This window comes from Lactuca virosa, chromosome 7 (genome assembly GCF_052849685.1).
Source record: "Lactuca virosa cultivar CGN04683 chromosome 7, Lactuca_virosa_CGN04683_v6, whole genome shotgun sequence".
Lineage (NCBI taxonomy): Eukaryota > Viridiplantae > Streptophyta > Magnoliopsida > Asterales > Asteraceae > Lactuca > Lactuca virosa.
The window spans coordinates 19,853,498-19,925,586 of NC_136432.1; the positions used below are offsets into that span (position 1 = coordinate 19,853,498).

At 38.0% G+C, this 72,089-nt stretch overlaps 3 protein-coding genes across 4 annotated transcripts; 2 read left to right on the top strand and 1 right to left on the bottom strand.

The window, feature by feature from the left end:
• Positions 1 to 15,329: 15,329 nt before the first annotated feature.
• Positions 15,330 to 17,706, top strand: LOC145123520 (uncharacterized). Of its 2 annotated transcripts, none has more exons than XM_079058731.1 (9): positions 15,330 to 15,636; positions 15,984 to 16,114; positions 16,219 to 16,301; positions 16,372 to 16,466; positions 16,551 to 16,647; positions 16,728 to 16,845; positions 16,913 to 17,067; positions 17,144 to 17,269; positions 17,352 to 17,706. In XM_079058731.1, the coding sequence occupies exons 1-9, from the start codon at positions 15,455 to 15,457 to the stop codon at positions 17,544 to 17,546; spliced, it is 1,182 nt and encodes a 393-aa protein (XP_078914857.1). In that variant the 5' UTR covers positions 15,330 to 15,454; the 3' UTR covers positions 17,547 to 17,706. The 2 variants fall into 2 exon arrangements, with proteins under 2 accessions (XP_078914857.1, XP_078914856.1); XM_079058730.1 differs by having other exon boundaries at positions 15,333 to 15,636; positions 16,216 to 16,301.
• Positions 17,707 to 19,976: 2,270 nt separating this feature from the next.
• EMB2766 (structural constituent of nuclear pore) lies at positions 19,977 to 23,611 on the bottom strand. The gene is made up of 9 exons (XM_079061318.1): positions 22,239 to 23,611; positions 21,627 to 21,714; positions 21,386 to 21,464; positions 21,060 to 21,182; positions 20,869 to 20,946; positions 20,676 to 20,779; positions 20,503 to 20,590; positions 20,308 to 20,418; positions 19,977 to 20,211 (listed from the first exon to the last, which is right to left on the bottom strand). Exons 1-9 carry the CDS (start codon positions 23,488 to 23,490, stop codon positions 20,116 to 20,118), a joined length of 2,019 nt encoding a protein of 672 aa, XP_078917444.1. The 5' UTR covers positions 23,491 to 23,611; the 3' UTR covers positions 19,977 to 20,115.
• A 21,435-nt stretch (positions 23,612 to 45,046) lies between these two features.
• Positions 45,047 to 51,033, top strand: ASG3 (SNF2 domain-containing protein / helicase domain-containing protein). The gene is made up of 16 exons (XM_079061443.1): positions 45,047 to 45,335; positions 46,339 to 46,346; positions 46,975 to 47,053; positions 47,138 to 47,298; positions 47,371 to 47,502; positions 47,585 to 47,883; positions 48,107 to 48,224; positions 48,510 to 48,599; positions 48,685 to 48,792; positions 48,895 to 49,098; positions 49,197 to 49,322; positions 49,413 to 50,059; positions 50,138 to 50,283; positions 50,358 to 50,525; positions 50,597 to 50,711; positions 50,827 to 51,033. Exons 1-16 carry the CDS (start codon positions 45,149 to 45,151, stop codon positions 50,852 to 50,854), a joined length of 2,616 nt encoding a protein of 871 aa, XP_078917569.1. The 5' UTR covers positions 45,047 to 45,148; the 3' UTR covers positions 50,855 to 51,033.
• The last annotated feature ends 21,056 nt before the right edge of the window (positions 51,034 to 72,089 follow it).

Sequence of the window (72,089 nt, forward strand, 5' to 3'; positions counted from 1 at the left end):
TATATATATATATATATATATATATATATTTATATATATATATATATATACAAATATGAAATTTGGGGAAAAATATAAGATTATAAAAGAGTTTGATGTTTTGAGTATTTTTGGATAATTTAATGTTATTTTATCATGATTTGAATCATGATTTTATAACACAAAGTTCTTGTGTTATGCTTGTATTCCCCCCCCCCCTTAAAACAGTAGAAATTATGAAAATACGTGGGTATGAACTCACTTGATAGATGGTGAACCGGACAGAGTTTCGTTTCACGAAAAGGAGTTTATTTGTCGAGAAACCGGCTCAAATTAGACAGAGTTTCGACAGGAGAGAGGTTACTTCTGGGGAATCTCGGGGCTTCGAGGCTTGCTTAAGGTCCGAGACTTGATACCGGGGCTTTAGGGGTTGTATAAGAGCTTATGGAAGTGAAAAGGGTGAATGTGTGAAATTTGGTGTGAAAAATGGGGTTTCTTCGGAAGCCCTCGCATGCTATATATAGTCTGAAGGTTCGGACCCAAGCCTATGCGAGGCTGACACGCGTCGGACAGGTGGCTTACTTCGGACCGAAGGCTCGCAGGGTGTTAGGCTCGGATTGGACCAAACCTCGGTCCAATGGGAAGAGGCTACGTGCGAAGGAGGGTGTCCGAGGGGTGTCTCCGGGGCATCTCATGCGAAGCTGTTCGCTTCTTAGTGGACCTCGGCTGCGGTCCAATCAGGAGGTGCCACACATGGCTTCGGTCCACTCAGCAGCTGCCACGTGCGAGGTGACCTGTCACTTGCGAAATTGCCCGTTTTTCTTATTTATTTTTTTTTGTTGTGCCAAAACTTGCGAAAATCATAACTTTCGCATACGAGCTCCGTTTTTGGCGTTCTTTATATGCACGCGTAGGTAAAATCATACTCTATGACTTTCGTTTAGACTTCGTCGGTTAATTTTGACTTTATTTTTAATATTATTATTTTAAACAGACCGGGATGGGAATCCGTTAAAAATTCATAACTTCTTAATGCAACGTCCGTTTTTGTCTGTCTTTTTACCGTTGTAATACTATCGACGAGACCTTCATTTCTCGTTTAGGTTGTGTCGGCTAAAAATCACTCGATCTAAATTTCGAGTTTTTAGTTGTACACTGCTATACTGGAACTTAGAAAAATCATAACTTCCTCATACAAAGTCAGATTTTTCCGTTCTTTTTATGAAAGTTCTCGGTTTAACATAAAATACAACTTTCATTTAGATTGTTAAGGCTAAAAAATCTTTTATCGAAAATTCAGTTTTTACACTGAACAGTGTTTTGCCGGTTTTGTCGCGGATTTTCGATTGGTCATAACTTCTTCGTTATAACTCGGATTTTAGTGTTCTTTATGTTTTTGGAAACCTTGTTACAATCTCTATCACTTGGTTCATCCCAATCGAGATTGCTAATTAATTTATTTTTGAGGGTCAATTATGTAAATATGCACATTATGCTAAAATTTCTCTTTATTATTATAAAAAGAACTACACATTGACCTATACTATTACATAGGTTTGAAATAACGATTTGTTACATTATCCCCCCGTTAGAGAGAATTTCGTTCCGAAATTAGTATTTCAGTTAGACTAGGGAAAATGATGTGGATACTTCTGTTTCATTTGATCCTCCCGCATCCAAGTGAATTCAGGTCCCCGTTTTGCATTCCAGCGAACATTCACTATCGAGATACGGCTTTGTTTGGTTTTCTTAACTTCCCTATCTAGAATCTCTACGGGTTCTTCCACAACGTTGAGGCTCTCGTTTAACTCGATATCCTCGAGTGGTATCACAAGAGTCTCATCAGATAAACACTTTTTCAAGTTTGAAACGTGGAAGGTAGGATGAATGTTATTTAGTTCTTGGGGTAATCGAAGTTTGTAAGCTACAGGACCTATTCTAGCAAGAATTTCGAAGGGGCCTATGTACCTTGGACTCAATTTGTCACGTTTTCCAAAGCGTATCATGCCCTTCCAGGGTGAGACCTTTAACAAGACGCGGTCACCAACCTGGAATTCCAAGGGTTTTCTCCGTTTGTCAGCGTAGCTTTTCTGTCTGTCTCTGGAAGCTTTAAGTCGCTCCCGAATTTGTATGATTTTCTCGGTGGTTTCTCGAATGATTTCCGGACCAGTGAGAGCACTGTCAGGAGTTTGACCTCTAGCTAGCTGCGTGTCACCCACTTCAGCCCAACACAGAGGGGATCTGCACTTGCGGCCATAGAGGCCTTCGAATGGAGCAGCCTTAATGCTAGTGTGATAACTGTTGTTATAAGAGAATTCAACAAGGGGTAAGTGAATATCCCATGCTTTTCCAAAGTCTATCACGCAAGCTCGCAACATGTCTTCTAGAGTTTGAATCGTCCTCTCACTTTGTCCGTCAGTTTGTGGATGGTAGGCTGTACTCATGTCCAGCCTAGTTCCCAAAGCGTTTTGTAAAGACTGCCAGAAACGAGAGGTGAATCTACTATCTCGGTCCGAAATAATAGATATTGGTACACCATGCAGTCTAACAATATCCTTGAGGTAAGTTCGGGTTAGTTTCTCCATCTTGTCGGTTTCTTTTTTTGGCAAGAAGTGTGCGGATTTGGTTAATCTGTCGACGATTACCCAAATAGTATCATAACCACCCGAAGTCTTGGGTAATTTGGTTATGAAATCCATTGTAATCCGCTCCCACTTCCATTCAGGGATTTCAGGTTGTTGTAATAAACCTGAAGGTTTCTGGTACTCTACCTTGACTTTGGCACAAGTAAGGCACTTGCCCACAAAGGTACCGATTTCGGCCTTCATGTTAGGCCACCAGTATAGTTTCTTAAGGTCTATATACATCTTGTCTGAACCTGGATGAATGGAGTATCGGGTTTTGTGTGCTTCATTCATAACCACGTCTCTGTAACCACCAAACTTTGGTGTCCAGATCCGGTTCATGAAATAATAAACTCCATTATCCCTGACTTCGAAGTTTTTATCCATTCCTCTCAGGGTTTCACCTGCCACGTTTTCGGGTTTCAAGGCTTCTAGTTGAGCTTCTTTGATTTGTGTGGACAGATGTGAATGGATTGTCATGGTCAACGACTTTATTCGGCGTCCCGAGTATTCTTTTCTGCTAAGGGCATCAGCTACTACGTTTGCTTTAGCAGGGTGATAAAGAATTTCACATTCGTAGTCATTCAGTAGCTCCACCCATCGTCGTTGTCTCATGTTTAGCTCTTTCTGATTGAAGATATGCTGGAGACTTTTATGGTCCGTGAATATTGTGCATTTCATGCCATATAGGTAATGTCTCCAGATCTTCAGAGCAAACACCACCGCTCCTAGCTCAAGGTCGTGTGTTGTATAGTTGACTTCATGCGTCTTAAGTTGTCTGGAGGCGTAGGAGATAACATTTCCTCTTTGCATAAGTACACACCCAAGCCCTTGATTTGAAGCATCGCAGTACACTACAAAGTCTTCTGTCCCTTCGGGTAGGGACAAGATCGGTGCACTGCATAAGGCTAGTTTGAGCGTTTGAAATGCTGCTTCTTGCTTCTCCTCCCAACTGAAAGTTACACCTTTTTGCGTCAGGGTGGTAAGCGGTTTAGCGATTCGGGAGAAATTTTGGATGAACCTGCGATAGTAGCCAGCAAGACCTAAGAATTGTCGGATTTCTGTAGGAGTTGTGGGTGCTGGCCAGTTTTCAATTGCTTTGATTTTGGAAGGGTCCACGTGTATTCCTTCTGAACTGACCATGTGACCTAGGAATTCAACCTTCCTAATCCAAAACTCGCACTTTGAAAACTTCGCATAAAGTTTTTCGGTCCTAAGGGTTTGTAATATTTGACGAAGATGTTGGCCATGTTCTTCTTTGCTTCTTGAATAGATAAGGATGTCGTCGATGAAGACTATGACGAATTTGTCCAGGAATGGACGACATACTCTGTTCATTAGATCCATGAACACAGCAGGTGCATTCGTCAATCCGAATGGCATCACTATAAACTCGTAATGACCATAACGAGTTCTAAACGCGGTCTTGGGAATGTCTTCCTCCAAAATCCGTAATTGGTGATACCCGGATCTTAAGTCTATTTTCGAGAAGTAGTTTTCACCTTGAAGTTGGTCGAACAGATCATCAATGCGAGGTAAAGGGTATCGGTTTTTGACGGTAAGTTTATTCAGCTCGCGGTAGTCTATGAACATGCGGAATGATCCATCCTTCTTCTTTACGAACAAAACCGGTTCTCCCCAAGGTGAGAAGCTTGGTCTTATGAAACCTTTGTTAAGGAGTCCGTTAAGCTGGATGGACAATTCTTGCATTTCAGAAGGTGCAAGACGATAGGGGGATTTGGCTACGGGGGTAGCTCCAGGGATTAAGTCGATTCGGAATTCGACTTGTCGTTCGGGAGGTACTCCTGGAAGATCATCGGGAAAAATATCAGGAAAGTTGCAGACCTCTGGAATGCTCGCGATATCTTTCACTTCTTGCTTTTTGTCTACCACGTGAGCTAAGAAAGCACAGTACTCCTTGAGAAGATATTTATGTGCTTTGATGCAAGAAATGATCTGAAGATTTGTTCCGGGTGTGTTGCCATAGATAATAAGAGTTTCGTTAGTTGGTAAGTTCAAACGAATAGCTCTTTCATAACATAGGATGTCGGCATGGTTGGGGCACAACCAATCCATACCTATTATGATGTCAAAACTTTTGATAGAGACCGGCATAAGGTCTATTGGAAAAGACAGGTCATTCAAGGTAAGGATACATCCTATGTATATATCATTGGTGGATTCGGATTTCCCGTTAGCCATTTCTACTGTAAAAGTTTCGTTTAGTGGTTGGGAGTTTTGATTTAGTAGGTGTTTAAAATTATGGCTCACGAAGCTCCTCTCAGCACCACAATCAAATAGAATGCATGCATAAGTATTATTGAGAAGGAACGTACCCGTGACCACAGCAGGGTCTGCCACTGCTTCTTCATGACCCAGTGCTAAAATCCTCCCAACTCCACCGGCATTTCCAGCCTTTGGACAATCTTTCTTGAAATGCCCCACATCACCGCATTGGTAGCATGCTCGGCCTACTCCAGCGGCAGGTACTTGGTTAAGGGGTTGGGGTGGTATTCTACAGATTCGGGTAGTATGCCCTTTCCTATGGCAGTTTCGGCACTACATTTCTTGGCAATTTCCGTTGTGGTGAAAATTGCACTTGTTGCATTTAGGGAGGGTACCAGCATAGGGCTTTGTTGGTGCAAAGTTATTGGAGACAGCAGCAGGTACAATAGTAGCATGGACTGCCACTACTTGTTGCTTCTTTGCTGGTTCCAGAGGAGATTTGCCCTTCCCCTTGTTCCAAACCCTCTTCTTGCTGTTGTTGTTGTTCTCCTTGGGTTGTTCTGGAGCAGAGACCACAAAGTTTTGACGGGCTCCGTGGTCGATGAGAGATTGTGCCAGTTCTTTGGCACTGTCAAAAGTAATAGGCTTTGAAGCTAAAACACTTGACTGAATTTGGGGCGACATACCCCAAATATATCTCTCAATCTTTTTGCTCTCGATAGGAACCATATCCGGGCAAAGAATTGCCAGATCACAGAACCTATTGGTATAGGATGATATATCAGAACCAACCATTGTAAGAGCCCATAGTTCTTGCTCCAGTTTCTGTATCTCCCCTCGCGGACAGTATTCCCGCATTAACATGGCTTTCAGGCTTTCCCAGCTGATGGAGTTAGCCACTACTAGAGTAAGTGACTTAATGTGGCCATTCCACCACGTTAGAACCCTATCAGAAAAAGTACAGGCAGCAAATTTAACTTTGCTACCCTCAGGACAGGAGCAAATTTCAAAGATTGCTTCCGTCTTTTCTATCCACTGCCTTAGTGCCATAACTCCCCCAGTCCCATTAAAGGTCCTGGGTTTGGCATTAGAGAAATCCTTATAAGTGCATTCTCGCGAATGCCCATGACTTTCGCCATGGTTAGAAGGATGTGCACCGACTCCCGACCCACTAACACCAGGAGTATGAACGTGAGATATGGCAGCCGCTACAGCCGCTGTGACCGCCGCTTGAAACATAGCGGGGTCGAATTGAGTAGGTGGTGGTGGGGGTGGCGTCAGTGCTTCATTGGTGTTGACACGTCTTGGATTTCTACGAGGAGGCATCTCTTGCTATAAAAGTCAAATAGGTAAAAAGATAGTGAGATATCAAGAATGAATATGAATTTGATATCTCTGAACTAAACACTTAATTCAACATGAATCTTACAAAGAATTGGAAATAGAAATCCACTGCAAGTACAACTTGCAACATGATAATATGAAATTGAATGGTTATTTTTCAAAAAGTATGAATGTACATGTCAACTGTATTGGTATATTAAGTATATAAGGTCCAGAAAACTTGACCTTAAAGGAGGATTATAATATACCCCAATACTGAGAAAGTGTCGACATCAAACCAACCTACCGGAAAAATAAAATTTCCGCGGTTGTATTGAAAGTATGAAAAAAATAACACTGGAACATTTCTGCGATCCAAAACTTTGGAATAAGATGATTATGAAAACTGTAATAACTCTTGTTGAAGTAAAGTGCTTATTGTTTTATTGATACTTGATTTGTACATAACGTAGAAAGTAGTATACACATTCGATATAGAAAGTAGAAAGTAGAAGTAGTGCGAACACTACTTGCGACGGTTTCTACGACGATTGCTAGGTTCCTCTTCGTCTTGCGCTTTCCAGCGCCTTTCTTGGGCAGCTTGATGCTCCCTCAGTTCTCTGATCTCTGATTCAGCAGCACTAAGTTGCCTTTGAAGGGCTTCAGTATGGTGCTGGGTGTCATCTTGCATCTCGTCAAGACGAAGGATATCTGCAGTGTTTGCCTGCGCAACCGCATTCACCTCTAGGATCCGATTGATCGACATTCTTGATTGATCGAATTGCCGGGCTATCCGATTTACTATAACTGGAAGAGCTCTGTCAGCAGTTCCTCCTCTAGATACGTTATAGAAACCTCGTGTCATTCCGTATGGAGGGCGTTGGCCGTCTTGTCGACTCCAATGGTTTATGTATTGGCCCCACTCAGGTATTGGTTCTGCGTCCTCTTACCTCTGGGGACGCTCCCCAGGGTTGCAGACTTGTAGCTCTGTATCCGTACCACTTGACTCGCTGTCCTCAAAGGGTTCTTCGTCTGAGTCTGTGATCCAGCCTGCATTCTGTGGATTGTAGGGGTCTCCCGGTAAATTGGGTGCAGCCATAGGTTCTGTATTAGAAATAAGATTAGTAAAATACTCTCCATAGTATTTTAATCTTTGTATTATGTTCTATAGTTCTTCTGAATATGTATGGTAAGTTTTAGACATGTCTCAACACTACTATCACTCCCAAACACATGTTGGTCATATCTCAAATCAATATAGTTGATCAGGCTATATTAATTCCAGATATGATTACATAACTGCTCAGGTTTGACTATAGTGCTCAACATCCAAATACTTTTAAGTTCTTATGATTGTGATATTGTACTTGTAAGTATGAGTGTGTTCTTATGACTGTGATACTGTACTTGTAGGTATGAATGTTAGTATACTTCTTATAAAAATACTTAAATCAGTATACTTGTAGTCAGAGCTCCTTGCCCCGATGTATTTATAGTTTGTATATCTTTTATTGATTGATATACTGAGTTAACTATAAACAATGCTCTGATACCAATATGTCACACCCCCAAACCAGACGGCGGAAACATCTGGGGGTGGAGGACTTGAATCGTAGTATCACAACACATGCATCATAGTAATCAAAGTACAAACAGCCATTGTATTTAAAAAGTATAAATATTTACATGTGTTCAATCATTGTATATTGAACCAAAATATAGTTATACAAAATAAGATATGACTTAACAAAGCTCCATCTTCTCAAAAGCTCGGGGAGTACCTGTGTATTATTTCCCTGAGAATACAAGTAATTTGAAAAGAGAGTATCAACATAAAGTTGAGTGAGTGCATAAGTGTTTATGTTAAAAAGAGTATCTCTGTATCTTGTATATGTGAACTGTTCCAGAAAATCCTATATTTTCTGTTGTATATGAAAAGTAGTTTTATTCTCATAAAACTGTTCTCTTTGTATCAATGTTTTGTATTTGTATTCCTTTATGAAAACTCGTAACTGAGAGTGTGCCTGGCTCCGCCAGTTGTTATTGAAAACTGTATTGAACCATTGTAGTTTGTATATTGAAAACTGGTACTTTGAAGGTGTACTTTCGTTTACTTTTTTATATACTAACGTATTGTTAATATCTTTTTAATGAGTTCTTATAACCATACTATGACGGATGGCCTGAAACAAACGCTTTGTGGGCGTTTAAACTGTTGATAACAATTATCACTCATCGGCGTGTATGCCTGACTGTAGCTAGCAGCCTGAGTGCGGGGTTGTCAATCCCGATATAGATCTACACACAACTTGTTTCGATCCCCGAGGCTGGAGATTCTGGTTATAATGTCAGGGCTTTACCTTGGTTGTCTAAAATGAATTAAACAACCTGAATGTCTCATAAAAAGCATATAAACGTTACATGTATATTAGTTAAGAAAACTCAATCATTCTGAAATAAATGATTGACAGTATGTCATTGATTTAGTATTTCAAACATGTATTTGATAAGTGTAAACCTTGATTTGTTATGTATCAAAACCCTAGTTTCTTGTAAGACTGTGTATTCTTGTATTATGAATTATTGTTCTATGTATAAATTATACCTATTATAATTTATATGTACTTTCTGAATGTGTATATAACTGTATTTAGCATGTAACCCCTTGCTCAACGTGTTACAAAGGTGTTTGAATTGATGAAATAACTTTTATATTTATATACATACACAATTTCATATACAAGTAAAATTTAAACGACACTCGGACAAATAACCGGAACTATAAGCCCACATCCAAACAAGGAAAAGGACCCAGAATGAGTTATCAGTCCTAAGCCTTTTAAATCTTATATATATATATATATATATATATATATATATATATATATATATATACAAATATGAAATTTGGGGAAAAATATAAGATTATAAAAGAGTTTGATGTTTTGAGTATTTTTGGATAATTTAATGTTATTTTATCATGATTTGAATCATGATTTTATAACACAAAGTTCTTGTGTTATGCTTGTATTCCCCCCCCCCCCTTAAAACAGTAGAAATTATGAAAATACGTGGGTATGAACTCACTTGATAGATGGTGAACCGGACAGAGTTTCGTTTCACGAAAAGGAGTTTATTTGTCGAGAAACCGGCTCAAATTAGGCAGAGTTTCGACAGGAGAGAGGTTACTTCTCGGGAATCTCGGGGCTTCAAGGCTTGCTTAAGGTCCGAGACTTGATACCGGGGCTTTAGGGGTTGTATGAGAGCTTATGGAAGTGAAAAGGGTGAATGTGTGTGAAATTTGGTGTGAAAAATGGGGTTTCTTCGGAAGCCCTCGCATGCTATATATAGTCCGAAGGTTCAGACCCAAGCCTATGCGAGGCTGACACGCGTCGGACAGGTGGCTTACTTCGGACCGAAGGCTCGCAGGGTGTTAGGCTCGGATTGGACCAAACCTCGGTCCAATGGGAAGAGGCCACGTGCGAACGAGGGTGTCCGAGGGGTGTCTCCGGGGCATCTCATGCGAAGCTGTTCGCTTCTTAGTGGACCTCGGCTGCGGTCCAATCAGGAGGTGCCACGCATGACTTCGGTCCACTCAGCAGCTGCCACGTGCGAGGTGACCTGTCACTTGCGAAATTGCCCGCTTTTCTTATTTATTTTTTTTTGTTGTGCCAAAACTTGCGAAAATCATAACTTTCGCATACGAGCTCCGTTTTTGGCGTTCTTTATATGCACGCGTAGGTAAAATCATACTCTATGATTTTCGTTTAGACTTCGTCGGTTAATTTTGACTTTATTTTTAATATTATTATTTTAAACAGACCGGGATGGGAATCCGTTAAAAATTCATAACTTCTTCATGCAACGTCCGTTTTTGTCTGTCTTTTTACCGTTGTAATACTACCGATGAGACTTTCATTTCTCGTTTAGGTTGTGTCGGCTAAAAATCACTCGATCTAAATTTCGAGTTTTTAGTTGTACACTGCTATACTGGAACTTAGAAAAATCATAACTTCCTCATACGAAGTCAGATTTTTCCGTTTTTTTATGAAAGTTCTCGGTTTAACATAAACTACAACTTTCATTTAGATTGTTAAGGCTAAAAAGTCTTTTATCGAAAATTCAGTTTTTACACTGAACAGTGTTTTGCCGGTTTTGTCGCGGATTTTCGATTGGTCATAATTTCTTCGTTATAACTCGGATTTTAGTGTTCTTTATGTTTTTGGAAACCTTGTTACAATCTCTATCACTTGGTTCATCCCAATCGAGATTGCTAAATAATTTATTTTTGAGGGTCAATTATGTAAATATGCACATTATGCTAAAATTTCTCTTTATTATTATAAAAAGAACTACACATTGACCTATACTATTACATAGGTTTGAAATAACGATTGGTTACACCCTCGCCCTGCATACCCCCTCGTGTGGCTTGCCGCATTTTCCACAGCGGCTCCGGCCCTGATGTCCCTTCGACCTAGCGTCGGATCCCTTAGGTTTCTTCCCCGAAACCCCAGTAACCTGCTCCGTCTCTGCCTTCCTCTTCCTGAGGTGCTCTAAATCGATATCACTCTCCCTCGCCCTGGCAATCATGGAATCCAGGGTCGGGCACGTTGAGTAGCTGACATGCTTCCGAATATCTGCCATCAACATGTCATGATAGCGGGTCTTCCGCATCTCCTCGTCTCTTGCATATTGAGGCACCAATAAGGCCCTCTCCCGATACTTGGCGGTAATCTCCGCCACCGACTCTGTAGTCTGTCTCATGTCAAGAAACTCAATGGCCAGCTGCCGGAGCTCCACAGTCGGCGCAAACTTAGCCCTAAACCTGGTCACAAAGTCAGACCAGGTCATAGCCTCAATGGCTGCGGCTCCCAAAGAATCGCCCACTGACTCCCACCAATCTCTAGCCCTATCCCTCAAACATCCAGCAGCATATCGAACCTTCGACCCCTCAGGACAGAAGCTAGTCAACTGAGCAGACTCCATGTCTGCAATCCATCTTCTGGCAACAATGGGGTCCTTTACCCCGTGGAAGTATGGTGCACCACATCCCCTAAAGTCCTTGAAGGATAGTGTGCGAGTCCCCTCCTGGCCGGATGTCATATCGTTCCTGAACGCCCTGAGGCGATCCTCCATCAACTCGACAATCCCCTCCTTGATCGACCCGAAAATCACCGGGGTCGCCTCAAGGATGCCTCTCGTGATGTCTGACGCAATGAACTCGTGCAGTCTCTCATCAATTGGTTCGGGATCCGAACCTGATCATGATCCTGATCCTGATCCTCCTGCTCCGTGGCGCGTAATCATCACCATTCTGAAACAAAGCACATAATCATCACAGTCATACATAACCTCGAGAGGTTTCTCATACTATAAGTTCCTTGGTTCTATCTCATCCCTCCTTGTCTTGAGTACGAATCCTCTGCTTCTAGTAGTACGGGCCCATACTACCTTCCACATCTATCCGTACTTTCCTCAAGGACTGCCTTGACTTCACCAAGTCCCTTTTACTACTACTGCTCTCCCCACTATTCTCGTCCCAGGCTTACCCCAGGGTAACTCTCCTACCTACTCTCTACCATCAGCTGCACATGGAATTCCCGCCACCTTCACCTAACTAGCTTGCGAATACCATTATATATCACTAAGACCAGATAATTCTTCGAATGAGAGGCCCTTCCCTACAACGGTTGGACTCAACACGAGCTGCGCAATAGGGCTAGACCTAACCTTCTGAAATTATTTAGTCCTCGCAATATGTAACTTAACATATTCGTTTACTAGTTAGCTAAAGATAGCTAGAACTTCTAAAAGCACAAAGCAAGCAGCATTCGATCATAAAGTAACCATACCAAGCATATCCTCCTCAGGCCATCATATTACTGACTAATCATTTCTAACATATAATTCTATAAGCACATATAGCAGGCACATAAGGCATCTTCCTAGATCCTTAGCCCTAATCTAGCATGCAGTTCTCATACAAAGGCAACAAGCGTATAAGGCATCATTCCTAGATCCTTAGACCTAATCTAGCATGCGGTTCTCATAATCATATCACATCATAACATAACATGTATGGGTATCTTGGGGAAAACTTACTTGAGCTCGGCCGGTTGTACGCAACACACACCTTGTTTTTTCTCAAACCTTCTTATTTTTAAATTTTAGGAAAACTATTTTCTTGTAAAAATCTTTCAAACCCTCGATTTGAGTCCAGACACCCCCGAAGGCGTGTCCGAATCCCTCAAACCTCGCTCTGATACCAACTTGTAACATCCCAATTTTCAAGACCAAAAATTTTTGTTTTTAATAAAGTAACCCATAAAATAGTTTAATGAAAAACATCAACGATTCATATCATATCATAAAAAACTTAGCCATGTTCCCCCATCATACCACATACCATACAAATCACATACTGACGGGTATATCTGGGTGCTCGGCCTACCCTGTCAGGCATATCTGGGTGCCCGACCTACCCTACTGAGCATACCAAGGTGCTCAACCTACCTCACTGTCAGGCATATATGGGTGCCCGACCTACCCTCCGGTGTATCTCAACCGGTTACAGGGACTATTTCACCCCTACCACTACCACATAATAACATAACATAACATAAACATACTATTTAGCATAGTTGGGTACTGGACTACCCCTTGGGCACTATCGACCGGTAACCGGGGACTATTCCCCCTACTACCATTATCACATAAGTCATATCATACTGACACATAATCATAACAGATAACAACATACCAGATAATTATCACGAAGACAATCATCTCTACTATGACTCGTACTAGCGGGTCGGCCTTGGTTACTTAGACCCATTTCTACTGGAAGGTAACTCACCTCGTAAAGCTAAGTGTCTGAACTGTCCTTGCTGCCGGGATCAACTCCTCTCAAAACCTATACATAATCATCTTCCTTAGTTACCATTTCATGGTTAACTTAGGTCAAGGTCAAAGTTAAAGTCAACACCATGGTCAAAGTCAACTGTTGGTCAAAGTCAAATTTTGGTCAACTCGCCGAGTTGGTCCACCAACTCGTCGAGTTCCATGATACAAAGTCGAGACCCTATTCATGTGACTCGGCGAATTCATCCTTGGACTCGCCGAGCCCATCTTCATGCTAGCTGGGACGTTTAGTCCTTGACTCGTCGAGTTCCTCATGAACTCGTCGAGTTCATCTTCATGCAAGGTGATGCTCTTGGTGCTGGACTCGCTGAGTCCATCTTCATACTCTTGGGACATAGCCTTAAACTCGCCGAGTTAGTTCATACACTCGCCGAGTCCCATGATTTCCAGGTCCTCAATGAGCCCAACTGACTGAGTGTCCTTCTAACTTAACACATGGTCCATTATCAGAGGAGATTTGGGGGGGGGGGGAATTCGAACTGAGTCGCCGAGTTACATGAGTGACTCGCCGAGTCCCTCTGTGTCCAAAACTATACACTCGATTTCAGTAGGTCTTGATGCATTCAAAACATAGATTTGACCTCCTAGGGTCCATAATACACGTAAAGTTTCAAACTTGACGTCCATCCATGGGGTATTTGGCATAAAAGGCCCTAAAATGGAGTCTACAAGATGCATGGGGTGCTTATGGCAGTAAAGTTGGCACCTTTATTCCATAAGAACCCTCAATGGTTCCAGATCTGAAGCCATACCTTCTTAAAACCACAAAATCCCGAGTATGACTCTATAAAGGCTTAGAAAGGGTGGAAATGAGCCCTAAGTAGAGATCTAAGAGATAGATGGTCAAGGTTGAAGCTTTTTTACCTCAAATGAGCTGGAAATGGGACACAACCTCTAGATCTACTAGCTTCCACTTGAACTCCCACGCTCCTTCTTCCTTCTCAAGCTTCACAACCACCACAACCACACAAAAATGACTCAAGAACACTTAATCAATGTTAGGGTTTCGATTTAGGGCTTTTCTGGACTGGGAGGGATGATGGAGGTTGGGTTGGGACAAGATAAGGTGTTTAAATAGGGTGCAAACCCTAAATATTAGGGTTTCATCCAGACAGTCCTACTCGCCGAGTCGGGCTCTCCGACTCGTCGAGTAGGTTACTTAAAAGCCGCGTCCAAGAGTCTAGTCTACTCGACGAGTTGGGCCTCCAACTCGTCGAGTCCCAGTGTAAAAACATACAATTAATTAAATTTAAATACGTATCGGGAACCGGGTGTTACAAACCGGGTAACCGGTAATAAAATGAAGAAAACCTTATTTTGGCAGGTAATTTGTCACTTTAGTGGGGTTAGAGGAACGAAAATTAGTTGAAGGACCTTTTAAAACCAAATGGAAAACATTATTTTTGCTTCTATGTCAATAACCCTGCTCAAAACAATACATATGTGAAACTAAAAATGAGATTAAAGGTAATTGTGTTTTCTTGTTGATATTTTAATTAATGATTAACAAATTTTAATATGTTTATTGTTTTGTAAGCGATGAAGAGATGTGTTTACAAGAACTTACGGATGATATTATGGAATTAGATAGCACGGTTAAACATCAAACAATGGAGTCATACAATTGAAGACCTTTACATCATTCTATGTTGTTTTATGTAATTTTTGTTGTCTTATTCGTGTTTTTCAAGTTTGAATTTAACTTTTTTAGAACTTATGGGTGGCTCTATGCAATTGGCTGTTTTTTGTTAATTTTGTTGTGTTCGTGTTAATAAAAAAAACACGATATCGTGTCGTGTCGTGTTCGGGTTGAGAAAAAACATTTTGTGTCGTGTAGTGGTAGCCAAGAACACGAAACTACTGCGCGTTTTGCCACTATCTAAGATTGTCGAATAGAGCTTGGATTTTGTTACTGTAACGGTGTCATTTCCCTCTCCACTTTGATATAAATTCTTTCCAAATCTTCTATTTAGTTCTTATTCACATTAACTTCATACAAGGTTTGTGTTTTGAGTTTGTGATTTGTGATACCAAATCTTCTATTTAGTTCTAGTGGTCATCAACTTTGTCGGAATCTGAATCTGTTCATGTAAATGTATCTGCGTCTGTAACTGCTTCTCCATCATCATCCACAGTAGCTTCTCCGAGTGGTAAACGGAGTAGGGATCATGAAGATGAGGTTTATAAAGCAATAATAATGAAAAGTAATTATTTATTTTGAAAGATGTTTTTACTTTTTACGTAGGAGTCAGCGTTGAGGAAAGTCAAGTAAGTAGTCAACGTTACCAATTGCTACTGATATACTGTAGTTCTTTTCTGCACTGCACGCCCCCTTTTTCTACAGTACATGGTGGGTTGTTTAGGAATGAGATAATGCCATGGAAGCAAAGCTGTCGTCGGTAGCTAAGACCCTAAAGCCTTCCCCAATACAACAACTATCTTATCTAGCTGAACGTAGCAACGCCATTAACCTCGCCGAAGGCTTCCCTGATTTCCCGGCACCTCCCAATATCAAGGCCGCCGCCGTCTCCGCTATCACCTCCGATTTTAACCAATACAGGTCTGTTAACTTCCACTTGTTCCAGAATTGGATCCCTAATTTTATGTGTTTTTTTGGCCGAATTCATCATTTTTTTAATCGGGAGTTGGTTTCAGTTTGATATCACAACGTTCAAAATAGTCCTAAAATTGGGGGGATAGTGAAATAAACTATCTCATTAACTCGTTTTCTTCTGTCTTAAAATCATAACCAGTTTTTACCCAACATTCCAACCAAGTTATTGCAACTCTTGTTTAAACGCAAATCCCAACACTTGTTTATACTGTAATTTCAGCTTTGATATAGTGTAATGCGCTCTACACAGACATATGAACTGACATTTTTTTTTTTGCAAATTGTAATTGAAGGCATGTTCAGGGAATATGTGATCTGGTTGCGGATAAAATGAAGCAAATGCATGGCTTAGATGTTGATCCCGTAACAGATATTGCCATTTGCTGTGGTCAGACCGAGGCATTTGCTGCCACAATGTTTGCAAGCATGTCTACTCACAACTTTCCCAATAATCCCCTTATACTCATTCAGAAACACGAATAAAAAAAATATCTATATTTTTGTATGTTATGTTTTGTTTTGCAGTAGTTAACCCTGGGGATGAAGTAATACTTTTTGATCCTTGTTTTGAAACGTATGAAACATGTATTTTAATGGCTGGAGGAGTCCCTGTAAGTTTTCGGTGCTATAATTTTTGTGAATATGAAATATGATGAATGAATGAATCTTGAATCTTAACAGGTGTATGTAGCCCTGGACCCACCTTATTGGAGACTTGACGAGGTCAAACTTTCAGATGCTTTTACTGCAAAGACAAAAGCTCTGGTACTGAATAGGTACGTATATCATATATCATATATTTTTCTGAATTTGGAATTTTATATATTTTTATACTTTTGAATTTGGAATTTTATACACAGTCCTCACAACCCAACTGGAAAAGTTTTTAACATGGAAGAGCTACAGATGATTGCTGGATATTGCATAACAAAGGATTGCATAGTTGTTACAGATGAAGTATGATATAACTTTTAATTATATACATGAATTTGAATCTGTTTTATTTTTGCATTCAGAGTCTGAAAATGTTTGTGCAGGTGTATGAACATATAACATATGACAATGAAAAACCTCATATAAGCCTGGCCTCACTACCAGAAATGCAAACCAGAACCATCATCACGTCTTCCTTGTCCAAAACATATAGTGTCACAGGTGGGTGGGTGGGTTTATCTTTTAATCATTTTGGTTTGGGTGTTTGACTAAGTTTGACCAACTACAGGGTGGAGGGTGGGGTGGGCCATAGGTCCATCTTGCATTGCGTTTGCAATCAGAAACATTCATGCGAAACTTACAGATTCTGCCCCTGCGCCATTTCAGGAAGCTGCCTTGACTGCATTAAAAAGTCCACCAGAGTACTATAAATCACTGAGAAAAGTAAGAGGATTTTTAAAATGTAGGTTTTTATATTTTCTAGTTTTGACAATAATGTAGTTGGTGTGTTGGGAGTTAGGATTATGAAGGAAAAAGAGATTTTGTGTTCAAGTTGCTTGGAGATGTGGGGTTCCAGGTTCAATTTATGCCAATGGGTTCGTTTTTCATATTTGCAGCGCTTCCAGATACTTGCAAACTTATGGACGTATGTGAATCCATTCTATTTTATTATATTAAATAGCATGTTGTTATTTTTATGTTTTAATTATGATGGATGGATTTTTCAGGTTGAATTTGTGGAGGAATTAATAAAAGAAGCTGGAGTTGTGGCTGTTCCTGGATGCGGGTTTTTCCATACAAGTTCAGAGAAGCATAATAGATATATCAGATTTGCTTTCTGTAAGGGTCATGCTACTTTGACTTCTGCTGCTCATAACATCCAACAGCTACTTGATGCATCAGGGCGCCTCAACCTTCTTTGAATTCATCATGGCAAATTTACTAATACTCACTGTGTTTTTTGTTTTTTTGTCAGATTAACAACTTTACTTGTTAGTCGTTAGAATACAGAAAAATGCCCCAAAATGTGCAAGATTTGTTTTTTTATCAGTGCAATGCCACTCTGCATCTTAATTGTGCCCATGTTTTTGTCTAACTTTATGAATTAAGCTGGCCCATTCATTTTGTATAATTTTGTAAATTCGATTACATAATTGATGTTGGTAGATATGATCATAAATTTATAATATTAAGAAATAAATTGAAATACACTTCAATCCTTTTAACTTACTTGCCTCGTACTACTGGAAAATAGGTAATATAGTACACCCGTATCTAATACGGTTGTAATGAAAATCGTATTATAAAAGGGCTAAATTAATATAATACGGTTAATACACACATCATATATGGTTAATTAGGCGTACTAGAAACTAAATCAAATACCTAAATCAAATACGCCAATTGTGAATCAAGTATGCCTCATTTTAAATCCATTTGCTCGTGTTTTGACCAAAAGTCTACAAAATACTACATACATTTTGCAAATGAAATGACATATACGATGGGTGAAAATGTGTCACACTTCCCCGGCCGTCGGCGGAAATGTCGAGGGGTGACGACGATATATAGATTATCCAAATCACAGAGCGCAAACTTTAAATACCTTTTATTGATAATAATGTTTATTACATGGGATAAATAAAAGAAACTTATCTATCTTAAGCTACTTGTCATTCCTTATGTTATATCTACTCCATCCTAGGAATATATACGATTTTGAAAACGTCAACTTGATGTTGATTAGTTTGCAGGTTTAAATAAACATTCAATAAACTCATTTGAAAACTTTTTAGGAATTTTTACAATGATTATGATCATTTTTCTTATATTCCTTGTTTCTTAAATTATACTATGTTGATCTTCTAAAGTTCATTGTATCTTGAATCTTAGAGGTTTTCTGAATATTGTCCTTTAAGGTTCTGTATTGTTTTTCTTAATTTATAATACATTTTTAGGTTATTTTATTAATCTTATCTTACTATTTTTATAAGACATTTGATCAATCATATCTTACTATTTTTATGAGATATTTTATCAATCCTATCTTAATATCTTTATAGGATATTTTATCAATCATATCTTACTATCTTTATAGAATATTTTATCGATCCTGATCTATTATATTAACTACTCACCCCTCTAGGTAGTTAAATCTCTAAGTCTTTCAGGATGTATTACCATTAGTCCTCATAATCGACGTTGTAGACTATAATTTCCCCCATAGGATGTTTCATCGAACGTCGAATAATGAAACAAAGAAAGTTATCATGTCGGGATTGTAGCTAGCAATCGTAGGTGGGGGTGTCAAACCCCGTATAGATCTATACATATCTTTCTGACTTTTGCAAGATTAACGATTATAGGTTCGGAATAGCCAAATTCAATCAAGACTATTGGATGAATAATAACAACTCACTAACACAACATTGCCACATGTCACGCTTCTGATGGTCCACGTCTCTCCAATCTCGACGAATTCGGGTGTCAGACGTGCACGTCAAGCATGACGTGCAACACTAAATTTTCTATAAAAGTTCATATCTTCCTGATAGGCTGATATACATACTATTAGTTATTTAATAATATATTTTTAATAAATGATATATGTTTTATTAAACAATAAATATAGAAAAGTTTAAAACCCTAACCTCGTCTGTTTCATTACTAACACTACTCTTATCTCATTCTCTAAGCTTCGCACGGGCACGAGTACATCATGAAAACACAAACCCTATCCCAAAGTCAATAAATTGTCTAGTTGATCCGTAAATAAGACACAAGCAAGACAAAGGCTCATGAGTCTACACGCAAAGAAGATGACAACACACTGAATTTGTTTCATTTTATTTAGAATTGTTGTAAAATCAGTTTAAAACCAAAACACATCAACCCATGGGTTGAACCTGAAAACTAAAGAAACCAACCCATGAGCCGAAAAATTGAACCCGTTCAAAAACCAAACCCGGCGGGTTTCAAAACCAAAAAACCAAAGAAATTAATGGTTTGGGTTCGGTTTCAATCCAAAACTGACCACTCCTGCATATCGGTGTCATGCTTTGAGATTGTTGAAATATCCTCACAATCTAGATTCCATGTAACCCAAACATAAGGTGAAAATACTATATTTGAAAATGTTGTCATTCAAGAAGAACCAAGTTACTTATCAATTTCAGAAGAATGAATACCTTTTTTCCTCCCAAACCCTTAACATATAATTGACACATGACCTATTTTCTAAACAAAAAACGTATCATCATTTAACATGTTAAAGATGAAGAAACTACAACTCAAATCCATTCTAGATAAAACATTAAGAAATGAATGAATATAAAAACTACTGAAGTTGATGATGTAAAAAGTAATATTAGCAATAGCATTTTCACAATAATATTAATCCGGTTATTGTTTTCACATATCCAAATTTCTTAATAGGAGTAATAATTTTTTTTACTGTTAAGCAAGGAGCAGAGAGAAAGAACAGTAAGACATTCAGCGAGACAGCCAAAATTTTGGGGCCATGAGTTCCCGGTCAGCAGCAGATCCTTGCTTGGCCAGCTTTTGAATACGCGAAGAGAATTCTTCAGCCTGTTTATATTAATTTTAATTTAGTTATGTTATTTTTCTGATTTTCAAAAAAAGTTGTTATTTTTGTAAATACAAAATTAAATATATAAATACAACCTTTTCGTCGATCCACATTAATGAACTGAGTTGATTGTTAAGGATCCGAACCACCACATCCAGTGGGGCCATACCCATACCCATACCATCACTTGCTTCAACTTCTCCCGCCTATTAAACATATTCAAATTAATCATTTTTTTTTTACTTTTCAAAGCTGCTTTTTGCATTGCCAAATAAAAAAAGACAAATAACCTGATTGGCATTAAGAGTCTGAATAACCGACTTTATTTGTTCAGTCATCTGTTCCATTTCTCTCTCTATGAATTCAGCCTGCTCATACCTGAAATTTAGCAAATGAAAACAATAAGAAGCGCCTTGTTTGTAATGTGCAAAAGACGTAAATGCCCTCCACTCTAGAAACTTACATTGCATCTCTGGTTGAAGCTGCTTCATCATCAAGAAGTAGGCCATGTTCATCTTTGTATATTCGCTCAGCTTCTTCTTCCACACTTTGTAATGACTTGTCAACCTAACAACAATAATTTATTTAATTATTATTATTATACCAATTTACAACTACTACCCCTCCCTCACTCAGTATCATAATATTCAAACTACCTCTTGCTGATGAGTCTCGATAAGTTCCAGCTGGCGCTCAAGGTTTGATTGGGTCTCAACAACTTTAGCAACTTCTGCCTGTTTTTTTGTTTATAAACAAAATTCAAAATCAAGAAATAAATAAAAAAGAGCTATTTTTTCATTTCCACTCTTGAGCTTAAGTTTAAGAATAAAAAAGAGTTATGAGTGACCTCAAGTTTAAGAAGAACATCACGGTTGTGCAAGATTCTCCTGTCCCAGTCAGCAATTGCATTAGCTTGCTTCCGGAACTTTCCGGTTCTTTCCTGGAGCTCCACATTCCACTCCTTGATGATCTTTAAACAAAAGAAGAAACCCAACCCAAAATAAATGTCATGATGTGCTCCTCAAATTTCACAATACAGCAACCTACTTACTTACATCTTTCTAACATTAATATTATAGGCAGGCTGTTAACATACTTTATTTTTGCATTATATTTATAATTATAGGACTTTGTTTTTTAGCCAGAATAGCAATCAAGGAAATTAAGATGTACCTCCTCAACAGTCTTTCCAGTAATTTCAGATGGTAACTTTGGTGCAGGGACAACAGCTGTGCTCACACTCGTACTTGTCCTGCAGACAATCACATGCCTTAGCAATTTATTTAAAAAAAAAAGTAGTATGATAAAGATGAACTTTATGATCTTTATCAGCAATACTGTTTTCAAAATAATATTTTAACTTGAATAAAAAATTATATATTTTGATATACTGTGGTGATGAGTGATGACTGACCCGCTACTGGAAGCTACAACAAGTGAGGATGATGTTTGAGCAGTAGTGGTTGTAATGGTTGAAGTGGTTGTTGTGGCTGCAGGAATACCTTCAGACACAAACAACAAAAGAGTTAATACAATACAGAATATATATATTATGGCCTAAAAATAAAATCATTCAATTTTTTTGGGAGAGACACACCTCTCAAATGTGGAAATAAACAAGTTAGATTCAATTTGTTCATCAATGCCATTGCTACTATGAGCTCGACACAATCTAAAGGGATGTCTATAAAGTAACAATAACCAGTTTTGAGAGTGTCTAGGTTTCTCATAACTTAGAATCAAAATGATCAGATTTGGTTAAGCACATAAAATGGGTAACAAGTTGCCAACAATAAACTGATTACCGACAAATACTAAATACCTAAATTATCCTTAAGCAAGCACCTGATTATCTCACTGGCTACTTCTAATTATTCAAATCACAATAATCAACAAAACAATGGCTAAAGATAACCTACAAATCGTTATTATATGAACTCACATGACCATATAATGTACCAATACCATGTATACTGTCCATTAACTTCAAACCAGAAACTAAAGATAATTATACCAACAAACTCACCAAACAAAGATGAAGCAGCTGTAGATTGCGGTTGAGAAGATGGGGTAGTAGCAGCTGTAGTCTTAGAGGAAGTTTGAAATCCCAAAAAAGAACTTGAAGTTCCGGAAGAAGCAGCACCAATGGCAGGGCTTGCGAAACTTGGAACAGATCCAGTAGCTGGTGTAGCACTAGATGAAGATGTAACAAATGAAGGGAACGACAGAGTGCTACTGGCAGATGTGGAAGCACTAGAAGTAGTCGTTGTAGCTACTGTCGTAGAAGCAGTTCTTGTAGTTAAAGCCAGCCCCGAAGATGATTGAGCCGCAGAAGAGGCTGTTACATTCGCAAAAGAGAAGCTAGAGGTGGGGCTTGACGATGAACCAGCAGACAAAGTGGTAGTAGATGGCGCGGCTGAACTGGAGGCAAACGAAAACGAGGGTGCAGAGGCGGTTGCACTTGGGAATGAGAAACCTGGAGCAGAAGCAGCGGAAGAAGTGACTGAGCTGGAGCTCGAAGCGTTGAGGAACGAAAACCCTGGTGCTGCAGATGAAGCCGGTGGTGTTGTAATTGAACTTGACATTGAGCTAGATGATGATGCACCAAAATTAGAAAAAGAAGGGGCTGCTGATGAAGAAGCTGAGCCAAATAAATTAGGTAAAGATGGGGCTGATGATGATGAAGCAGCCCCAGATGACGCTGAAGAAAAAATTGGAGTTGATGTTCCAGAAGTAGATGATGATCCAAATAAGCCTGTAGAAAAAGGCGAACTAACCGCAGTAGGTGTAGTTGTGCTCGAAGCTGAAGCTGAAGAAGCCCCAAATATGCTACCGGTTCCAAAAGTAGAAGTAGAACCGAATAAACTTGTAGTGGTGGTGGTAGTGCCACTAGAACTAGAGCTTGATCCAAACAAACCAGATCCACCAAACGGTGATGCCCCGGCAGGAGACGATGTACCGAACAGTGTAGAGCCGGTTGCAGCAGCGGAAGAAGCCCCGAAACCAAAAGTTGGTGATGGAGCGGAGGCGGAGGGTGCAGCGGAAGACGGCGTAGAAGATGACGAAGATGCAAACGAAAACCCAAACGAAGGAGTTGACGATGAAGGCGCTCCGAATGTCGGATTAGAGGATGTAGATGAACCAAATAGCGAAGGGGATGAGGCAGGGTTTGAGAATGAGAACGGAGATGTAGATGAAGACGATGCAAATGAAAACGGTGATGGGGATGAAGATGATGAGGAGGTTGATAAACTGGTAGAGAAGGAGAAGCCCGACATTCTTGATACTTCTCTCTTTCTATAGATCAAACGGAAATTTCGAATGAAAAATGGGAGGGACGATAAGGGTTTATGCCTTTATAGTGCGTGCCTAATCAAAGGTTTTCGTTTTGGGTTGGATATTAGATCCGGATTCTACAGCGGGCCGGGCCGAGATCAATTATCCCTTCAAATTTCAATGACTCCCAAGCTGAACAAAGAAACACAACATATACATCACTAGACTACAAAGAGGAAAAAAAAAACGCAAACAATGACTTTGCCTCCAATCTTTTAATTATAGATCGGTAGACAGACAGGAACTCTAACTGCACAGATTCTATCATTCTAAGTTGCAATGGTATAAAGGGAAACATTCAATGAATCCATCTAATACAAACAATATCATCTGAAATCGGAATTTACATTTAACAGAGTAACAGGTTGAGAAGTGAGCGTTCGGAATCAGAGATGTGATAGCCGGAGTCGGGGTTTGTGAAAGCCGAACACGGAGACGTGTGCGTTGTAGCCGGAGAGGTGTCGCAAACTCGTAGCTGGAAATGCTGTCGCAGACTCGCTGCCGGAAATGGTGTGGTGGTCGTCGTCTCGCCGGTCGGAGTTGGATGCTGGATGCTTTCAGGTGAGCGTTTAGCAGAGGCAGCTGAGGGAGGCTAGGGCAAAAGGGCAAAACCGATGGAAAATACTCAATTGAGAAGTCCCGCTCAGTTCTAAGACTCACTTTTTAGTTCTTTTTTATTTTATTTTTTAATATTTAATATGTTAAGTATATAATATAGACAAAATTGCAAAAATGGTCCCTGTGGTATGCAAAATTTTGGGGTTTTAGTCCAAACCACGATTTTATGGATCCATGGTCCTTTTGGAGTGGTTTGTATGTGGTTTTGGTCCCTGGACTTAACTCCCGTTAAGTAGGATCTGTTAAGCCCCCTCATGTGCCTCACACGTGAGGGTAAATTCGTCATTTCATATGTAAGGGACCATTTTTGCATAATCTGTTTTTGGCTTATTTGACCTTTACCTCTCTCTCTCTCTCTCTCTCTCAACAAACACAAACTCAATTAAACAATAAGCAATTCCACTAAGAAAAACAAACACAATTGTCGAAGACGAAGCTGCCAGGTCAAACCACAGTACATCGTGATCCCAAACAGCTTCACGATCTCAATTTGCTACTTAGCTCTGACGTTCTTCGTCACCAGATTGTAGATCGAGGGGTGGATTTGAAGAGAAAGTGGCTAAATATTCCAAAGAACACCTGGTTTGATCATCTTACTGCAACTTGGATTAATCAAAGACTTCAAAATCATGTCCTTGGGATGAACCAGCCATCGCATCAGCATCATCTGTAATCGATTCCAAAATCATCCCTCGCATCTTTAATAGTCCAGATTTGGGAGGTTGTAGTGGTAGGGATGAAGGTTCGTAATACCCCCAATTTGGCATATTCAATCCATCATCCTCGATTAAACTTATAAATGTGCTCACAGAAGCAGATTATCAGCCAAAATCAAAACAATTTCCCCAAAGAAACCATTGTCATCAAAGAAACACTCCCACCCTTTCATCCCGTCGACAGTGGAGGAAAAAATGGGAACTAAAACAGAATGGGAAGAGGGCAAGACGGTTACATGAATTTTGGGATGAACTTGAGGCGCAATTGAGGGGCTTTCGGTAGAGGGTGCCGACTGTGGCAGGGTGGAGCTGAAACTTGGTGGTGGCTGTGTTCCATGAAATTAAACTTTGGAATCAAAATCGAAAATTGTGTTCCATGTAATCAAACACAGAAATCAGAATGAAAGACAATGTATGGAAGAAAAATAGATCGACATTTTAGGTTGTACACACACAATAGAATAGAATACCAATTTGCAAATCTATCCACCTCAGTACCTTAGTAACCCGAAATCAAAACAAATCAAAACCAAATCCTGAAATCAAAACCTGAAATCAAAACCTGAAATCAAACCTGATGAACTAGTAACCTCATAGGTTTCTTCTGCGTGCTTGATTTCTTCTGGAAAGCATTGTTTAGATTGAATATGAACATTGTGACATAATCGAGAGGCAATAACAGTTCTTAGAGAGAGAGAGACATTCCACAATTACCCCATCGCTGGAAACCTGCATTTGGGTGTAAATTCACAACGGTCTGAGAGATACGATCTTGTGCAGGGGGCTAGCTTTAAGTCGTCAACTATCCCAGATACATGGCTTTCTATATGTTTTTTTTATCTAAACTTGATTTTGATGAGAATTTGGGGTTTTTTTCTAGATTGGGAGGAAGATTAGAAAATCTGGGGGCTTTATTTTCTACTTCGATTCCCAAATACTTGGCTTTATGTATCTATATTTATTAACTAACTGTACAGGGATAGTGAGGATAAGAAATGAGACCAAATAAGAAGATGATGAACTTGTGTGCGTGTGTTTTAATTTTCAGGAAGAAATTTGAGAGGGGGGGGGGGTAAAGGTCAAATAAGCCAAAAAAACGGATTATGCAAAAATGGTCCCTTAGATATGAAATGACGAATTTACCCTCACGTGTGAGGCACATGAGGGGGCTTAACAGATCCTACTTAACGGGAGTTAAGTCCAGGGACCAAAACCACATACAAACCACTCCAAAAGGACCAGGGATCCAAAAAACTTGTGGTTTGGACTAAGACCCCAAAATTTTGCATACCAGAGGGACCATTTTTACAATTTTGTCTATAATATATACATGGTTTTTTTTTTCTTAATGTTATTTAATATTATATTATTTTTTAAAATATTAATAGATGATGAAAATTTAATTTAATTTTATATTGTATTGTATTGTATTTTATTAAAATATAAGTAAATAAAAAAATTCTCTAACTTCTTTTTAAATCTATTTAGTTTTTCAAACAAAAAAAATTAAATAGAATAAAATGTTGCAATCTAATAGATAAGCGGATTAGATACTAATCCAATTATTCCAAATACAATTTTATGTGAACTCAATTTTAGTTGGCCCACTTGGCCCAGATCATACATTGGTTGCAACAAAAGATGGAAAAAGAAGCAGAAGCGCAAGAGAGAAAGAGGAGATTGTTTTTGATTAATTCGGTGTAATCTAAACAGTCAAGGAGATGCTCTATTTATACTGTAAATTGTAATTGATGCCATTAAACATCTAAATGTAACAGTCAATTAAATGGCATAATTACAGTGTATGTAGATGTAGTCTCCGAATTGGACGGAATTCGCACAATGTACGTATATGCTAAAACTATATATCACTTTTTGATCACATGCGATGTTATTTCAGCCATTCGAGGTTTTTAGGGGGTAAACATCGTATTTTCGGTTTTGGGGTGGCGCGCGAACTTTTCGAGTAGATTGATGCAGTCTCCGAATTGGACGAAATTCAAACAGTATATGTAATTGCTAAAACTATATATCACTTCAAGTTCACCTGCGAAACTTTGAAAATCATAACTTCCTTATATGAAGTCAGATTTAAGTTTTATTTATAAACACGTGCTCGTGGTTATGGTTTCTACGACTTTCGTTTAGATTATTTATCCTAAATAATCTTTTATTTTTAATATAATTTTATCGCTTAACGGTAATTTTTATATTAATATTTTCTAAAAATATTATATACTTCTAATATATGTCCACATTGTTAGATTAAGTGTCTAAGTCCATAACTATAATTGGTATGTACTTGATTTGATAGTAGCATGGTCCTTTTGGGTTGCATTCACACTGGCAACTAGACAAGATGACTATTGGAGAGAGAGGCTGGTTTTATTATTTAGAATAATAAATTGGTGCATAAATATGATTTATTAATGTATTATAAGAATGATATATTAATTAGAAATATTTGATAGTTGAGGTTTTGGGCCATTGGATCACCCTTATTAGGGAGGGCCGAAAATCCCTAGAAGGTTCTAGAGATTTTCGTCCAAGCCCTAAGGAAGGGGTCCACGGACTTTGCTTAGGCCCTAAGCTAAGGAATTAGGGTTTCCACCTTAAAACCCTAGCTAGCCTCAAGTATAAATAGGGCCCTTTGGCTCTTGAATTCAGACACCCCTTTGAAAACCCTAGAAGAGCCGAACTTTTGAGCAAGTCACTTCTCTCTCCTCTCTCTCATATTTATTCTCTTGCCCTAGTGTGTTTATGAGCCATTAGAGGTACTACACTTGTGGTACTTGTTCCCAAGAGCAAAGGATCTTTAAGAACTGGTTGTTATTATTATATAGCAACAAAGGTATGTGATCTAATCTTTATGGTTTCGAATTATTAGGTGCATATTAGGGTTTTTCTTTATGTGTTCAATGCTTGTATGTCTAATAGAGAAAACATAGATTCAATCTAGGGTTGCATGTACACATAAGACTGTTTGTATAAAACTCATCAGTGGTATCAGAGCTTTTGGTTTTGTTTTCAATTAGATTTGATACATTAGATTGAACTTGACAAATTAGGGTTTATGGAAATTAAACCATAGGGCTTGAATTTTTTGAAATTAGAGTTTCTAAACCCTAGTTTCGAAAATTGATTAGGGTTTTTGAACCCGTTCCTTTGGCCTCCATTTTTCCGATTTCTAGGGTTTGCTAACCCTAGAAATTTCGAAAAATGCCTTCCCCCATATTAGATTTCGAAAATCTAGGGTTTTTGGTGGTATTATCTTTTAAATTGTTTAAATAGATAATCCTATGAGATTTAATAATTTAAATTAATTGTTTAATTTTGGATAATTATTAAATCAAGGTTTTTAATATTTAAGATTTTAAATTAGAAGGTATTAATTTCAAAAATTTTAAATTAGATTAAGAACCCTAGTATTTTGAAATGTTTAAAATACACCCTTATACTATATATATATATATATATATATATATATATATATATATATATATATATAGGGAAATGATCAAATGAGAACACCTAAAAGGTTGAGAACGCGAGAACAAGTATATTCATTTGTGATTCCATATATTCATTTGTGGAGAAATGATAAATGTTTACGCACAATCAAAATGAATATGCTTTTTCTCTCAATTGAAATTAAAGGCGTAAAAATTTATCATTTCTCCATAAATGAATACATGGAATCGCAAATGAATATACTTTATTATCGCATTCTCAACCTTTTTGGTGTTCTCATTATATATATATATATATATATATATATATATATATATATATATATATATTAAATGTTTAATATTATATATGTATAAGAAAAGTCAGTCTTACCGTTAGTAGGCCTTATTCACGAAGCTGGTCTATAAGGGGTGTTTAAGGAAGCGACCTATAAAATGACCGTCATTGGGTATCCATTCTTACCCACCGCACTCTTGACTAGTGGAGGGTCGTTAGCCGAACGGGTAGGATAGAACATTAATTATCTCATTAATAAGTATAATGACAAATATAAAGTAACTAAATGTGTAACGCCCCGTTCCTGGTACGCAATTCTCATTATTATACTTCTTGTTTTAGAAGCTACTCGACGAGTCAGTAGCCCTAACTCGTCGAGTAGCAGCGGGTCTGCACGTGGATTTAATGTGGCGACTCGACGAGTCCGTTATTCCCGACTCGGCGAGTCCGCCAGTCTGGATGAAGCCCTAATTTTCAGGGTGTGTGCCCTATTTAAACACCATTATAGCCCCAAGCCAGTCTCCTTCACCTCTCAGAGACTTATTCCCAAAACCCTAGCCTCCTTGAAGTGTGTGTGAGTGATCTTTGCCTTGTGAAGGAATTTTGGTGCATTCTTGAGTAAGAAGAAGAAGGAGAAGGTAGAAGAACTCAAGGAATAAGAAGTAGATCCAGATTATACTCCTCTTTGGCCATCCTTTCTAGTAATAAAGCTTTCATTTTGGTTATTGTATTGTTAGATCTAGTTTGTCCCCAAATTGATGGTTTTGAGCTCAAAAACCCCAAATCCTAGTGATGAAGCTTTGTAATCAATTCATATCTCGTATCTAGCCTCTCTTGAGTTCCATGAGCTCAAGAAGGCCACCTTTTGGCAGCCATGGCTTTGTTCTAGACAAGTAACCCCCATAATAGCCAAGTTTGAGTGTTATTGCTTCATTGCATCATAGATACACGTAAAGTTAGCAACTTTACATATTCAAATAGTCCCAGAAACCCAGATCTATGAATTGGATGCACTAAAACTGATTAGAATCGACTGAATAGAAACTGCATGAAAAGGACTCGGCGAGTCGTTCTTCTGACTCGACGAGTCAGGTCGCGAGTCTTAGACTCCTTGTTCAGTAGTAGCGAGTCTGTTTAGTGAGTGGAGTAAAGACTCAGTGAGTCGAGACATGGATCTGAGTATAGAGGGAGTCGGCGAGTCTATGCCCTGACTCGGCGAGTCCAAGGCAATCTCCTTACCCGTAAGAACAGACTCGACGAGTTGTTCATACAACGCGGCGAGTCACAGGCTGGACGTGTTCTTATGATGAAGGTGAACTCGACGAGTTTTTCATACAACTCGGCGAGTCGGATGAAGGTTGACAGGATATCAGTAAAGGAGGAGAACTCATCGAGTTTTGGTTAAACTCGACGAGTAGAGTCGGGAAGGGAGTAGAAGGAAAGATAGGGACTCGACGAGTTGGCGGCCCAACTCGGTGAGTCAGGTCAACGGATTGTTGACTTTGACCAGGGGGTAAAATAGTCATTTTACCCTAAGAATAATTATCAGTATCTGATTAAGTGTCTTTTGGGAATTGTAGCCGGGGAGTTACCGGAGCAGCAGTCAGACAGTTCCCGAGCAGCATTTCAGCAGCCAGCCTTACGAGGTGAGTTATCCTTCCAGTAGGAACGGGTCTACGGCCACAATGCTGGCCCGCTTAGTTAGCAGTAGTTCCGGACTACGGTCTGATGCAGTAGTTCAGTATGCTTGGTGTCTTTGTGATACAGGCATGGTATGTGTTATGTGTTCCGGACTATGGTCCGATGCAGTATGCAGTATATGTGTTCATATTATATGCTATGTTATGTTATGTTCAGTCAGTTCCGGACTTCGGTCCGATGGAGTGGGCGAGGCCCTGGTTAGTTCCGGACTTCGGTCTGATGCAGTGGACGAGGCCCTATTTAGTTCCGGACTTCGGTCCGATGCAGTGGGCAAGGCCCTAGTTAGTTCCGGACTTCGGTCCGCTGCAGTGGGCAAGGCCCTAGTCAGTTCCGGACTTCGGTCCGATGCAGTGGGCGAGGCCCTAGTTAGTTCCTGACTTCGGTCCGATGCAGTGGGCAAGGCCCTAGTCAGTTCCAGACTTTGGTCCGATGCAGTGGGCAAGGCCCTAGTTAGTTCCGGACTTCGGTCCGATGAAGTGGGCAAGGCCCTAGTCAGTTCCGGACTTCGGTCTGATGCAGTGGGCAAGGCCCTAGTTAGTTCCGGACTTCGGTCTGATGCAGTGGGCAAGGCCCAATATGTGCTTTATATGTTATTGTATGGTATGTGGTAGTTTGGGGGAGCTCACTAAGCTTCGTGCTTACAGTTTCGGTTTTGGTTTCAGGTACTTCAGCTAGCAAAGGGAAGGGCTCGGGATGATGGCATGACACACACCACAGTTTAGCCTGGGAGTTAGACTCTGATATTTTGATATGATCTTGACACTAGTTTCGATTTAATAAACTTATTATGACATTTTGAGATACACGATTCATGGTTTTTATACTTTAATATTTGATATTATGGTTTAGTAAAGTTTTCAAACAAAATTTTTAGGTTGTATTTTTGGGATGTTTCAAAATGTTTTTTATAAATTCTCAATCTTAGTTACTTTAGGAAAATGTGAATTTGATGCTAATCCATGAAATTGCACATTGCACATTGTCAAGTCGTTAGTGGAGCGTGTGTGGTTAACCGACACACTAACTTTGACTAACAAAGAGTGGCAATGGGTAGCTCATAAATTATCAAAGATCAATGGAGCGCGTGTACTTAACCGACATATTGATTAAGTGGTAAATGACATCGAGAGTACCAAGCTAATTTGCATGGTTATTCACACCTTGTTTGTGATCCTCGGTATCCCAGTCACAAACTTGAAGGGCATAATCTAGATTAAACATGCCATTGAATAGTTCAATGAATCTCAAAAAATCTAGGAATTTCATTTCATTTAAAACCTAATTCTTTTAATTTCGTTTTTTCGTGGTGGAATTGGTAAATCGTCATTTACCTACCTTCAAATAATTTACAATTAGATTACGGAATCCCTCTTCCGAATTGTGAATTATTATGTTGGGTCATAGCCTTAATATTTCATTTTGGGTGTTATATTAAGGATTCCTTATCTAATCAAAACTTTGTCCTTCTTCTTTTGCAGATGTCTACCTCAAACAACGCTTCCGGTTCCTCTAACAACAACTCCAACAACTCCTTCTCGCTCTTGAACATTTGTGCGAGGATCACATTCGATGGTTCCAATTTCAATGATTGGATTCGGGACATTCGAATGGCCTTGCGTTAAGAGGACAAATAATATGTCCTCGGCAAACCGTTGAACGAGATTGATGAGTCCAAAGCTAATCCCGAATAAATAGCTTAGTATGGGGCTCACTACAAGGATGCTAGTAAAGTGTCCTGTATTATGGTAGCCACCATGACTCCTGAGCTACAACGGTTCTACGAGGACTATTGGCCTTACGAGATGTGCAAGGACTTGATGGAAAAGTACCATCAAAGAGCGCGTCAAGAGAGGTATGAAATAGTCACCTCGTTCATCACCACCAAGATGAGGGATGGAGAGTCCATCACGACCCACCTGTAACACATGCAGAGATATGTGGATCATCTCTTGAAGTTGAATGTGAGCTTTGATGAAGAGTTGGCTATTAACGTAGTCCTACACTCTTTGCCACCTTGGTATGATCAATTCAAGAGGACTTATCATACGAGCAATGAGGAAGTCACATTGAGCAAGCTTCAAGGCCTGCTAAGAATTGTTGAAAGTGGATTAAACGGAAAAAGTGTCGAATCCACTCCCACTCCCGCTGCTGCCCCAGTCCTGGCTAGTGGACATGGAAAGGGGAAAAAGAGGAAAGTTCCCTTAAAGAACTGGAAAGGAAAGTCTCATGATATATTTTCTTCTAGTGGGTCCAAAGCTAAAACCGGTTATCCCCTCCCTCCTCCTCCGATCCGAAAGAAGAAACGTGCTTCTACTGCCACGAAAAGGGGCATTGGAAGAGAAGCTGCCCGAAGTACTTGCAGGACATCAAAGATGGGAAGATAAATCCCACATTTGCAGGTATTTATACTATTCTATCTAAAAACTCATCACATGCTACTTCTTGGGTCCTTGATACAGGATGTGGTTTTCACATTTGTTATGATTTGCAGGGGCTAAGAAGAAGTAGGGACGTGTAGCATGGGAAGATGAACCTGGTAATGGGCAATAGGAAGTCGTCTCATGTTACCAAGATCGAAGTTTACTCTTTAGTGCTTAATATTGGGTTAGGTTTAGATTTGAATGATTGTTGTTACTCGTCAGAGATGACGAGGAATATTATTTCCTTTCATGGTTTGTACAGACAAGGCTTTAGATTTTCGTTTAATAATGAAATTGGTTCTATTAATGCTTATTATAATGGTTTATTTTATTTTGAAGCATTGCCTTGTAATGGTGTATATGAAACTGTGATGGTTGTAGATAACTTAGGAAATAATGTGTTGCATATTGATTCGTCTAATGGTTTAGACAAAGCATGCTTGTGGCATTGTTGTCTTGGACATGTCAACAAGAAGCGCATTACCCACCTCCAAAAGGATGCAGTGTTGGATTCATTTGACCTTAGTTCAGATGACACGTGCGAGTCTTATTTACTTAGGAACATGACTAAATCACCTTTCACTGGTACTTGTGAAAGAGGCGAGGGATTGATGGATCTCATACACACAGATGTGTGTGGGCCCTTCAGATCCATCACAGGGGATGCAAATTGCTTCTATGTGATTTTTACTGATGATTAGAAATCAAGCATAAGTCAGAAACCTTTGAAAAGTTCAAAGAGTTTAAGCAAGAAGTAAAGAATCAATTAGGCAGGAAGATAAAGATGCTCATATCCGATAGGGGTGGTGAGTATCTTAGTATCAAGTTCCACGACTATCTTAGGGAATGTGGAATTGTTTCACAATAACGTATCCTAGGACACCACAACTTAATGGTGTGGCTGAAAGGCGTAATCAAACCTTGTTGGACATGGTTTGTTCCATGATGAGTCGAGCTTCGCTACCAATCTCATTATGGGGTATGCCTTAGAGACTGCCTCCCATATCCTTAATCTAGTCCCAACAAAGAAGGTTGCCAAAACATCTCACGAGATGTGGACACAGAAGGTTCCCTCATTGGCACATATCAAGGTTTGGGGTTGTGAAGCTTTCGTAAGATGAGAGACTCACGACAAGCTTGAACCTCGAAGTGAGCGATGTATTTTAATCAGCTACCCACAAAACTCCTTTAGATATCTATTCTACAGACCTAATGATAATGTGGTCTTCGTAGCAAGAAGAAGAGTTTTCCACGAGAGGGAACTCATATGCCAAGGGGACAGTGAGATGACAATTGATCTTGAAGAAATTAAAGAATCAAGCGGTGAAGGAACCTCTAACACAAGCGCTTAACCTAGGGAAGAGATTCTTGTTGAACCCATTGACGGGTCATTACCTCTTAGGCGTTCCACTCGAGTTAGAATGGCACCAGAGTTTTATGGTTTTCATATTACTACGGATGGTGATACGTTTATCAGTGATAGTACACTAGTAAATTTGGATGAGGCTTCTAGCTACAAGGAATCCATGGCGAGCCCTGAGTCTACCAAATGGAAAGAGACAATGAACAGCGAGATCCAGTCCATGTATGACAATCAAGTTTGGAACTTGGTTGACAATGTACCAGGTCGAAAGACAGTTGGGTGCAAATGGATCTTCAAGAAGAAAACCGACATGGATGGAAAGGTGCACACATTCAAGGCACGACTGGTTGCGAAGGGCTTTACTCAAACCTTGGGGGTTGACTATGATGAGACCTTCTCACCAGTGGCCAAGATCAAGTCTATTATGGTTATGTTAGCCATCGCTGCGTTTCATGATTATGAAATTTAGCAGATGGATGTTAAAACCACTTTCCTTAATGGGAAGCTGGCTGAAGATGTTTACATGTGTCAGCCAATAGGTTTTGTGGATGCTAAAAACCCCAATAGAGTGTGCAAGATTGAGAAATCCATTTATGGATTGAAGCAGGCATCTCGTAGATGGAATCTTTGCTTCAATGAGAAAGTCAAAGAGTTTGGTTTCTCTATGAGTGAGGATGAGTCCTGTGTATATGTCAAAGCTAGTGGGAGTATAGTTATCTTTATAGTATTGTATGTCGATGCCATACTGCTCATAGGAAACGATATTCCAACCTTGCAGGAGGTTAAGTCCTGGCTTGGAAAGTGTTTCGTTATGAAGGATCCAGGAGAGGCTGCTTATATTCTAGGGATAAGAATAGGAGTAAAATACTAACTGGACTTAGTCAAAGTACTTACTTGGACAAGGTGTTGAAACGTTTTAGCATGGAGAGTTCCAAGAAAAGGGAGTTACGTATCCATAGCAATACCAAACCGAGTAAGACTCAGAGTCCGAGTACTGATGCACAGATAGCGGAAATGAGTCGAGTGCCATATGCTTCCGCCGTTGGCTTGATCATGTACGCCATGACATGTACTCACCCTAATGTGCCTTTTTGTAACATCCCGAGATTTGCAGGTATTTCTGAATCCTCTCTTTTATTATTATTTTGTCGTTTGTAGTCCCTGGAGTTGGAAGAGTCGAGCCATGAGAATCCTAAGGGCTAAAGTTGCAACTTTGAGAACAAGACGAGTACGCTAGGAGTACATAAGGTATGCTAGGAGTACATAAGGTACGCTAAGCGTACTAGGCACGCCCTAGTACGCTGGGCGTACACTTGTGTACGCTAGGCGTACTCACGACAGATGGCAACCCAAATATTTAGGGTTTAGGTGCTATATAAACGTCCTTATGAGCTCAAAACCCTCCATCATCTCAACCTCCATAGTTTTGAGCGGTTTTTCCCAAACCCTAACCTCTTTCTTGAGTGTGTGAGCTAAAAGTGTGTGTTTTGAGTAGTTAGAGAATAAGGTGTTGCATCAAGAAGTTGGAGAAGGAAGACAAGCTTGTAGATCTGAGGTTTCTTTGTGCTCTATAAGCTCCAATAGGTAAAAAGCTCCAACCTTTATGCTTGTATGATGTAGATCTTGCCATGCTAGCTTTACGAGACCATTTCTTGTCCCAAAAGTCCCACGTTGGTGCATGTTATGTTTTGAACGAAATAAGCTGTAATTTCAGACCCTAGAAAGGGTCCTAGGTGATAAAAATGATGTCCCAATGGCTGAAAGTGTCCCATGCATGTAGTAGAAAGGTCTTAACGGGTTAAGGCCATGTATTAAGAAATTTCTGGACATCCAAAGTCTTAAAGTTCAAGACTTTACGGTTCCAAGGCCCATTTGGTCGATGGATCTGGAGTTTGGGCTTAAGTGCTTAAGCCATTAAGCACTTATTGGGGTTTTGGTGAAACTTTGCGTACGCCCCGCATAATTTCTGTACGCCCAGCGTATTGAGTCAACCACCCCGATGGTGGTCAACGCGAAGCAGAGTACGCCCAACGTACCAGAGGAGTACGCCCCGTGTACGCCCTCTGGTGGGCTTTTGACGATTTGGGCTTCGGGATTGGGCCCCTTTTTGGGCCAGTTTAACATAGGCCTTGCTGGGCTTTCTGAATAAATATGTTTTGGGCCAGTAGTGGTAATAAATCTTAAAATGAGGCCCAATTAGGGAGTTAGGGCCCAATTGGGAAAATTAGGCCAATAATGGGCCTTATGTATATGGACTTTTGGATAGTGAATTTGATATTGGGCCTTGGCCCGAATTAGAGAAAAGGCAAAATGGATTATGTGGACCCTTAGTCAAGATTGATGTCCCATGTGTTGACTTAGTATTCGTTATTTTGGATAGTTCGGGATTTTCGGTGAGACATCGGTCGGAGACTTTCAGTCCAGTTCAGCACTATTTACGAGGTGAGTTGTCCTTACTATACTAACAGGGTCGAAGGCACCAATGTCGGTCCTTTTCTGATTTGTATATGGGTTATTGCATGTTGATATTCTTAGTGACCTGTCAGGTCGGTATCCTGGTATATAGGATGATGCTATGTTAGTGACATGTTAGGTCGGTATCCTGGTATATAGGACGATGCTATGATTAGCGATCTGTTAGATCGGTCTGACGGTTTGTATATGCTAGCATTGATATCTATGTGTTGATTGTGTTTGGGGGTGGGTTTAGGCAGACCTACTTTGTGCTGTAGGCCAACATACCTAGGGCGACCCGGATAGATTGCAGGCCCGATAGGGCATATCAGTCAGGCCGAAGGCCCGGAGAACGATCCAGACAGGCTGAAGACCCGGGTGGGCGGACCAGACATGCTGAAGGTTCTGAGAGTGGGCCAGATAGACTGCAGGCCTGGTGAGGGCAATCCAGTCATTCTGTAGACTCTATATGCATGCTGTTTATTTGTTATGATATGATTATGATTGTATGGCGTTGGTATTTTGGGGAAAATCACTAAGCTTCGGGCTTATGGTTTTGGATTTTGTTTCAGGTACTTCAGATGATCGCGGGAAGGCAAAGGCGTGATCGTGCACCTCCTCGTATTTTATGATTTTGATTTCTGGGATACTCAGACATGAAACTATTTTGAAAACACTTTGTAATAATTAATGATTTTTGAATGGTTGAAAAGTTTTAAATTGGCGTGAATTTTATGGATGTTACAAGTTGGTATCAAAGCCTTAGTTTGAGTGTACGATCAACCGAAGCCAGTAAGTAGACCCCAAAATACCATACGGATATTTGATATTATGATATGTTAGAACAACATGTTAGTTATAAGCTATGGATCTTCAAGAATTGCATGATAGAATTGCCTGGTTATATGATGCTTGATAGCCTAAGGTTTTTCCTTATATGAAATTGACATCATTACTGTAGTTTCTTAGTGTATGCATCATAGTTGTACATAATTAGGATCTTATAGACTGAGAATGTTTGGTTTGGCCTTATTTCTTGTTCTTGTTTGATGAAGGGCTTAGGGTAGGATCAGATATTCGAATGTCTATAGGGTCCAACGTTATGCATGACTAGCATACACGAGTGATGCAGGGTTGGTGGAAGTTTCATGGGTGAGTTGTAAGGGGTCAGTCGGCCAGTAACGAGATATTTAGCCTTCCTCTAGGAGTGAGGATTGAGCGCTCGCCATGCATATGTATATTGTTAGGGCGTTGTGATGATACTTGAGATAAATATGGGTAGGTGTGGAAGGTAGTATGGGCCCGTACTACTGAAAGCACAAGACCCATACGCGTAGCAAGGAAGTCACAACCCCTAGGGTTTATTGGGAGTTGGTTCCCGGATTATTATATGGAATGTCTGATATCTTCCTGGTATATTTTCAACTTGGTGGTTACTAGATGATTTGTGACTGGATCCGGATCAGGATTAAGAGACGGCGGTTAGGAGGGACTAGCAGTGCCCGAGGTCATTGGTCAGATGAGGTCAGATGAGTTAGACGCCAGGATTCAAAAGATCCTACATGATAAGGTTGCTACTCTGTTCCGGGAACAATTATCGGAGATGTTTGGGTTTATCAAGACCGCTATGGTGGAGTACTTTGATGAGCGCTATGCAGCTCTTGCTGAGACGGCTGCTGTTGCAGCCTCCACAGCCGTAGCAGCCGCTGGTGGTGGGAACAGCCGAGCTTTTCAGTACCGGGACTTCGATAACACGAATCCCCCGACTTTTGATGGGATTCAGGACCCGATTGTAGCCATGAGGTGGTTGTCTGACGTGGAGGGATGCTTCTTCACATGCTCATGTCCTGCTAAACAGAAGATCATGTGTGCTCTGAACTTGTTGAGGTCCGGTGCCAAGGACTGGTGGAGGTTGATGACAGGGTCATATATAGATGATCAGAGAGCTGCGGTTACTTGGGATCAGTTCAAGGATATGTTTCGCGCTCACTACATTCCACGGGTTGAGTGCGAGCGGCTGGCACAGGAGTTCTTGGATTTGAGGCAGGTTACGGAGTCGGTGATGGAGATCACCCGTATGTTCACTGAGAGGGCGATGTTTTGCCCAGAGTTTGCTTCAGAGCAGGCTCAGATGACACATTATCTGAGCATGCTCAAGACTGACATCCGTCAGTCTGTTGCTACCCAACGTTGTGATACAATGCTGGAGTTACAGGAGGCCGCTAGGCGGCGTGGGCTTGAGATCGAGTTACAATTGTGGGAGCAGAGGCAGTCCCCGGTGCAGTCACGACATGCGCCAAAACGATCCAAGACCGCTGATTCTAGGTCTGGGGCCAGTGTGGCCGCACTTGTGGGAATTGCGAGAAGGGCCATTCGGGAGTTTATAGATTGAGTAGTGCATGCCGCAAATGCGGAAAAGAGGACCACTTCGCGAGGGATTGTTACCAGCCAACCCCGGTTCAGGATATGAAGATCTGCTATCACTGCAATCAGGTTGGTCACGTGAAGACCAATTGTCCACAACTCGCTGCCAGGCCGGCGCATGCTCCAGTGCCGGCTACACTGAGGATTACTGACGGGAGTCAGGGCAGAGTAGAGTCTCCGAAGGCTCGGGGATGCACCTTCCAGCTTACAGCCGAGGAGGCCAGGACAGCACCGGACGTGGTTGCTGGTATGTTTCTATCTTTTATCTTATTGATTATATTTGTTTTATGCTTATATGTTTGTACCTATGATTATGCGTTGGTATTATTTGACTCCGGGGCGAGTCGGTCTTTTGTCTCTCAGTCATTCATTAGGGAGCTTGGTTTGCCAGTAGGAGAGCTAGAGTGTCCGTTGCGAGTCTCTATCGCCAACGAACACGGGATTTCCGCTTCATAAGTCTATCGGGGCTGCGCGTTGGAGATTTCCGGGATATATTTCCCGATAGACTTGATTCTGATTCCTATGGGGGGATGTATGTGTGATTGAGGGTATGGATTGGCTTAGTCGCTTCGGTGCCATGATCGACTGCGAGGGTCAACGCGTGGTAGTTCGAACCCCAAGTGGCGGAGAACTGATTATCTACGGCGAGGGCACCAGATTGGGTCAGGGTTTTGCTCAGTTGTCAGGGCTCAGCAGTACATTCAGCACGGGTGTGCGTGTTATTTAGCGTATGTGGTGGATACGCGGGTTAGGGATCATGTTTCGGTTTCAGATGTTCCGGTTGTCAGAGAGTTCGCTGATGTGTTTTCGGAGGAGTTACCCGTAGTGCCTCCGGAGAGGCAGGTCGAGTTTAGGATCGATCTAGTACCAGGTGCGACCCCTATCGCCAAGGCGTCGTACCAATTGGCACCACCAGAGATGAAGGAGTTGTCATCACAGCTGCAGGAATTGCTGGGCAAGCAATTCATCCGTCCGAGCAGTTCTCCGTGGGGAGCGTCGATTCTCTTCGTGAAGAAGAATGATGGTTTACACTGGATGTGCATTGACTACCGGGAGTTGAACAAGTTGACGGTGAAGAACCGTTATCCACTACCACGGATCGATGATCTCTTTGATCAGTTACAGCGAGCATCTTGGTTCTCCAAGATAGATTTGAGGTCCAGGTACCACCAGGTCAGGATACGGCAGGAGGACATGGAGAAGACCGCGTTCCGGACTCGTTATGGACATTACGAGGGGGCAATCCCATTATGCTTTCATTACAATCGGGTGGGCCATGAGAAGGCCAACTATCCGACGACGAGGGGAGGATTAGTGAGCACACCTACTCCAGACACTTTGACGATCACTGACGGACGAGAGGGTGGAGCAGGAGCCCTAGCAGAGAGGAGTCGGACATTACAGTGACATGCAGGAGAGATCAGGATTATAGCAGGCGACGTTGCGGGTATGTGCCTTTTGCTCTTTTCAGTTCTATCCGTATTTTGTGTTTGTTCTCTTGCATCGGGATTGAGCAAGTATATATATGGGATCAACCCTCTGCTTATGTTTGGATTATATTTTCAAGAAATGTCATATGCCAATTGCATACCGTGAATTATTGAGTAGTTAGAGAAGGTCGTTCCCTCTTTGCTGCATCGGGGTGTTCAATGTTCTCTCGGTTCGTAGTAGAGATCGGTCAGTGGTATTATGTGGAAGGCATGTGGTTAGATTCATCAAGCTAGTCCACCTTTATCGACGGGATATAGTGGTTTCATCACCTGTTCCAGTATGAGCGACGATGGCCTAAGGGAGAACTTATGGGTTTTAGCACTACCGACGCTAGGATTGGAGTGGCAGCGGAAGAATATGGGTGTGATCGCATGGGTTGTTCGACCATTAAGATGTTCCAAGGGAATTATATTTTTCGCATGGGTCGTGTTTGATTAGATTTCAGTGGTTCTGTGAGGATTCGACAGTTAGAGTAAAGGTTAAGGTTTCTAGTCGCCAGCATGGGAACTTAAGGAGTTGGTATAGTAGCACGAGAAGTGGATTGATGTATCAGATTGGACCAGAATTCAAGAGTACTCTTCAAGATTTCAGATAATGTACGATCTTAGGGTTTGACGGGTAATTGATCGCTAGCATGGGTGAGCGCAGGTTGTCGACAGTGGACTATTAGGAAGAAGAAGGATTGGGAATCCTTCAATCCTCATGTACCGTGAAGACTTAGTAGGATCTAAGTGGGGGAGAATCGATCAGGTATTCAAGAGCAGAAATAGGTGTGAATCCCAAAATCTATCACTCCTTGGCCAAAAACCCTCAAAAAGGAGAAAATAAAAGATCTAATGAACTAATGATCAAGTTAGAGACTTGATTACCAAAAAATGATGGAAATGAGATGGTGTTGTTGGATCTACTAGCTTCCTTCTAAATCTCTAAGCTTCCTCTCTTCTTCACAAGCTCCAAACACACACAAAACTCTCAAAAACAAGCTCACGAGCTCAAGGATGCACTAGGGTTTCGTGGGTTAGGGTTTGGGGCAATGTAGGCTGTAAATGAGGCCAAGGGGTAGAGAATGAGATGCTTAAATAGGGTACATAAACCCGAAATTAGGGTTTCCCAAACCCAGACCTACTCGTCGAGTTGGTCCCCCAACTCGTCGAGTAGATCACTTAACCCGCGACCCAAAATCCACCTCTACTCGTCGAGTTCCTCCCTGGACTCGACGAGTAGCCTTCTAGATTTAGGGTTTTCTTTTCTTTCTTGGTCTTCTGAATTCCGGGTATTACAAAAACATTTTCTATTTAATCACTTAATCTACATGTTGAGAAATTAGCAACAATAAGTTGTTTATGGAAAAAAAAAATAGTAATAAGTACTGAGTTCAAAGGTATATGCACTGTTTATTGTAATTTATGTTATTTGTTTATGAAAATAAATTAAAAAAGGGTAGGCACGTTGGTTTTGCAATATGCAAAAAAAAAAAAAAACACACACACAAAGTCATAAACGGAGCACGTAAAAAAATCAAATATTAAATTTGATTTTATTTAATCCAAACGCAAAAAAGTCTTATCCATTTATATAATTTAAATTGATTGACCTATTTGTTTTGAAACAAAATAAATACACACCATTTACAATTTGATCAAATAATAATTGATGAATGAAGAACAAAAGCATTTGGATTTTTATCCTTTACAAGTTCGATTCTTTCATTAAACATGTATAAACAGTTAATAATGATAAGAACCGAAACAAATAGAATAATTATAACAACTAACTAGAAATCGTTGGGTAGAACATATAATTTTGAAGCGTCAATAGAGCGCAAGTAGAATATGATGCAGGTATATATGAAGCGTAAAGACTAACCATCGATTTTTAGTTTGGAATGGATCAATATTCCGATTTCTTGCTATTAAGTTTAAGTCAAATATAATTTATGTTTTTTAAACATCTTTGTCTTTATATTCAAATAAAAAAATTGTTTTTGGGACAAATGTCATTTTGATATTTACCCGTCTTATTGTTTTTCTGCTCATCCTCTCCAACTTAATCTGGTTCTTGATTGTGGCAAATATCCTCTCCAACTTAATTTGGTTTTTTATTGTGGCAAATATGTATTTGAATGACATTGCAATAGTAGACTTTTTAAAATATAATGTTGTAATAGGAAGAAATGAAAGTATGATTTCCTTAATTATAAAATCAATGAAAATACATTATTATTTCTTGAGTTAATTTGGCCGAATCCCTCTTTGTATTTTAGGTTGTTGAAGAGGCATACACAAATTTGTTACCACATGTATAGTGAGGATACGAGCGGAATGTTTTTGTGTATTGCTGTGTGAGAAGCAACTACAACCGTAATGAGGAAATGTTTGCATCTTTTGGGCATTCCTTTTGTCAACAAAATTGGGAAAATGACTCTTGAGCGTAATTAACTTTTGTGTTTGTACTCACTTGGTCCCTTCCCTTTTTTTGTATTCAATATACCATCGAACTTGTTGTTTGTGTTCACCATAACCCTTTTGACCTGTGATAGCCGGTCAAAGGGTTATGGTGAACACAAACAACAAGTTCGATGGTATATTGAGTACAAAAAAATAAAAGGGACCAAATGAGAACAAATGCAACAGTTGGTTACCCTCCTGATTCATTTTCCCTTTACTCATTTACAGCAAATCCCACGTCATCTCCTACTGATATTAATGACTTTATGAGATTCATTATTGTTTCTCTTCAAAACATAACCCACGAAAGAACATTATTCATACATGTACAACTTTGTAATGCACTTGAATATTTATTAGGGGAATCTTGACTAAGCAGACGCATTTCATGGCTACATTTACATTTCCAATCAAATGATTTATCGTATCATGGATTCTAGACAAGTCTACAAACGAGTGGAATCACAAGTGTTGTGATTTTTGAGTTTACTTAGCTTTAAGATCGAGTTCATGGGATAAGATACAACATCATGCTGCTTTTGTAGACACATCACCATAATATACCTTGAGGTAAACGTTTATGCTGATAAATATACCTCTCATACACAGTCATATCCTTTTGCAGAGAGGTGTTAACAGCTAACCACAATAAGCATAGCATAGACCATGTTTTAACGAGGTTACCCCTTTGAAACGCTCTTCATATACGTTATAGCCAAAGAAGGTTGCAGTCTTTTATAATTTTGCAACTTTAATTTCATTTAACTTTTCGGGGAAAATGACTCAGGAGGGTAACCAACTGTTGAGTTTGTTCTCATTTGGTCCCTTTCCTTTTTTTTACTCAATATACCATCGAACTTGTTGTTTGTGTTCACCATAACCCTTTGACCGACTATCACAGGTCAAAAGCCGGTCAAAAGGGTTATGGTGAACGCAAACAACAAGTTCGATGGTATATTGAATACAAAAAAAAAGGAAAGGGACCAAATGAGTATAAACGCAAAAGTTAATTACCCTCATGAGTCATTTCCCCAACAAAATTTGATCTTTAATTTTACAATTTGGACCCTAAATAATTCGATTTAGCTCAATATACCCTTCAAATTTGTAAATATTCACATGTGTTGTCTTTTTTTTTTTTGATAATACAACAATATATGATACAATTGACACATTGTGTCAAATAAATAAAAACTAAATAATATATTTGCAAATCAAACCATCTTATTTTTTATGGCCTAAAAATTTAACAAAATTTGACAATTACTTATCCAAATTAATTATAGGGGAAATGACTTATTAGGGTAATTAACTATTGCCCTTATACTCAATTGGTCACTTTTTTTTTTTTTTTTATCTCATTTACCGTTGAACTTGTTGTAGGTGTTCACAGAAACCATTGAAACCGGCTATTGAAGGTTTCCGATAATTTCTTATCTCCGGCGACTCTTCGGTCGTCTTCTCCGGCGAGCCTCCGGCAAAAATGAGTTTTTCCGGCAGACTTTTCTCGACTGCCATCCAAGCGGCATCCACCGCCGGTGTTGCTGCTTAGCTTTCTCCACCCTCCCCTCTCTCCCTCCTGTCGATTTGCTGCCAGAAAAAGGAAGAAGGGACGCAGGCAGCAAGCCACCTGCCACCTCCTCCTGCCATCACCGGAACCCACCTGCCACCTCCCTTTTGTCGCCAGTTAACCACCATTACCACCTCCTGCTGCTTGCTGCTGTTATAAGTCATCAAGCCGAGACCCAATGATCCGTCGGAAATCTCATTTTTGCCGGAGGCTCGCCGGAGATAAGAAATTGCCGGAAACCTTCAATAGCCAGTTTCAGTGGTTTCTGTGAACACCTACAACAAGTTCAATGGTAAATGAGATACAAAAAAAAGGAAAGTGACAAATTGAGTATAAGAGCAACAGTTAATTACCCTAATAAGTCATTTCCCCCTAATTATTATGTTATTTTAATTTATTTTCCGGTGTGGTACACGAGTAATACTACTATCATATAATGTCATCTGCTTGGCACGTGTAAGAACAATTATTTTTCCCCCTGCCCACACATACGCCACGTTTCCAAGTACTGCCACGATACAAGTGCAAATTTACCGAAACAACCTTTTCAATTCCTCCATTCTTGTTATGTAAGTTTGATGATTTGGTATGTTGGAGTATATTTTCACCAAAATTCAAACTCATTAGCATTTGCGCCAAACCAAAGAAAATGAACTACGAACAGAGATTAATCGCCGCCGCGAAGTGCGTATTCGAAGGAGATGCCCGCGCCGCTACCGCGGAGGCTCAAGTCAACTGTTCCGACTATGGTGTAACGGCGACCCTTAAGCCTCACCAAATTGAAGGACTCTCATGGCTCATACGGCGATACCTTATCGGTGTCAACGTTATTCTCGGTACGCAATTCGTTTCAGTTTTGTAATCTAAGATTCTGTTGCAAGTTTTGAATTTGTCCTCATTTTTTGGGAAATAATCTGTTCGTTGACAATTTACTCAAATGTCTTAGACTCTTAGTTTGGGCAAATTTTGAGTTCATCAATCCTTGCCACTTATGCTAGAGAACTGTCTCTCAGTATGTTTTCATGTAAATGTTGTATGCATATGTTTAGAGAATCGCAAACGTTAAGATGATTAGCATATGGTACATTATTTAGAAATTAGAATAACGACCTAATCCCAAATTGGAACCCTTTACATTTGTGTGGTTTGACCCATAACGAGCCTTTTTTGGGCATTTTCACCATCCAACTTTCATCAAAGCAAGTGAGTGTCTCCTCAGTCATCTAATTATCTTCCTAATTGAGAATGATGGAAGTGCTGTTTTTGCTTATATGAACTGTTAAATGTAGACATGAGGAGACTACATTGATAAAAGTAACACCTCAGTTTCATCAAGGTTAGCTTCATCCCGTGATTTCAATTTAAAAAAAAAAAATACCTTTTCTTGTATTGGTTGGGATCTCATAAAGAGCCAAAATTGAGATTAGGGGATGCAAGATGCTTTGTTGGAGTGACAGAGTTTATAATCTCACTACTTGAATCAAGCTGATGATCACTATTCGATTGAGAGTAATAAACTTGAAAGTTGAAACACAACTTGCAGATGAAACCAAAATTGAAAAACTTAAACTTGAACCATGATTAAACTTGAATCAGCCCTTGACCATGAACTCGAGCCTTGAACTACCCTTGAGTAATCATTTCTTCACTGAAAATGTAAAAAGCTCTCAACTGGTTCAGTTTATCTGTGAAGTAGCCTTGGTTAATTGAATTTGAATTCATGCTATTATGATGGTCACTTAATATTTTTTTGCTAGCATTTTGTTTCATTGTAGTAATACTATCTACTCAAGAATATGAATTGTGGTGACTGGGTTGTTTTGTTTCATGTGTTTGCAGGAGATGAGGTATACTTGCATTTCTACATCGAAACTGGAAGCTTGCAAAGTTTTATTGAAATCTCTTACTTACATTCTAATTGTTGAATTGGCAACTAAAACATTAATGAAAATAATGCAAAAATTAAACCTTTTCATCCACCTTCTTTAAGAAAACAATGTGCACAGTAAAGAAGCCAAGATTAGTCCCTAAAAAACTGAAACCAAATTCTCAAAATTGGTAAACTAAATAACACCAAACATATCAAACAACTGCAACTGGAAAATCCCATATCAATTTTTGGAGAAATCATGTAATAAAATCATGAAATTATGCCACTTTAATTCTAGAATTCCATGGTTAACATAAAGGGTATTCAATATGAGTATGGTTGTTGGGATTTAGTCCCACATAGATAGAAAATAATTAAATTATTCACTTTATATGTATAATCTACCTCCCTTATCAAATATTGCAAGTCAAAATAATTTTCCTTGCTTTGATGGATTTAGTTGATTGTTTTTGATTTTTTTATAAGTGAAGTAGAATTATGTACATAAAGTGAATAATTCACTTATTTTCCATCTATATGGGACTAAATCCCCACATTTTTTTTATTCAAATTCTTGTACTCATCCTTTAAATGGTTACTAACAGATGGGGCTTGGAAAGACATTACAAGCCATCTCATTCCTAAGTTATTTAAAGTTTTCTCGTGGATTACACGGACCCTTTTGTAAGTAATCAAAAAATTACTTTGCTAATTGTAACATAACATGTTGTGATTATTTATTAATTCTTTCATATATGTCTTGTACAGTGATACTCTGTCCTCTCAGTGTAACTGATGGATGGGTATCAGAAGTCAACCAATTCGCCCCAAAGTTGACCATTCTTCGTTATGTTGGAGACAAACAACACAGACGTACTTTGAGAAGAGAAATGTTTGAACATGTGCAAAAACAATCATCACCACCCAATGTAAGTAATAAGTAGTCCAACAAGTTCTTGCTGACGTGGATGTGCATGCTGATGTGGCGTTGAGTTTTTCAGGTGCAGGCGTTACCTTTTGATGTGCTCCTTACAACATATGATATAGCTTTAATCGATCAAGACTTTCTTTCTCAAATTCCATGGAATTATGTTGTTATTGATGAGGCTCAAAGACTTAAAAATCCTTCCAGTGTAGGTTTTAACTTTTTAAGACTAGTTTTTTAGTTTCTTTAAAGTGTGTTTCAGGTTTATTGATTGTTTGATTGTTTTTCAGGTTTTGTATAATGTTCTCAGAGAGAGTTATATGATGCCTAGGTGTCTACTCATGACTGGAACACCTATTCAGAATAGTCTTACTGAACTTTGGGCTCTTTTGCATTTCTGTATGCCTTCAATCTTTGGGAGATTGGAGCAATTCTGCTCTAAATTTAAAGAAGGTAAAGGTGCACCAGTAGATAAGGAGAAGTTCAAAAGCTTAAGATATATTTTGGGGGCATTCATGCTTCGAAGAACAAAGTCTAGGCTTATTCAGAGTGGGACCCTTTCTTTGCCACCTCTTACTGAAATCACAGTGTAAGTTTCTTACAATGACTCTTCTTTGTTCTCCATTTCATTTTGTTTTCCCATTTTTGAAAATCGTTCAACCTTTTCTCATATACCTTTTCATTCAGTTAAAACTATGGGGTGTGTTTGTTTCGTTGTCAATTCCATTCTTCCTTTTTATTAAAAGACCAAAATACCCTTATTATTACTTTAGATACCAATTTTGTTAACAAATTCCATTTTGTTCTATCAGGATGGCTCCATTGGTGACCTTGCAGAAGAAGGTGTATATGTCAATACTAAGAAGAGAGCTTCCTAAGCTTCTAGCATTGTCTTCTGGAACTTCTAGTCATCAATCCTTGCAGAATATTGTAAGCCAACCCAACATCTCTCCTTCTAGGCTTACTATCATGAACATTTAGCAGGAAAACATTTTGTCATGGCTTGTTAGTTTTTAACCAAAATTAGACAAGGGTAAATTAGTCATTTTTCATAAATTTGATGACTGGACAAAAAGTGTTATAAATCATTGCTGATGGGACTTAAAATGAAAAAAAGGATTCCTTTTGGACCGTATTCAAAGAACACAATATAGTACGGGGACCAAAAATGTAAATTACTTGAGAAGTAGTACTTGATTGCTTGTGTTAATGCAGGTAATACAACTACGTAAAGCATGTAGTCATCCTTACCTCTTTGCTGGTATAGAGCCAGAACCATATGAAGAGGGTGAACACTTGGTTCAGGTATAAAAAATATATCATCTCTATTTATTTATAAAATCATACAAAATGTTAGTGATAAATTTGAAATCTTTATGATTTCTTTCAGGCAAGTGGCAAGCTGGTAGTCTTAGACCAGCTACTTCAGAAGCTACATACTTCTGGACACCGTGTTCTTCTGTTTGCACAGATGACACACACACTTGATGTATTGCAGGTTTACTTCCTTCTTTTTGCATAAAAAAAACTGCCAGCTGTCAGCTACTCAGCCATGCTTATGTATATCCATTAAACTTTTTTGGAAAATCTTGAAATACAGGACTATATGGAGTTAAGAAAATACCCTTATGAGCGGCTTGATGGATCCATTAGGGCTGAAGAGCGGTTTGCTGCAATAAGAAGTTTTAGCCGAAAGTCCGGAATTGGAAATTGCAATTCCGAAGCTGATTACGACTCTGCATTTGTCTTCATGATTTCCACCAGAGCAGGGGGAGTTGGGTTGAATCTTGTAGCTGCTGACACTGTGAGCTTTGCAATACTACCATCCCTCTCTCTCTCTCTCTCTCTCTCCTTTGACTTGGTCCCATTGTTTGACTGAGTATTGTACAAAAATAAATGCAGGTTATATTTTATGAGCAAGATTGGAATCCACAGGTGGATAAGCAGGCGTTACAGAGGGCCCACAGGATTGGTCAAATGAACCATGTGATGTCCATCAATTTAGTCACTGAACGCACAGTGGAGGAGGTGAGTCAAAATTTAATTATGTTGTTAAAAGGAGTGAAAGTAGGTTGGTTGGTATTTTAAACCTTTGAATTGAATGAATATCCCTTGTAGGTTATCATGCAGAGAGCAGAGAGGAAGTTGCAACTGAGTCATGATGTGATAGGTGAAGATGATAATACAGACAAGGAAAAGGAATGCAAAGACATGGTAGGAGTTGCTCCAACTGATCTTCGATCTGTTATACTGAGTCTACACATACTCGATCCCAAACAGAATTCAGATCATCAATTAGACATGTCAAAATTGAATGATATAATCGATAAGGTGATCGCCTTCCGACATGGCGGAAATGATCCAACGGTTGAGATCGATTCAAATGATGTATTACAATTAGGTGGACATGGAAGACATGATGTTGACTTTGACCCTGGTGTTGATGAAGCTTCGTATCTTTCGTGGGTTGAGAAGATCAAGGAGACATCGGAGAAATGTGATGAGTCAGCATTGGAGGAGGAGAGAAATAAGAGAAGTTTAATGGTAATGGAGGAGAAGAGAGTGAAAGCGGAGTCTGTTAGGAAGAAGGCTGAGGAGAAGAAATTGGCGAAATGGGAAGCTCAAGGGTATGAGTCATTGGATGTGAAGGATGTTGTGGGCCCTACCAATAATATGCTTTTGGATTCTGGTCTGGTGAATTTTGTCTATGGAGATTGTACACAGCCTTCTAAAGTTTCTCCCTCTGACTCCTCTATAATTTTCAGGTGATTACTCTTCTTGTTTTTTTTATATACAGCATTCTAATTCTTGCTCATTAAAATGTAATTAAAAAAAAAAAATAGCTGTGTTGATGATTCGGGGAAGTGGGGACATGGTGGTATGTTTGATGCATTAGCTAAGCTTTCACCTCAAATTCCATCTGCATATGAACGAGCTTCTGAATTTGGGGACCTTCATCTTGGTGACCTCCATCTTATACAAGTGACAGGTCAGCATCTTAATATCTTAGTAAGACAATTAATTTTTTTAGTTGTTCTAGAAAGTGTTAGGAACATTGTGCAGGTGGTGACGTGGACAATAACAACAACAATAATAAAGGACGTGAGTGGGTGGGCCTAGCTGTTGTCCAATCGTATAATCCCAGACGGAAAGTGCCACGTAGCAGTATCTCTATTTCTGATCTGGAACAGTGTCTCTCAAAAGCTTCATTTTCAGCTGCTAAAAATTCTGGTATTTTTTATATTATTAATATTATATAATTATTTTCATTATTAATTTATTATTGTGAATAAAATAAATAGCTTCGATCCATATGCCACGAATTGGGTACCAAGATGGGGCAGATAGGTCAGAGTGGTACTCAGTTGAACGTCTTCTTCGAAAGTATGCTGCTTTATATGGCATAAAGATATACGTGTAAGTCCACCTCCATTATTTTATTTAAAAATTATGCAAAAAAAAAAAATAAAAAAAAGTAAAAAACGAATCGAAAGTTGGTGTAATTTAGAAGAACTGGATTTATGATTTTCAGGTACTATTTTCGGCGAAGTTCGTCTTGAGAGTTGTGGAGGCAAGTGAGTTCTTCATATCTACTTTAACTTCATATAGCTTTATACTATTGTATCTTATTCAGTTTAGTAACTTTTTATGTTATGTTGTATAATTTTTTAATGTTATAATTTACATAGGTATTGTAATATAAAATGTATATATAAATTGAATTACTAATAAAACAAACTAGTAAACAAAAAAGGCACTATTGGGAATTTATATAAGAAAAGAAAGTGTATATTCATAAGAGAGAATAGATATAATGTATTTGAAGACAAATACTCTTTAGAAATGAATGATTGTGAAAGAGAAGTAAACCAACTAGCCAAGTATAATTCTTTACATTAAAGGGAGTGGGGTGATGTATATGTTATGTTGTCATATCATTTTTTGGCATGTCACCTAGGAGTATCTCCAATAGAAGGTTTATTATTATACATTTTTTTTAAATGACCACTTAATAATATTGAAAAAGATAGCTATTTTGCTTGCTTATTTTCGCATCTTGTAAATGTATCACCTTCTATTTTAACCATATATCAATCTGCCCTTTCACTTATAACCTAGTTTTAAATATTTTTTATTTATGTACTTATTAATTATTCTATATAAATACTAATAACATTTTATTTCTAAAATTCAATTGTTATGACAGTAATATAATATTTTTAATGTTTTCATTTTATTTTTATAACTATATCATAATTTTTTTTTTTTTTTTTTTTTTTTTTTTTTTTTTTTGTATTTTACATACATAAGTAATGAACCGATATATATTTATTAAAAAATCATTTTGTTTAAAAATAAACAACTAAATGAGGGGGTTTTATAAAACATTTTTAAAAAGACGAGATAAATTAATAAAAAAAACTATTTAAATAAGCTTAATTATTAGAGCAATCATTTTTTAATGTAGAGGTCAAGATTAATGAAATGATGATGTGACACTTATTTTAAATCATAACATAATTTAACCATCGAAGATACTCTAAGTATATAATGATACTACCATTGAAGCATATCATGATACCAGGGAATGGTGGTGAGTTTGGTATTAAGTTTGGAAGAAAAAAAACTAAAATAAAAGGTCTCTCTCTGACACGTGGTGCTCTCCCCTAGCGTGCTAGGGGACGGTGTTGGCGTGTGCTAACAAGCTTGGTGAGTGGGCTTGATGCACCCACTTTCTGTGGTCTTATGTTAATTAGGCAGTTTTATCAAAATAGTATAGTTATAATTGTCTATATTTTAATTTCTAATATCGTTGTAAAAATTATATTAAACCATAGTTCTTTTAATAAAGAAAATGACAAGAAATAAATGTTTACATATTTGAGTTTTTAGTTGGTAAAAAAATCATTACCGACTATGATAAGACTTAAAAAAAGGTCTAAGGTTTTAAAAACAACTTTATATAATTTATTATCTTATAATATTCTTACTATGTTTTCTTTATTTTAGCAAATTAATCTCATTGTAGTATTACTACTGTATTTTTTTTAACTCATTCAGATAAGTTGGATCACATAAAGTATTATATTACTGTAATATTAGTATATTTTTTCGTTGCCTTAGGTGATTATCTTATTATAATATTATTTTTGTTTGATTGTCAAGCCAACATATAAAAAATATTTAAACTTTGTTATGTTCACAAAAGAGCAGTGAAAGTAGGGTTCATGTCCTCGTGGATAGAATAGTATAATGCTATATGAAGTTAAAGTAGATAAGACTTGAATAATCAATGGTAAAAACATCTAATTTCAAGTCTATTTCATACTTCGACTAAAGGAATAATGTTGGTCTAGCGGTAGCCTGGTAGGGGAGATATCATCTTGAGATTGATGATTCAAGTTCCTGAGACATGTAGAAGTCAAGAGTAGTATAATAATAGATTAAGAACCATTTGATGGTTAATATTTTTAATTCCTAAAACAATTAAACATTAAAAAAAATAAAATAAGGTTGTGAGAATTGGTCTTATCTTAAAATGACCAACATAAATAAAAAAAATAAATTAGGATGTTAATTCAAAACCAAACATGCATCACTAAACCCAAACCCTTTCCAAAATCAATTCAACGACTAAGGGGCTGTTTGACAGGATCTGAATTTTTAAGATCTGAATTTTTAAGAGGTCTGAATTTCTAAGAGGGTCTGAAACTTTAAGATTTGAATTTTTAACATGTTGTTTGGTTGGAACCTCTGAATTGCTGTGTTAAATTTTAAAATGACCATTTTACCCTTCAGTGTTATGTTTTTTTGTTGAATTCAATGTTTATGTTTACAAAATAACCAAACCAACTTCTTGAAGATTTATAACAAAAGTATAAACACAATACAAAAATCCAAATTAAAAAAATCAAATCAAACATAAATATTTGACAATAATCAAATCAAACAATGCTCTAATATAAAGAGGTAAAAGTATGATGCTATAATAAATAAATAAATAAAAGTACATTACTATTTCTTGTATTTAACCCTTACAAAACAATCTTACAATAACTATGAAAACAACCTGAACTCTATGCTTATATGGATCAAATTACATGTATACAATCCAATTCAATTACACATCTTGACAAGTACAATACCCTTATCTAAGAGAACACAAAGAAAAACTTTGAATAAATCAGAAAATTGAAACCATTCCATTCATTCTTTGTGTTCCAAATCAGTGATATGTGGTTAGTTACTGGTGATTGTCTTGAACCTTTCTTGTCCAACAATATCCCACTGCATAAACACTATCCCACTGCATAAACATGGACCATTCAACATTAGTTTCATACAAATACAGTCATATATATATATATATATATATATATATATATATATATATTCAGAAGAGACAGAAAAGGAACATTCAACATTAGTTTCATCCAAAGTTTCAATTGCTCAAGGTCAAACATCAATGCCTAAAGTTTCAATTGCTCAAATGAGAGATAGAAAGGGAACAATTTTAACAAAAAAAAGTCACAGCCTTTCATCCACCATCATCTTGACCATTAAAAATCACACAATGCTCTAAATCAATAACCAATTTGGAAACAATACATCAGTGTATGAATGAAGCTATGTTTCACCACCGATTCAAAACATCACAGAAAACCTAAAATATGAACATTTAAAAACTCAGTAAATTAAATCGATTTTCGATTTCACATCATGAAAACAATTCGATTTCTCGAATGTGGAGTGATTTTAGCAACTTTATACCTGACCAACGAAGGAGATCGGAGATCGCCTGTCGAGACCGACGTTGTCGAGGGCGGAACCTGGAGAGGGCGGCGCTTTCGAGGGTGGAACCAGCGAAGTCAGAGCTTGGCGTCGGAGGTCGTAGATCGGCGATGGGAGTCGATTTCATGGAGGTGGGAGTGATATCAGAAGTTGTGTGAAACTTGTAGGTGTGCGAGGTTTACGATGGGGCGACAGTGTTGCGTGAGTCGACGACGGGAAGAGGTGACCGACGATGGGATGAGGTGTTTGGTGATGGGAGGAGGTGGTTCGCGTTGGATTTGATCGGAGGTGGGAGGAGACATGAGAGGATCTAGTGAAGGTGGGTTATGGAATTGGAAGCGTTCATATGAGGGCAATACAGGGAAGGACGCGCATTTTTTTTTATTCAGATATAAGTTTAGGTCTGAAAGTTTAAGAGGATTTTAAGAAATTAAGAGTATGTTATTCATAGGCTACCAAACGCTCTACATCTGAAATATTAAGAGGCTGCCTCTTAATTTCTCAATTAAGAGGCTACCAAACAGCCCCTAAGATGAACTAAGACATGAAATCGAAAATCAAGATTTTTATTTGATCGTGGCTAAAAGGAATTAATAGATCGAACATAAATCAATATGCAAATTAATTTTGCAAACATGGGAATAATCATTTCCAAATGCTTTTAAAACACCCAAGTCTTCGGAAAAACATCCACATAACCCTTTTTTGCCAAGTAGAAAGGCCAATCACATAGCCCGTGTAAAATGAACTATGGCTAGTGTAAAATGAACTATAAACTCACGACCCATATGAACATAAAAGTACAATGCCTTTCCTGACATTTTGCATTTCTCTCCCCACATGTCCATGTAAATAACAATGAAAAGCACACACCGATATGAATCCAAAAGCTTATTGAAATTCTAAAGCAATTTCAAATGTTGTGTGAACTTCTTTCAAATCAACGGAATTTTTTCCAATTCCACCAAAAAACAAAAATGTACCAAGATGATAAAACGATGCAAAGACGTAAATAAACATGCTAAACTATGCATAAAATGCATCTAAATTTCTCTTTGCGTGACGGTTTATTACCTTCATAGTATAATCTTATTGTATTCTCTCTATCTGACAAAATATATTATATATGATTGTATTCTTTATATCTAACATAATATATTATTATACTACAATCTTAGTGTATTCTTTGTGTCCAACAGAGAGTGTTACATTGCTATAGTCTTAATATTGTCATTATTTTAAGGTAAGATAATATCCTCTATCAACGGATAATTTTTTACTTAAAGATAATACCCTCTATCATACAAAGATAATACCCTTTTTGTGATAGAGTGAATACATTAAAATAATATCATCAATGAGATAGAGAAAAATACTATAAAGTTATAGTAATACGATACATTTTGTTATAATAAGATTACAATAAAATAATACATTTTGTTATAATCGACAAAAAAAATACAATGATATTACGACATTATTTTTCCTAAACAAAGAATATAATAAAATAGTAAAATAAAATTATAAAAAAATATAAAAATGCAGCTTTTTTTTAAAATACTATAATTTTGTTCTTTTTTCTAAAAATCTATATATATATATATATATATATATATATATATATATATATATATATATATATAGGTTCAGGTGTTTAAAGTAATTATTGTGTTATTGTATGCATAAATGTGGGCCAATCAAAATTTAAAATAAAAATAATTAAATAAATAAATAAATAAGGGTAAATAGGTAATTTGATAATTAGTTTCCACAAATAATATCCTATAATTATGGTAACCATTGACTTCAGCTACCTAGGTTTTCTCCATCCATCGTCTGCTTTTTAAAACCACAATGACGAATTAAAGGGGTGTTTGGCTCAGTGACTCTTTGTGATCCTTCTCCCATCGTCGGCAGCCCCAAAAGGAACAGCGGCAGTGGCGGTCGACAGACAAGAAGGAGGCATGAAGGCAGGGATTTCTTTTGGTCCGTTTGTCGATCTGTCGCAAGGAGTGGGGGGAGAAGCATCAGTCTTAGCTAAGAAATCGCAAGTAGAGAGGGATGGGCAATCGATCTCCGGAGGACTCCTCCTTGGTCCATCTGCTTCGTCACTAGTGATCACGAATCAAGGGGGAGAAGAATCGATCGACAGAAGACGGTAAGAGATTTGTTCTGTGGTGTTTGATCGAAGTCACTAACATACGAGAAAAGGGAAAAGGATTTCGGCCCTCCGACGATTGCAGGTAACAGATGGGGGTTTCTGCTCCGATCGGTTCTTGGCTTTCCCCTCTTCTGTCCGGCAGCCAAACGCAAAGAGGGAAGGGAGATGCTAGCAACAACAATGACGAATTAAAGGGGTGTTTGGCTGGTTCTTCTTCAATAGAAAAATGAACGGGAAGCAACAGGTAAAGGTTTCTCTTTCTTTTGTTTGATTTTTAACGGAAATTGAAGGAGAAGAACAACACAAGTTCTTATTCTCCTCTTGGTTTTGATTGATATCAATTGGGTGTTTGAATTGGGGCTTGGTCATCGACATAGGAAGGGACTAAGGTGGATAGTGATGTTGAAAGTGAAGGTAGTTTGTCACTATTTTCATATCAATTTTACTTCTTCTTATATGATAAAAATGAATTTGTTTATGTAGATGATTCAATGGATGATATTGGTGAGATTCCAATTCTATTGGAATGGAATAACGAATTCCAATTCTGTTGGAATGGAATCACGAATTCCAATTCTGTTGGAATCACAGAAGTTGATGTTTGAAGAACGGACCACAAAATTGAAAGTGATTCTAAGCAATATTATTCTTTTAGAATGTATTAGTGTCGTTGTTAGATTTTGATGTTTTCTTTCCCGTTTTGAAAGTTTTTTTAGTTTTATTCTATAACAATAAATGTAATTCTTAACAATTGTTACCCGTATTCTATAAGAAATAATGTATTTTTTGTTTTTATTCTTCAATTGATTGTTCAAGAATTTGTTATTCTACAAGAAGTTTTTAAAGTCATGATCAAGAAATAGGTTCAAGAATATTTTTATTATTTATGGTTCAAGAATATTTTTATTTTTGAATATACTCATAAATATATTCTGTCAGAATGTCCGAATTAAAAGAATTATAATTCATAAAATCGGATTTTTAAAATTAATAGAATCTATGATCATTTAAAAAATGCAATTTTCCTTTATTAAATCTATATTAATTGACTAAATTACCCTTGTAATTAATTAAGATGATATTTTTTAATTATATTTAATTCAATAATATATATTAATCACTTTCTTAAAATAAGTAAATTTGATTGGCCCACATTTATGCATACAATAACACAATAATTACTTTGAATAGAATAACGTAAGCCTATATATATATATATATATATATATATATATATATATATATATGACTTTTTGTATTAAGAAACAGAAGCCAAATGTGTAAACATTTGGCATTTACAATATTTTACATGGTTCTTGTATTTTTCTTTGCTGTTTAAAAGAATTAAGCCATAACTCCCGTTTGATAGTTGCTGACTGAGAAAGTGCTGACTGGGAAAGGTTTGTCTGGGTAAGAAATCCTAACTGAGTAAGAAATCATGTTGTTTGATTGTACATCTGACTGAATGTGCTGAGTAATGAAACATGACCATTTTACCCTGCTGTTATATATAATGATTGATGAAGTTGCTGACTAATTATAAAAACATACATATTGTCATACAAAATGTAAATTACACACAAATAAAATGTAACATCCCAAAAATACAGGCCAAAAATTTCATTTTTAAATACGTTATTATAAAACCAACAGTATAATAAAACATCCATAATATCGTGTCATGTCAAAACCGAAGCAGAAATAATCAAAAGATGTTATCATAAAACAGTATCAGAGTGTAATCCCAAAGATCTCATGTGCGGAAAACCATAGTGTGATGCGCTGCGATCGAGCCGACTCCTTTCCTTTGAAAACGAAGTATCTGAAACCAAAACTAAAAACCGTAAGCACAAAGCTTAGTGAGTTCCCCCATCATACCACATACCATACAAACACATAACATACATATATTGTCAGGCATATCTGGGTGCCCGACCTACCCCTTCGGTCCTCTCGACCGGATACTGGCTAGCATATCTGGGTGCTGGCCTCCCCTTCGGTCCTCTCGACCGGATACTGGCTAGCATATCTGGGTGCTGGCCTCCCCTTCGGTCCTCTCGACCGGATACTGGCTACTACTACCACATAACATGTATCACATAATCATATTCTATCTAGCATGAATGGGTATGACTACCCCTCTTCGGCCCTATCGACCGGTAGTCTTGGGGACTATCTCCCCTACTACTACTAGCATACAACATCACATCATACTAGCACATAACATATCAGGTAGTAGCAAACCTAGATGAATATCACAAAGACAATCATCTAACATACAACTCCTACTGGTGGGCTGGCATTGGTGCCTTAGACCCACTTCTACTGGAAGGTAACTCACCTCACACTGCTGAAGTCCCGTAGACACAATCCCACACTGCTGAAGTCCCGCAGGCTCAACCCCAGCTGCTGGATGACAGATTCCCGAACTGTCAACACCGAAACAACACCCAATTAATAATTTGGGTCCCAACACATAACCATAATACATACTTGGATAATTACTACATTACCCCAGGCTTGGCTTATTTAAGCCCAAGGCCTAATCCATAGGCCCAAAGCCAACTAGGAATCATAGCCCATCATATGGCCCAATTTTCCAAATTGGGTCCAAACCTTTATAAGGTCTTACCATAAGGCCCAACTAAAAGTCTAGTCCAACATTTGGTATCTCTAATAGCCCAATATCATATAACCATTAAGGCCCAAACTATGGCCCATTTATGGCCCAATTTTCCAAATTGGGCCCAAACCCCTTACATGGGCCTTACCCTAGCCCCATAAAATCATTTCAGTCCATATGATTATTCTTGGATGACCTATTAATAATCCAATCATCAAGGCCCAATGGAAAGGCCCAATAATAAACCCAAGTGAAATTAGGGTTTCCCATAAAATGATGATTAGGGTTAAGTTTCCTACTTAACCCATTAAGGACTTAATCCTCTAAGGACTTAATCTATTAAGTCCAATATTGCTTAGATTAATCCTTGCCAATGATTATTATTTAATATCTCAAGTTATTAAATAATTCCCGTGTGTCCCGATTAATTCCCCAAATTAGGGTTTTATTGGCATTAGGGTTTTCGAATCCAAATATTAGCCCATTTATCAATTTGCTGGGCTTTTAGGTCAATTAGGGCTTTATTGGGCCTATTAGGCCCACTAGAATATCATTAAGCCCATTAGTGTTTTATTGGGTCAATTAGGGTCCATTAAGCTTCATTGGGCCCATTAGGGCTTACAAGGCCCACTAGGGTTTCAAGCACCCCAAACAAATCGATCACAACGAGGCAAAACACACCGCCACCCGACACGGCGGCCGGTGGCGGCAGCCACCACCCTAAGGTGGCGGTTTTCAATTCCTTTCATTATTCCAATTTCAGATTACATTTTACAAGGCTAATAATCAATATAAACACACGTAATCACTAAGGCACACGGAGGTTCATGGCGGCATCCACCATGCTTGGCTGCCATGGTGGTTTCCGGCCAGAAAAACACACCCTCACTTGTTCAGCAACCCAAAACACGCAACTCTTGAGCTTAACACGAGAAAGAAACACACCCAACGAGATTCTTATGGCGGTAGGCGGCGACAGCAAGATAATGAACACACACACACCCCTCTCGAGGTCTGAAGGCAGCTGTAGCACCTGGTTCCTGGTATGTATTTTATTTAAGTATTTTTCATTTTTGGCCTGGGACTCGGCGAGTTGAAGGACCAACTCGTCGAGTAGAAACGGATTTGATCTGAGATTTAAATGACGGACTTGTCGAGTCAGCTTCCAGACTCGACGAGTAGACTCTGACTGGACAAAACCCTAATCTAAGGGTTTGCACCCTATTTAAACATCTCATTCAGCCCCCCTTCGTCCCTATTTCTTCCAGAAAACCCCCATAGCAAACCCTAACCGTTTGTATAACGAGCTAAGGCATTTGTGGTGCTTTTTGGTGATTTTGAACTCAAAGAAGAAGGAAAAGCTTGGAGGAATCAAGAGAAGACCAAGAGAGTTCAAGTTTGTGCATCATTTGCAGTTCCCAGAAGGTATAAAGTCGAGACCTTGCTTGTTCATTTGCTCGATCCCTCTTTAGGGAGATTTAGGTCTTTTTAAGCCATTTTTGGTAACCAACCATGATTGCAAGCATGGTTGGGGGTTGAGGCTTCGGATCTAGGTCCATGAAGGAGTTACAAGGCAGATAAGAGCTGCTTTTAAACCCATGGAAGCCCCCATGCAACCCAAGAGTCTCTTTTAGAGCCTTTTAGGCTCAAAGTCCCATGCATGCACGTAAAGTTCGTAACTTTACGTGCTAGATCGAGTTTAGGGACCTAGATCTATCATTTGGACAAGAGTTGTACACCAGAAATCGAAGAAATAAGACTTGGACTGTATCGACTCGGCGAGTCCGAGGTTAGACTCCCCTTTTCTGTTATGGGTCAAGGAGACCCAGTGGAGTGCTGGAAAGGTTTTAGAGGGTCCGGAGGAGTGACCCAACGTATTGGGATAAGCCATAGTCCTGGAGTTCATAGGACTCGGGGAGTACATGAACAGACTCGGCGAGTCCAAGGCAATCTCCCAACTCTTGAGGATGAACTCGACGAGTTGTTCATACAACTCGGCGAGTTGAGGACAGGACTTGTTTATAGGAAGGAGATGAACTCGACGAGTTGTTCATACAACTCGGTGAGTCGGATGAAGGTTCGTCCGGGGTTGTTATAGAAGGAGAACTCGTCGAGTCGTTGCCAAACTCGACGAGTAGAGGCGTGAAGAAGGACAGATGAAAGGATAGGGACTCGACGAGTTGGCGGCCCAACTCGGCGAGTCGGGTCAACTGGAAGTTGACTTTGACTTTGTCTTGGACTTGGTCAGGGGTAAAATGGTCATTTTACCCTAAGAATAGATATCAGACTCTGACTAAGTGTTTTTGTGGGGATTATAGCCGGAGGATTTCCGGAGCACTAGCAGACACAGATTTCCCCGCGCAGATTATCGGCAGCTTCGTTCAAGGTGAGTTACCTTCCAGCAGCGGTGGGTCTACGACCACAATGTCGGCCCACCAGTAGGAGTTGTATGTTAGATGACTGTTTTTGTGATATTCATCTAGGTTTGCTACTACCTGATGTGTTATGTGCTAGTATGATATGATGTAGCAGTAGGGGAGATAGTCCCCAAGATTTCCGGTCGGTAGGGCCGAAGGGGGGAGGGTAGTCATACCCAGTCATGCTAGTTAAAATGTGATTATGTGTTATATGTTATGTGGTAGTAGTAGAGGGGTGAAATAGTCCCCAATATCCGGTCGAGAGGACCGAAGGGGAGGCCAGCACCCAGATATGATAGGCAGTATCCGGTCGAGAGGAGCGAATGGGAGGCAAGCACCCAGATTTGGTAGACAGTATCCGGTCGAGAGGACCGAAGGGGTAGGTCGGGCACCCAGATATGCCTGACAGTATATGTATGTTATGTGATTGTATGGTATGCGGTACGATGGAGGAACTCACTAAGCTTCGTGCCTACATTTTATAGTTTTGGTTTCAGGTACCTCTTCATCAAAGGGGAAGGAGCTGGCGCGGTAGCAGCACATCATACACACACGCATTGATTTTCCGCACTTGAGATATTGTGGGATTGTACTCTGACATGTTGCTACTTTATGATTTGGGTTTTCAGACATGTTATGTTGATTTACGAAACGATATATTTTCACGTAGTTTTCTTATGAATGTTTTATACTCAGTTAATTAAAATGAAATTTTTGGACTCGAAATTTGGGATGTTACAGCAGCCACACACCTGGTGGCGTTCACCGAACGACAACAGTAACACTCTTGACCGACGACGGAGGGCGATTGGCTAATGACAATGGCTGGATGGAGTTTCGACCGGTCAGAAAATGGATGAGGTCGGGTGATTGCTTGGCGGCCACTAGCTAGTCGGAGAATGGACCAGATGGGTGGTGATGGCTTCCCTTGGCGGCAGCGACGATCACAACCTTCATTTCGACGTTCCTTGCTCCGACTTAGGTCACCAGTGGATCTCTCGGTCGATAGGATGGGGCACGGCGGTTAGCTTCGGTGGTTTGGGTCCTCGTCGTCGGTGGTTGATCGGAAACAACATGGTAGCGGCGCCGATGGGGAGATATGAGAGTGGAGAGATGACGGCTGATGAATATGTGGAGTGTTAGGGTTAGGGTTCAAACGATTGAAAGGCTATATACCCGGCTCATATGAAACATCTTCCCATATTGACACAACCGGCCCCTCCTCCTCCCATTCCTTACAAAATGAGTCCTAATTTTACCCTTTTAGCCCTCAGCATTATAATTCTTTACAATTCAGGTTCAATATTTACTAAACAGCCCCTTAGCCCCCAAAATCCCTTCAAATGAAGTCCCAGAAGTTACCATTTAGTCCCTGCCTTCATAAATATTTACGAATCCGATCCGAAACTTACACTTTTAGCCTCCGACTTCTAAAATTGTGACAATTAACTCCTCGAGACCAACACCTTGCTATATAATTATTGATTTTAGGGCTACGAGTCATTCATTAATTAATTTATTTATTTAATAAATAAACGGGGTGTTACATAAAAAATGTCATACAAAATGTAAATTAAACATAAATCATTTAATATCCAAATAAAAACATAATGAAATTTAAAATAACATAATAATTTAATGCAAAGTAAGTGAAAGTAGTTGAGTTGCAATCTGATCACGCAAAACACGCATATATTCAACGGCTTTTGGACCCCATTCTATGCCTTGTATGTTTTCTCTATCAAGTCCCCCACCTTGGACGTCAGGAGTAACCATAGTGTCCTCAAAATTTGTAAATAAGTCATCTTCTATATTGTATTTCCTTATAAAATTATGGACCGCGACACAAGCAATGACTATGTCTCTTTGTACTGTAAAAGGATAAGGAGCCATTTGTTTTAAGATTGGGAATCTCGCCTTCAATACACCATAAGCACGCTCAATAACATTTCTAAGTTGTGCATGAGCATAATTGAAAACCGTGATGGTGATGACGAGGTTGAAGAAGCAGTGGCGAAGGAAAACCCCGCCATTGTTGATCATTTTTCTCTCTCGGTAAAACCAATTTGAATTTCGAATGGAGTAAAAGGAAGGGACGACTAGGGTTTGGGTCGGATATTGAATCCGATCGGAGGTTCCCATTTTGGGTCGGATATTGAATCCGAATTCTACAAAAGCTTGGTTGCAAATTTAGGCCCATTTATTCACCTCCAACTTTCAAATTCCACATATCAATCGAAATTAATTTTTGTAATAACCCCGATGATAATTTTAAATAGGATTAAATACATATTTATTAAGTAGTTATCATAACAGCTGCTACATCATGAACACCTATCCACAATGAAAAATCTTTTTTAAAGAGCTTATTGGTAGGGGTGTTAACGGGGCGGGTTGGTTCGGATAATAATAAAATTGTGAACCATCACCACGGGGCGGGTACTTCATGTGCACTAACCGAAACTGAACCAAATTAGCAAAAAAACCGAACCGAACCGTATAAAGGCGGGTAACCACGGTTCGGTTCACAGGTACCCGCTAAATATAAAAAATAAAATGCAATCAAAATTACAAACTCCATTCCAACGATTTATTTCTAAAAATTACAAAGTCCGAGAGTTATAAAAACATAATGAAGGTCAAATAACATACATTAAAATTTGTATAATAAATATAAAAATGAAAATACAAGAAAACATAATGTAAAAGTGTAAAACTGAAATTGCCGATCATGATTTTTGTTTGGGATATGGCTAAAAGTTCAATGGAAATGAATAATATATATATATATATATATATATATATATATATATATATATATATATATATATATATATATATATCTTACTATATTATTATACAAACCTTACTATTTCTAATAATAAATTTAAGACGTCCAAACCATTAAGCTTTAAGTACTATAATTTATGCATAGTGGATAGTATATTTCTTAAATTTTAAGTTGAAAATAGAAAGACTAATTCAAATTTTTTTGAAAGCTAACAAAAATGCATAATTAACTTGTCTCCAAACTAAGTCAACACAAAAATCGGGTGTAAGCTTTAGAATCTCTCTTCAAGCTTGTGACCAAGTCATCAACTGAAACCAAATCCCTCTATCTTGATCACATTTTCCTCTATCTCGGCCCGTCCCCATATATTCCCAACGTTCAATCTTCACATCCACCTCTCTCTCCCCATCTATCCTCTTTACTGTACTATCTCCCTCCCGTATGAAAAAGCCCTAAATCACCGCCGTTACCCTGATCTTCACAACCACCACCACCACCAGGATCTTCATCAACTGGATTTCCGCCGTCCCTAACCATCACCGTTACCCTCTCCGTGATCACACTGGTCATCACTACAGAAAATAAGCACTTGGAACGTTTCTCTACACCTCTCTCACTCGAAAAATTCCTAAATGTCCTCTCGGTCACTCCAGAAACCCTTTAAGTTGAACCAGGTATGAAATTGAAGGTTACATGTACCTTTCTATCTTTCTCCCGTCTTTCAACACACAGAAGCATCAAAATTACTTTTAATTTTACAATTGATTGTTCGTTTTACAGTGAAGTTGCTTTGAAATGTTTTTGCTTATTTGGGTGTTTGTGATAATTTTTTTATCAGGGCACAATATTGATATACATCTGGCAAGAAGTAGATGGTCAGTTAAGAAGTGGATGAAAAAGACCATGAGATCTTAATGTATGATCTAGAGGTAAGCCATCTGTTTCAAATAAAATGTTTTCACTTTTTCTTTTTTGATTCAGTGTTTCTGATTATAGTGAATACTAGGATTAAAACCTAAAAAGTCGTCTGCACCACCATTGAGGTCTCTCTCTTTCTCACACACACACACACAACATATGGTGAAATCGGTCAATTTTAGCATATACTTCACATACCATCTTTCTTCCCTTTAGTTTTTTGTTAGAAGATCTTAATTTTGATATTTATTGGCTTTTCTTCATCTAATGAAGATTATTATTTTGTGGATGTTGATGAACTCAATTTCAGGTATGTTCTTTCTCTAACTTCTGAAGAAAATATCTCCTGGTTGGTAATTTTTACCAACTGCATATGATTCTCTTTGGGATTTAATTATGGGCTTTAGATTGCTTTTGTGCTTTGTATATTAGGACTACAATATTTCTTTCTCAAGTTCCCTATAATTCCAAGCTTTTTAATCTGCTAATAGATTGCATGGTGTTTATTGTTCTCACATAAATTTGTATTTGGTTCTTTGTTAGGCTGCATTCATAATTCTTGGTGTTGTTTAGATTTGGTAGATGTTGAGGTTGTGGATTTGGTAGGGGTTTTTGTTTATTGCTCTTAGGTTTCTTGTACTTGGCTCAAGTTCTTGCTGTTGTCCTCTCTTTTTATTAAAATAATCGTTCAAAAAAGTGTGGTTAAGCTATGCACAACTCAAAGATGCATCTCGCATCTGTCAGGACTCAGGAAATCATGTGAATATGCCATTCATATGAGTCTGACTTAGGGTCTTTTTCTCATTAAGTTGTAGTTATATATAATTCAACTTCTTCTTAGTGAATTGTTGCATCCTCCTTGATTGAATTGTACTTAAAAAGCATTATATCACCCTACTTAATTGTTTATAACATCATATTTTTATTGTATTATAGTATCCAAATTTATTGAATTTTAGTGTATATGTTGATTTACAAATCTTTTGTTTTTAAAAGCTTTATATGTTGATTTATATTCTTTTGCTTGGCAGGTGATTTCAGAGTTAGTTTGTACCAAAAAGTAACCATTTGGTGATTTCAAAGTATAATGTTTTTTTCTGTTTATGGCATTATAGTACATTGCCCCTTTTAGTGGTTGCTACATTCAATTTGGTGCAAGCATAGGCTGGCAACCCTTCTACAAAAACGGTAACAACAAAAATTAACCTATATAATAGCATTTAATGGCTTACAAAGACTGTGATTCTGATTTCAATCATAGTCCAACCAATGTTCCAATGTAGGGGTCAAACATGATTTGGTTTGTGATTAGAGTTTCTTGTGTGTTCTATACTTGTAATAAAAAAAAGTGGCATTTGGAATAAAACGATGAACCAATGCAATATTTTGGACTTTGTGTTATCAAATGAATAATTTAATGATAGTAAAAATGATTAAGAAATTCACAGTAATAATAAAACGTCAATATGTTCCTAATAATTTGATTTTGTAATTTTTAACTATACTAAAGAATATCTTTATATGTAATTGGTAGATGGTATTGGAATTAGTTACAAATAAATGTAGATATATTTTGGTAGATTTTCATTATTCACTTGCCTATGATCAGAATATATTCCAAATTATTAAGTAAAGTTGACACAAGCTAATCATAATTTAAGAAACAAATATCATGTCAAATTGTATAAAATGATTATAGGAGTCATGAATTTGTATGCGAGAGTTGTATTGGTCTATTGATTTTATTTATGATGCTTACAAATTTAAATAAACAAAAATATTGATAATATTCCGGAATAAAACCACACAACATAATACTTTTAATTCTATAAATGCTAATATAGTTTGCAATTGTTTCGGGATAAGCATCCGAATTTATTAATGATTGTTTTTTCAACATTATTTTATCAATTTATCCATTTTTTTTATAGCTTTTTACTATTCAATACTAGGAAATACTTAAAATAGTTTTTGAAAAGGGAAAAAACATATACTTAGCGATTAAAACAGAAACAAATAATTCAACCCATTTCTCTTTTCACATTCTGGTTAATATTGTGATGTGTTTCAATACTAAAAAGCTCCATAATTATTTTAAAAATAAGGAAAATAACTTGATACAATCATTTGGAGAGGTTCGTGAAATGTTCTTAAAATGATTGGAAATTCATAAAAAAAATTAATCGTTTGTAGTAACTAATTTATGAAAAAATATCCGCATCCGTTGCTTGGCGCGGGTAAACGGCTAGTATATATATATATATATATATATATATATATATATATATATATATATATATATATATATATATATATAAAGCGTTTCGGTTCGGTTATCCGCGGATATCTAAGTATCCAAACCAAAACTGACCCGTTGATATCCGGTTTTTTCGGTTTCAGTTTTTTTAAGTTTCGGTTTTTTTCGGTTTCGGATCGGCCAGTTCGGCTCGGTTTCGGTTTTGCTGTTTTTTTTGCACACCCCTACTTATTGGAATCACCATACCGATTCATCGTCACATCAACAAACCAAAAAACTTAAAAAAAACATTTTATAATAGTGTGAAATATATCTGAAAGCTTATTTATGAGTTTTAATAATATCAATTTATAAATTAAATGAATAACATAGTATTAAAAACATGAAAAAACTCAATCCCTAAAAAGAGCAATATGAAAAAGTTATAGAATGAAAATGTCCCTACAAAGTGTGAAGGAATTTTGGCGGGTTCTTGATCTTGTTTGGTCCTTAGACCTCTCTCTCTCTCTCTCTCTCTCTCTTCAATATAATTCATTTTCTCTCGAATTTCATTTCCACTTTACCCAATTCCATTCTAAACGGATTCTCGTGTCAAATTCAAAAAAGTCGATTCTAACCAAAGACGCAACTAGTGCAAAAAATCTACTTCCTAAGATTTTCCATTTCCTGTTCCGGAAACCCAAAATCTAAACTATCCACAATATCAATACTATCAACAACAATATAACTCACTCCTGATGAAACAATCTTACAACTAATTACGTATTCCACAAGAAAATAGTGGTTATATTATGTATACCTAGTTTTCTCGATTCTAAAAACTCAATTTCAATATTCTCCTCCCAAAATATCACAATTTTGAGAAAGTAGAAACCCTAGAATCCAAAGAATCTAGCTACGAACTCGCTTCCATCATTCAAACCCAAAACAAAGAAACTAGTGACAAACCCGAACATTTGACTAAGAGATACAAGCGATGCAGACTCAATAAGAGGCTCAAGATATGCAATACTTTCTCAATCCCCGTAAACATTTGACCATATGTTTGTTGAAAATATGGTTGAGAGTTTTAGAATTTCATTTTAGGATTCAAATTAGTAATAATTTTAAGATTTTTATTATGGTCATTGAATTTTAATTGACGTTTTATTTTCTATTTGTAATAGTTTATGTTTTAAGAAAAAAAATTAATTTTACTTTTTTTAGTTTTAAATTAGTAAATTTTTAATTAAAAAAATGAAAATAAATAAATAAATAAATTAGTGGATTAGGAGGTATGAGAGGGATGAATGTAAATCTTCTAATTTTAATTGACCCTTTCCTTCTTCTCGAGTTTCAGCAAAGAAAAAAAAAATGAAAGTCGATACGGAGAGAAAAGAAGATAAAATAAAAGAGAAAAAATATATTTTGTATTCCCGAGAAGATAAATAAAAGAAAAATAAACATTTTCTTCATTTCTCTCCAAATTTTTCCAAATTGGAAAGAAAGTTCAGAGATACCGGATGCAAAAGACTCTCAATGGGGTGATGAAGTATCCAAAAAATGGACCTCACTAAGATGTCACTGATATATGGTGTCAACCTTACCCTCCATAGCTGCAAATCAGGACAGTTCGACGGCGAAGTAATTTCTGTCGGGCCGGCCGGGTCATGGTGGCCGTCCTCCAGGGTGTCGTCTTGAGGCTGAACCTCATGAAGCAACAAATTCATTATTTTGATAACACATTTTACATTCTAGAAAGATAGACTAGTACTGTTGATTGTGGGGGTCGGTTTCCTCACTACCGTACCGGTGGATAACGAAGAAGTGGTATTGTTACTGTTAGAAGAAGAAGGAATAAAGCGTAGCCTTAGTCGAACTTAAAGCTGAAGCTGAAGAAGCTCTAAAAAGGCTACCGGTTCCTAGTTCCTAAACCAGGGCTCGAATCGTTTAAGCTTGAACTATACCTAGACCTGAAAAACCAAATGCATCAAAGGGGAAAGCGCCGAAACCAAAAGGAGGCGAAGCAACGAAGAACGGTGTTGAGAGGAAGGAGGTACAAAAGCAAATCCAAACGAAGAAGTTGATAGAGGTACTCCAAATTTAGGATTAGAGGCTGTAGATGTACCAAATGGTAAAGTGGATGATGTAGTGTTTGATGGTGAAAATGGAGATCGAGATGAAGGTGACGTAGCAAAAAAAGGTGGTGAGTATGAAGAAATAGAAAATAAGGAGAAGCTTGACATTGTTTAATGCTTTTCTTGTCGGTCTTCACTCTTTCATTTCACCGAGTAAATATAATATCAAATTATAATTAATTGGTATCGTTGATCATATCCTTATAATTTAGGGTGTTAATTTAGAAACTTATAAAAATTTCCTATCATATTTTAATAAAGTGACACTTATCCAACCATTTTGAAAATAATGTTGTTCTATATATCTCTCAATCACATAAATTGTCAAATCATAACTACTCATACAAAAAGTACACACAAAGCCTTGAATGTACGAATAAAATTAGCTTTTGAAAATTCCCACGATATTTTGAAACAGTGTCGATTATCCACCCAATATAACATCACTTCCCCACCTCAACTTACTTTTCACTACGCATGTTCAACTTTTTCCCTCGTCGACTCCTCTTTCCAATTGCTTTATCGATGGAAATTTGGGGAAAAACAAATCCGGGAGCATAGATGTCAACATGTCATGTTTGATGGCCATGGCGTGGATTGTACAAGTGGTTCACTTAAAAGAAATGCATGGATCAATGACCAGAAAAATAAGATGTAAAAGATTCTAAACAATTCAATTAAATTAGCCCATTCCAAGAAACAACTGAAAATCTAAGGTGCTGTTTGTTTTTTTGAAGCAAAAATCCATGAAGTCTGCGGACCACCTCTGCAATCCTCTGTAGTAGAAGAGGTGGACCAAACGGCTGCACACTGTAATAAGAAGCGTGCTTGTTTTTTTAACATCTGCATGCTGCTGCAGATATTAAAAAATTAAAATAAACTGATTTTATAATCCGAAAATAGTTTTTTAATACGAAAATTTAATAATGTATGACATTTCGGCAAGAATTTATGATATTTCAGCAAAAAATAATGCTATTTTAACAAAAAATAAAGATATTTTAGCATAAAATAATGATATTTCATCAACAAATTATTATTATTCAATATAAAAAAAAAGGAAAAAAATTTCAACAAGAATAAACAAAAAATAAAAAACGAAAAAAAATGTGAAATTAGATTTCAACAATATTTTAGCAAGAAAAAAAGAAGAAGAAGAGGTTGGAAGAGGTAGGAAGAGACAAAACAAGTGCTGCGCCAAAAAGAACACGCGCATAGGTTTTTTAATCTGAAGACTTCTGAAAAACAAACAGCTGCGAGATGAAAAGTACTGCGCGTGTGCTGTGCCACACAACAGTAAGAGGTCTGAAGAGGTTTTTTCCAAAAAACAAACAACACCTAAGATTACATTATTTGATGTTGGTCATAATTTTCAAATATCGGGTATTTGACTTACGTTGGAGGTTGGAATTAGGCTTATTATCCGATTAAGAGCAATACCTACCGGTAATGATTAAAAATATTGGTTATGTTAGACCCGGTTTTGGTCCAAGAAAGCATGGCTGGTTATCCAAACTTGAAGCATATCCAATTAAAAAAAGGGATAATGACTTAAAAGGGTAACATATTATTCGATTTGTACACATTTGGTCAATGAGTTTTTTTTCGTCCACATTTACCCCTTAAACTTGTTAAACTGTACACATTCAGTCCTTATGACCTGTTACTCCAGGTTAGCTGGGAAAAATGACTTGATAGGGTAATATATTTTTCATTTTGTACACATTTAGTCCTTAATATTTTTGTACATATTTAGTCCTTAATATTTTTGTACATATTTAGTCCTTAACATTTTTTTTGTTTCAAAACAAGTCTTTTTTTGTACTCATTCAGTACTTACGATTTTTATATCCATACGCGGTGACGGATTTAGTATGGTCCCGGTGTTGCACCAACAACACCTGTTTTTTCTGTTCGCAGTGGAAAATTTTTCGCTTTATTTTTTACGTTTATACCTATTTTCCATGTATCGGCAACACCTACTATGTATTACTGCGTCTTCCCCTGTCCATACGTTTTTTTATGAATGCATGTATGTATGTTTTTTTATAAAATCGTTAGTAAAAATATATTACATTTTAACGGGAGTAATCTTAATGAAAGTTGTAGTAGACTCAAAAAATGAACACGTGGATAAAGATCCTTAAAATCTGATATCGTATGAAGAAGTTACGATGTTCAAAATACAAGACCTAAGCCAAACCACAAGACTTACACAACCAAGCAGTCGAGATCGCATTGAACATAAGCATCAACAACCCCAATCACCTCATCAATGATTGTCTTACGTAAGATGTCGTGAAAAAAACCTAAAGAAATCATTCATAAGTACTGAATGAGTACAAAAAAAGACTTGTTTTGAAACAAAAAAATGTTAAAGACTAAATATGTACAAAAATATTAAGGACTAAATGTGTACAAAATGAAAAATATATTACCCTATCAAGTCATTTTTCCCGGCTAACCTGGAGTAACAGGTCATAAGGACTGAATGTGTACAGTTTAACAAGTTTAAGGGGTAAATGTGGACGAAAAAAAAACTTAGTGACCAAATGTGTACAAATCGAAAAATATATTACCCTTTTAAGTCATTATCCCTTAAAAAAATCCAGGCCCAAAAATTTCTTGAAAGACCCACCCTAGAGAATGTGAGAATTAGGGATTAGGGAAAAAGATTGGATACCATTTTAGATTATGATTTTTAGGCTTATACAAGATT

Excerpts from the sequence above, each read along its gene's own strand:
- LOC145123520 (XM_079058730.1), top strand. The coding sequence starts at position 15,455 with ATGGAAGCAAAGCTGTCGTCGGTAGCTAAGACCCTAAAGCCTTCCCCA. Across the intron at positions 16,302-16,371 it reads TAATGGCTGGAGGAGTCCCT|GTGTATGTAGCCCTGGACCC; the intron begins GTAAGTTTTCGG and ends GAATCTTAACAG. Across the intron at positions 16,467-16,550 it reads AAAGCTCTGGTACTGAATAG|TCCTCACAACCCAACTGGAA; the intron begins GTACGTATATCA and ends TTTTATACACAG.
- EMB2766 (XM_079061318.1), bottom strand. The coding sequence starts at position 23,490 with ATGTCGGGCTTCTCCTTCTCTACCAGTTTATCAACCTCCTCATCATCT. Across the intron at positions 21,715-22,238 it reads AGCTGCTTCATCTTTGTTTG|GTATTCCTGCAGCCACAACA; the intron begins GTGAGTTTGTTG and ends TTGTGTCTGAAG. Across the intron at positions 20,591-20,675 it reads GCTTCAACCAGAGATGCAAT|GTATGAGCAGGCTGAATTCA; the intron begins GTAAGTTTCTAG and ends GCTAAATTTCAG.
- ASG3 (XM_079061443.1), top strand. The coding sequence starts at position 45,149 with ATGAACTACGAACAGAGATTAATCGCCGCCGCGAAGTGCGTATTCGAA. Across the intron at positions 47,054-47,137 it reads TGGATTACACGGACCCTTTT|TGATACTCTGTCCTCTCAGT; the intron begins GTAAGTAATCAA and ends TGTCTTGTACAG. Across the intron at positions 49,099-49,196 it reads ATCTTGTAGCTGCTGACACT|GTTATATTTTATGAGCAAGA; the intron begins GTGAGCTTTGCA and ends AAATAAATGCAG.